Source organism: Argiope bruennichi, chromosome 5 (genome assembly GCF_947563725.1).
Source record: "Argiope bruennichi chromosome 5, qqArgBrue1.1, whole genome shotgun sequence".
NCBI lineage: Eukaryota > Metazoa > Arthropoda > Arachnida > Araneae > Araneidae > Argiope > Argiope bruennichi.
The window spans coordinates 124,620,021-124,681,366 of NC_079155.1; the positions used below are offsets into that span (position 1 = coordinate 124,620,021).

Consider the following 61,346-nt stretch of genomic DNA (forward strand, 5'->3'; position numbering starts at 1 on the left):
AACTATCTCCAATTTTTATTTGTTATTTTAAAACAAAGATGTCATATTTCGTTTTCATCTGTATTTTAGCTGTTTTATTTTAGTTTATACATAAACATAATTTTATACGAAGTTTCAAACCTCAACAATTTTCTACTTTTTACAAAGTAGATGGCGCAGTAGGGCCAAGAATGGCCCTTGCGCCAAAAACCCAATTCAATCAACCCAGAGAATTGTGGTATTGGGGAGCATTAGTGTATAATCGTACGAAATATTAATATTTGGCGAGACTTCAGCATTTTTACAGAATCTGTCATTTCGTCCTTGGTGCGTTTTTTTAGCGATTAATGCCTAGCATGCTGTTAAAATGATCCAAAAATCGAATTTGTGTTTTAGACGCGATAATCCTGACGATTGAAAACATTGAACCATGATAGTCACAAAATCACATACCAATTTTAATACATTTAAACCATTGCATTCTTGAGTTGTCACGTTTACACATTCTGAAAGTACCGACCGACAGACGGTCAATATCTTCTTGGATTTGGCTCAAAATTTAATGGGTATATACACCACTGATGATAAATCTGTGCACCGAATTTTATCCATTCAACTCCCCATTTTGTAAATCACGTTCATTTATATTCGAACAGCCGGACATACAGACATCCTCTGAATGGGGTTTATTCAAACTTTGATAGAAATTTATAAATTTGGGGTACAGGCCTCACATCGAATTGCCTCTAGCATAAAACGTTTTAGAGTTGTATGCATTTTTGTAACGCATTTTATAAACAAAAATGTATTTTTCGAATAAATAAAATTTTTTCCAAGATAAATCAATTTTTAAAAAATCTATAAAAACTCTTAATATCCTCAAAAAATGAAATAACTGAATCTGAGCACTATTAACAAATTTTTTAAACCACCACATAACTATTAACAACATAGATGTGTGTTGGTGCTTTACAGGCTAGACTGACTGACAGATAACAAATCTGGCATTTCAGCACATTTATAATTAGGAAGGTAAAAATGTGTAACTCGGAGAATTTTGAAAATTTTAATTAATTATAAATTAATTGTTTCCTTATGATAACTTCCAAAAATATAACTACACAAAAATAATTTCACATTTCAAAAATTTTTTAAACCTTTTTAATTATACCAATTAAAAAGTCATAAAAATTTTTCCTGATTTTGGCAATTTTTAAATATTTTTTGCCTAATTTCCAAAAGTATGTTAGTTATGGTTGCTCCGAAAATTCAAACCATTTGCATTGTTTCCTCCAATACTTAATAGCATGAGTTTCTTCCATTGTTGAAAACTAAAGATAAAGGATCCTGTTTATATCTATGTAGTTCACAAGACAAAAAGAAGTGAAGTTACAATATTGCGAAATTTAGAAGATAGATGAATCGAATATTAATGATTTTAACACTGATTTGATATTTTGGGATTGTTTCCATTAGAAATGTTCATGGGCACAATAAATAAAACTTAATGTAAGACAATTAAAACAACATGGCTTTAATGTCTGCTTATTAGGCAGAATCATGGATATGAAATATCTAAGCAATTTATATGAAGTTAAATATAACCAATGTCCGCAGTGAACTAATTGGTTTTTCAAAGGAAACTAATTATAAATAAAGAATAGTTCTAATATTTGTAGGAATTTGGATTATTTTAATGTTTTGGTCACATTTATTAGTAGTTTCTCAATGCCACCTAATGCAGCATTCATTCTAAAAAATCATACTTTTATTACTCATAAAAAATATTTTAATAAATACATCATATTTTACAAAACATTAAATTATAACTAATACCATTAAGAACTACATACATTTATTTACATATAAAATATTTTATCACACCCATATTTCCTTAAATATATGAACAAACACAAAAATTGTACAAAACTGCACAGTACAATTTAAATACTGAGCAAATAAAGGTAAAAAGAAAACAGTCCACTTTTGATTATAGCTTTACTTCATATTTATATTATTCAAATATCAAATAATATTCATTTTTCACAATTCGTAAATTTGATTTATGTTTGATTATAGCATTTACTTCATAATTGCAACAATTAGTTGATAACTATATTCAGTAGCAAATAACTTTTAATAGTTACAATATTGTCCTTAAAAATAAATTTCCCATAATTATAAATCAATAAAGTAACATTCACAGCACAACTAAAACAAAAATCGTTTTTAATTAAAATTGACTTTTAATATCTACAATATTGTCCTTAAAAATAACAAATTCCTTAGCTTAATAATAAATCAATAAAATAACATTCACAGCACAACTAAAACAAAAATCTTTTCTTAGTTAAAATTGATAAAGCAATTGAGAAAAGCACAAGCATAGCATACCAAACAATTTTCACTACAAATGCCATAAAAATATTATTTCAAATTTAGTTAAAAATTATCTTTAAAATATATCCATAGAATGTAAAATAGGGTTTTCTTTCATATTAGCTGTTACAAAATTAATGCCATATTGATAGAACTGTTCTTATTATCCAAATATACTTTTATGGGGGGAAAATTCATTAAACATTTAATCTCAACAATACACAATAAAAATTAAGAAATTCTTCATTCAAATGTGCTTTTATTAAACAATCATAGAAGATTTGAGAATTATGAAAAAAAAATTCAATTATGAAGTCACTAAATAATGAAATTCATCTACATAAATATATATACTGCTTTCACAACAAATAATAATTTAACAAAAATTGAAAAAAGATGACAGGATATTATATGCATTAAAATTAAGTATGCTTTTTTAAGCTGGAAAATCAATGTATAGATTCTTTAATATTTGCATATTACTACAATAAAAACCCTATATATTTTACATGGAAAATTTTAAAAATTTTACATTTCTTTAATTTAAAAAAAGAGTAAATTTGCAAACATTTCTCTTCTTTTAACTTTTTCATAATACTGATTGAGCATAAATATTCTACTCTATAACAATCCAAGTCAAAAATAGCATTTGAAAGAGAGTTTTTGATGAAAAATACAATTACTGTCAATAAAACTGAAACTAATTTACAGCTAGTATTTTACAAGCTTTCAATGGATAGACAATAACATGAAGGCACAAGTTTAATAAAGGCAATATTGAAAATTTACATCTGACTTTCAAACTAAATAAACAAAAGAACTTCATTCATAAAAAAGTATATAATATATGTGACTAAATTTATTAAAATCTATTATTATCATCATTTAATTAGATAATTTCATCAAGAATAAGTAAACTATTACATAAGAAAAGCTTTTCACATATAGAGTGAAATGTTTTTAAATAAAAGTAATAATGATAATAGAAAAAATGTCAACTAAAATGAAAAAAAAAATTTAACTAATTTAAATTTTACAAAAATATTCAAATAATTCTTATTCAAAAAATATTTAATATTAAAATTCTAATAAATTAATAAATCATTTTTATAGCTATAAATTAATAATAGCAATAAATAATTTTACAGCTAATAATATTTATAAACCAAAATAAGTCCATTTAATATCTGTAAATTCAACCAAAAGAATAAAATTTTCCAATACTAAGTAAATTGGTAAAATTACACTGCAAACTCCAATCAAAACTAGAATATTATTCATTTAAATATTACAATAAAAAAAAAAAGCACTAATATGAAAGAAAAAAAAATCAAAAAATACAAAAAAGGTATGAAAAAAATGCATCCTCATAATGAAAACAATAAATAGTAAGTACTTGAAAAATTATTTCATTACAAAATGCACAAATAATTTTATTTAAAACAAGTATTATCTTTATCATAAATGTATATATACAGTAAGTACTTGAAGAATTTGTTTCATTGCAGAATACACAAAATAACTGTATTAAAAAAAATCTTTCAATCAAATTAAACTTTTCTTAAAAATTGAATTTGGCAGAAAAGAATTCATCTTTTATAATTGAAAGTAAAAAGAAAACAATCCAATAAAAATAAAAAGCCAAAAATTATTAAATATAAAATGCACTTCTCCTAGTATTAGTAAAAGTATTTTATTGAGTACTAATATCAAAAGAAACTTTTGTGTAAGTCTAATCCTTTATATTTAACATGTATATTAACATTATCTATAGTAATGTCCAATGGCAAGAAGCAAAAATTATTTACAATTTATTCTATTCACAAATGACAGATATTTGTTTTAATTTTTTTATTCAATAAAATTCAGTATTCTATGCAATATTTTAAAATTCTTCAAACTGTTGCATTTTCTATTTCCTTTAGTTATAATTTCACTGCTTAAAATATTTCTTAAGCAGTAAAAGTTATTAGGATTCTTTTTTTATTATTATTACTATTATTATTTTCAATATGTGTGATTCCAAAATACAAAAAATTGACCTTCATTATGAAACTCATACCTTTATACTGTTTTTCAATTTCTTATAATCATCACACAAATAAATTAGCATCCTGTACCAATTCAACACTAAATAAAAAGTTTTAAAGAATTTTTTGGCACCATTTTACTATAAAATATCTGTACAATTTTGTATCTCTAATATTAAATAAATATATTTATCTATATAGGTAGAATATATGCATATAACATGCATATCACATATAATATGATCATAATAAAATTGATTTGCCTCATCACTAATACATAAGAAGCATATTCGATGGAATACACTTAATTCCACTGCATGATAACATATTATATTTAATTAATAAAAAATTTTAACATTTAACTTTTTAATCTAATCAAAGATTATTTTCACAGATTCAGAAAGACTTAAGATATTTAATATTCAAATATTAATGAATTTATCTCATAGAATATATAAATCAACATGCAAAAGTGTACCTCTATGCTGCCACCCCACAAACATTTATATGATTCATAAGCTATAAATATCAGAAATCAAAATATGGAAGCAATAAAACTTTGAATGTATTTATAGTCCAGTAAACAGTGAAATAATTTATAACATATTTAGTTACACACAACAAGAAATTTTCTAATACTTTGAACATGTAACTTTTCAGAGAATGTTTTTAATTTACACATCACACAAATTAATATTTCTATAAATTACTTTTAAAAACATGCAAAAAAGCACTAAAATTTATAAATATGTAATTTTATTCAAAATAAATAAAAAATTTAAATAAAAAAGATCTACATAATATAATTTTTTTAGAAATTAAAAAAGTCACACATATTTTATGATCAATTGAACTATTCAAAAAGATGCATTTTTAAAATTTTTAATTAAAATAAGCTAATAAAAATTTATTTCATTGAGACAATACAAGCCATTAACTAAAAGAATATGGCATATTTCAAATGACATTTAAACAATTTAAATACATTTGAAATTCTGAAACATTAGGTATCATTAAAAAGAATTACCTGACTGATTGGTTATTATAATCAAAGAATCAGTTTATGAGAAATATTTCAATTATTTGATATGCTACCATAATAATAATTCGAAATTACTTATTTGAGAGCTTCATCTAGTTTTCAATTTTTCCAAAAAAAAGATTTATAAAAAATTGCCCTTCCAAAAAAATGATGCCAACCACAAATATATTTTAAAAATATGTTTTTAGAGAAAATTCATTTGGTACAGTTTTTATTGCTGCTCTATTTTTAAAATTTTGATCAATTAAGTTCAACAATAAAAAAGACTCAAAAAGTATCATGCCACATATATCAGAAGTCAATAATTTATTGTATTCATTTTTAAAATCAATATGAATGTTTTAAATCGGAACCTTTTTTTATGGTTATTTAAATGGGGGGAAAATTATATAAAGGAAAAAATGCCAAATGAAAAATTTGTGAAAAAAAGTAAAACTGAATTTTTAAAAAATGAACATAATTTATACTTTCAAGCCTAATGGTTGCATATTAAAAAGAAAGAAAAAAAAACAGTCCTCAGAATTTAAAAAAATGTATAACAATATAATTTATACTTTACTTTTAATCATTAATACTGCATAACAAATTCAAAGTCATACCTTACACCGTCTAAAATATATCAATAAAAAAAATATAAGTTTTTAATAATATACAAAATTAAATTCCACTTGGTCCATTTTGATAAAATGATGATCCAACAAAGTTCAAATGAAACTCCTTTCTTCCTTTTCAAATGCATCTTCTCAGATTTGCTCGTGTATCTGTGTGATTCATGAAACTAAACATGTCAACATCTGAGGAGAAGCATAATCATTGCAAATATGACAACAGCCAGAGACGCCAGCAGAGGCACATCACTGAATAGACCACCACCAATTGCAACATCACCATGCGAGGGAATATACTGCAGAGTGTTGGTTTAATTTTCAAGAATTAGTACTAACAAAGTGTGTTATCACTGCAATATCAGTTGCTGAATGAGTTAGAAAAGCAGTGTAATAATGAATTAGGCAGTGTAGTTGTGACTACATTGTGAAAGCCAAGACAGATTAAGCAAATGTTCATCTTATTGTCATTAAAGCAAAGCAAAGCAATATTGTGCACAGTAAATTATTTAATTTTTTTCTCCCAAAACCAAATGTTGTCAGAAATATTCCAAGCAAACAACAAGTACAATTTCATACACAAATAACTAATTCAAAAACTTTAAACTTCTTGTTCTGATAATAAACTTTAAAGTCATATATAACGAGTGGCAAAGATGAGCAATGGCTGAATGTTACCCAAATAACAATTTTAGATGCAAGAAAAATATAAAAGTATAATCATCAACTGCATTATATAAGTATAATCATCAACTGCATTTTCAGATATCTGAGAATTTTTACAAATAATTCAAAAACTTTTTTGGGGATTTTTTTTCCCCCTCCACTAATTGATTTATTCAAGGGTTAAAAGGAAATCAGCATCTATAGCATTTATTAAATATACTAAATTTATTTTTGCTCTTTTATCTTCTATGATTACATTAAAAAATATTTAATTTAAAAACAAATTATTTAATTACACAATAGAATGGAAGACAAGCAAAAATGAATACAAAGTGAATGACCATTTGAATGTTGAGTTCCAGAAGGAAAGAATCAGAACTTGTTCAATATTTATTAAATTTATACAAAAATTAAGAAATAGAAAATACCAGAAGAAATATTTCCATATCCTCAAATAACACCCTGAATAGAAAGAAATTCTTCAGAAAGTTCATTAAGTAGCAACAATCTTAAATCTTTAAGATCAATAATTCATACTCAAAAATTAGAAAATCCAAACCATTAGCAAAAACCATTGAAAATACTGAAAACACATTTTGAAGAGCAAAGTACATATCCTTTAAAGCAGTACCTCTCTCTAACCTCTTTAACCTCTTATACCTCTTTCTAACAAGAAGTGCCCATCAAGACAAACTGTTATTTTGTTAACAATATGTCAAATATGATTGCCATAGATTAAATGAATGAATGTTGTAGTAACAAAACTCATTTTATAAAAATCAAAAAGTATTAGCAAAAAATTTTGTTCTTTCAAAAGGATCATGAATGGCAAAAAGTTTCAACTTGTGTAAGGGAATAAAAAATTAAAAAGGATTAATTATGCTCATCTCCACCAACCCATTTTACATGACAGAGTTAATTTGTTAAATTACAATATTTCTACTTTATATCTAATTATTAATTTAACTGCTGTGTGTTTTTAGCAGGAGAAAAATGAAAAAAAAAATTTCATTACAGCAATTTTTATTATTTAGAGAAAAGTAATGACCAGAAAGTGCTAGCATATGGATAAAAAATAATTCCTCGGAAATAGTTTTCTTTAAAGTAATATTAAATCAAAAGAATTGCTGAAGAAAATCAGACTAATACTTTTACTGACCATTTTAGTTATTACAACATAATAGATTACAAATAGAATCAAAAAAGAAATATAATTACTTGCAATAAAATTGGCAACATAAGAAAATGTCTAGATTTAATGAATGTGCACATTTTTCATATTTATACAAAAATAATCAAAGGAATATGTCTATATTTACATAGAAATAATTGGCTAGCGAAATACTTTAAATATTAGTTTATATATCATGAAGGGATATGAGTGCCTTTTTCAATATAATAATTAAAGGTGTTTAAAAATTATAAGTTTTTAATGTGCACTTTTAAAATGAAAATTTTGACTTATTTAAAGGCCTATAAGGTAGAATACATAATGCATGTATTTCAGTCTTCTTTTACATTAATAAAGCAATTTTCCTTAGAACTCTTGCATTTTAAGTTATAATTTTACATTTATCTTTTTTTATTTTCTCCCTCCATCTAATAGCAAAATTTATTAGTCATAATGCAAAATATTTACAATGTAAATTATAAAAAAGACACATAGAAATATTCCTCTAATCTTATATCTTTAAGTCAATGAGCATTACTCGTCCATATAGAGTGATCTGATATGGCTTAAAAAAAGACATTTAAAAAACAAAAAACCCTAATGTAAAATTGTATTTTTTTTTTTTTTTTAATGTGTATGATTTAGTTGCAGAGCATACTTAAAAGCTCAGATTCAAATAGCTAAGCACTTTCTGATTTCTTACAAATTTCAGAGAATAATGAAGATCAAACATTTAATATTTTAATTATTAAAAATCAAAATATAAACAAATAAAAATAAAATAAAAGTTATTATAGAACAGAAAGAATAAAATGATACAAAGGGAACATAAATAATTTTTTTAAAAAACATGCAAAGCATTTAAAAAAAATATCTTATTATTAAGTTTAATATTCATTAGGGAATTTTAGGACCATTCATATGTAAAATATAATAATTCACAAAATAATACCTTCAAAAAAACAATAAGCTGCACTTTAAAATATATAACAAAAAGGAAGGATTGAAAATCAATGCTGAATGTAAAGAAAAATGGAATAAAGAGAGAAATATTTGCTTCATTGATTCTTGTCCCCCCCCTTTAATTAAAATCGCCATATCTAAAAGAAAAGAAAATAGTCGCCACATCTGAGCTTTCAAAGCTAAACAAAATATTGCTTTAAAACTTATGCTGAAAACAGCTCTGCAGTATTTATAACAATTAAGATGTGGGATAGAATGATGATATTCCACAAATTTAATTACTCATTTAACAAGTTGCACAGGACCAGGAAAAAGGGAGTCAGTGAGTGCTAAAGGATAGGAAGAGCATCTTCAAAGCCATGAACAGTTTAAAAGTTTGTTGTTTTAACTTACTTCAAATGGCTCACTCACACCTAAAATGTCATCGAATTCAGAGCTAATGTAAAAGAGCCGGTAACGTCCAGGAATTAGCAAAGTTTGGTCTGCAAAAACAACTCTGTACCACGGGCCTTGATGCTGACGCAATGAAGTTGCTGGGCATGAGCTAGCCTGAGAATCATTCTGTTCCTCTGGGATGCATGAATCTGCAGGAAGAACTGGTGTACTGCTGGATGGTCGAACAGGTGCCCATATATAGCACACATGTTCATCTGTGCTTGTATAATCGGCCTAGATAAACAATCATAATTCTATAAGAATGTGGCAAAATAGTGATTTCCAGGAAATTTTTAATAAATACTACAAAAGTCTTATATAATATTTTGATAAAATGAAACATCATTAAAATCAAAAACAGATGTTACATACCTAACTACTAAAACACAGAAATTTTTTTGAGTATTATCAAAGTTACATCATCTGATGCCAATTATTAAATACATCTCACTTTATTCAAAATATATATATATATATAAGATAGTGTAGTAACAGATATAAAAAAAAAAAATAATACATATAAGGAGAAGAAATATTTTGCATTATTGTAAGTTAGCAATATTCAATTCTATCAAATATTTTTAAACCTTAAACTGAAAACAAATTAACACATCTCTTTTGAAGAGGAAAAAAAGGTGAATCATCTCGAAAATATTATAAGATGACAATTTACATAACATATAAAAATAAAATTATTAAAAATTAAAACAATCATTTTGAGAAATATTCTGAAAACAGGTCAAGATAGAATGAATTCATTGGAAAAGCAAGGACCCACTTTGCTTGTCAAGCCACTAATGATGATAAAGATAAGAACTCCAAATTGATATTTAACAAGTAAGGAAATGCAACATAATGGAATACTTTACACTGGCATTTAGACACTTTATATTACTGATATATTTAACAATATACCATATAAAAAATAATAAAGTTATGGCTGAAATTTTAAAGTACAATATATAACATATAATACATACACAATAAAAAAAATTCAGATTTGCAAAACCCACAGTTAAAAGCTTATAAAATTAAAAAGTGCAATAAACTTTGCAAATGCATACACATTGAACAAAAATTGAAGAATACTACAGAGTTCAAATCAGTTTCAGGATCATATCATACATATATTAACACTTTGCCCTCCGATGTCTCTTTTCAGGCATTATTCAAAATGATGTATCATTTTAATGTTTTATTTATTTATCTTTTAATTATGACTTTAGAAGTACCTACAAAGTAGTACGAAAATGCATATTAATTTTTTGGAGAAATTTAACTTAATGCAATTAAATATTTTTATTTTTGATGCAATAAATAAGTCCTTGAATTAAGTAAATAAATATGTATCAAATTACTTTTTGATGTACAAAGGGTTAATGATTATGCATAAAAATAAAAATGATGTTAATACCCTGAAAAGTCCAATCCAATCCCAAGTGCTAGGTTCAGCTCCTTCACTAAATGTGTACCAAGCTGCACTATCTGAATTCACTCTCCAATCCTTAATAGGAAGAAAGAATACTCTTTTTTCTTTAGGATGTGAAAATACCTGTAAAAAGATATATTTCAATATTCCCTCAAAAATTATAAAGCAAATATAATTTCAATGTAAGCTATGCATTTTTAAATTATATTTTTAGAAGATTATATCAGTAATAAAAGAAAGGTCATCAGTAACTCAGACACAGTATAAAAATAAATATTTTTTTATAAAACATTAATATGAAGAACAAACCTGCATATAAATATGAATTAAATTGCCACTATATATCCCCAATTTTGTTTCATCTTACTTTTATTAATAATATTCCTTCTATAATTTAAATCCCATACAGGAAAAAAAAATATTTGACAGCTTATTTTTAGTAAAATAAATATTATTGATAAATGCTACTTTTTCTTCCATAAGATCTTTAATATTCATATTCACTTAAAAAATAACATTTTGAACCTTCCTGTTCTTACATTGAAATTCAAAAGCTGCTGTTTGCATAAGGAACTGAAATATGTGATGGGTACTATAAAGAATACAAATCCCCTCGTCTTCTTTAGATGAGTATGGGCGTCTCAGTAATGTGGTACCATGAGATCGTTACTCCCTTTAAGTTTATCCTCCTCTATTATTTCTGCTTTCAACTTCCGTCTTCTACTATCTCTTCATCGCAAACAGGTGAATTTGTGGTGCTTTACCAGTCCAATTGCTTCTTGATTCTTAAAAAGGTTCATATCTGTTTACTTCTTGCTACTTACAAACAGCTCCAAATCCTACATTAGCATGTGCACAGCAACCCATTAAATGGTTAGTGCACGGTGATTCTTGGAAAATCATTTCTGTAATAGGTGTTAGCAACCTGAGCGGATAGTTTATTAGAGATCAAGTAAAAGAAATCACTACTTCCCTGGATTTGGCATTAAGAGTGATCATTATCCATGAGAATGATGATTCCCAGTATATAAGTTTAGGTTAGCACTAAGGTAAGTATTGAAATTCTAAAGCAAGTAAGAAAATTTTTTTACTATTTCAAAGCAATTCAAAAAATATTATGATCATATTTTTACAGTCAAAAAATAACAAAAAGGCATTTCACATGCTTTAACCTACTTGTTGAAAAGATAGCATATCACAAGTTTGCTTCATGATACATTAATTCAATAACTATATTCTGATTACTTCAAACTGCAAATTACTACTTGAGGTAAGATCTAAGAGATAATCAACTTTAAAGTTTTAACCACAATTCTGATAAGTAGAAATGCTCATACTGAGAACATCATAGCTTGTGGAGAGTTTTATATGAAATGTTTGAAGAAATTACAAAATAATCAGAAGCTGAAAAAGTGATACATGAATGCTGCATTTTTATTCAGAGGGATGGACAATTAATTCCTTCCCATAAAGTGCCTGGTTCCTATTTTCCAACCCTGACATTACCTCAGATTCAGTTACAACAAGATACAGAAAATTAGTTATGCAATTTTTCATTCCCAAGCCTCTGAATGAAAATAACCAACAATGCTTTCAATGCAGCATGTTGATTGTCTTCTGAAAATCACTCACTCACATCTTTTGTGCAGATAAAGGAGTCAACTGGCAATGAACTGCATAGGAAAACTGCCCCAAATGTAAAAGTGGGCAATTTTTGATAAAATTTGCAGAAGAAAATCATAACAGTTAAAACTAAAGAACAAATTTCATATCTAGAAAGAAAATGAAAAATTCTAGCATAAATCTCTCTACACCATACTTAAATTACGCATCTGTTGCTCAAAAATCTTCCTTATTTTTTTAATTTTATACAAATTGTGCTTAAGATATCAATCAAACAGAACCACTTGAAAAATCATCCGATTTTGATGCTGAAATCAATCAAATCAAAATCGCAAATTTCTCTTAATCAGCTTTCAAAATATGACCCTTTATTGAAAAAACTGACATCAAATTTTAAAAAGTCCAATATTTATTTCTTGTAGCAGCTCCAAAAGTCTTAAACTCATTATACTCCATCCATTACCCCAAAAAGAAAAAAAAGGGATGAAGAATTTCAAAGGCGATGCAATGTTTTGTCTATTTTATATATTAGCCTTCATTCTTCTGTGACAAAATTTTCTTAATGTGTACCTTCCTCTATTGGAATTCTCATAGTATATGGTTCAAATTACATGACAACAAGTAATTGTTAACAATTATCATCCTATATGTAAAAGGGTTAGACATAACCTTTATCCAGCAAGAAACTTTTTTTTTTCCAATGTGGATAATTTTGGCCACTCCATTCCATTATAAGAAAAATATTAATTTAAATTATTCTCCCTTTTGCCCTCCTTGCAGAAAGAAAATAGATATGAGACTTTGCCAAAACACTGTACCACAAAATTGAGTATACACTTAAAGAATCTGTTGTCTATAATTATTTTTTTCTCTAAAACATTTCTATCATTGCACTTGAAGAACTAAAATGTAGTAATATTTTTTTTTCAATATAATATTTTTTTTTTTTTTTTTTTTTTTTTTTTACTTTTAAAATACCTGAAATGTATTGTAGGTGAGAAATTCTGATGATTAACTTTATTCAATCTAAAATCTTCATAAGATGGCAAATTTATTTGTAAAATTGCTTTGTTGATTTGAAAAAGCATAGCTATGCCAAAAAAAACATTACAGATGTATCTGAGAACTGGATCAGTAGCCAAAATTCCAGAAAGACAGTGTAAAGAAATTTTGAGCATTATTGAAAGCATGATAATTAGCTATTCATTACAGAAAAGTCCTAAGTTAAATGCTTCAAATTGCAATATCAACATCCTCAGAAACTTGAATAAGGTTGATAATTGAAACTGCTAGATGTGTTCTTAATAATGCAATACCTTATAGTCATTCTCCAAAATAGAAGCTGCTAATCAGTTACATCAATAGAGCAAGGAATCATATTTCAAACCTAGAATTATTCTGGAATGCTGTTTTGTTCTCTGTTATGAACAAATTCAATTTCTATGAAAGCAATAAACAATATAAAATGTGAAAGAACAAATTTTAAAAAATACCATAAAAGTTTTTTAATTATGAGGATGGATCTATCCTTATTTGGAATTGTATGGTAACAAAAAAGTAGAAAAACTTGTCTTCATTGATGGCATTATAGATAACTAGCTACATTCTTACATCTCACAGGATAGTTTAAAAAATACTAATAAAGTAGAATTTGAGTCATACTTCATTTCCCAGCAAGAAAATTACATACAACAAAAAGCGAAGAAGTCAAGTTATATTTGTTGTATCACTGCAGAAGCAACTATACATTCCATTTCAATCTCTGGTCCTAAGTATTATTGAAAAAAAAAAAAAAGAAAAAAAAGGTCCTAAATATATGGGAGGGGGCATCAATTAGAAAATTCCATCCATGAACATGGCATAATATTTAGAGAATCTGCAAAAGTTCTTAATAGACCAAATTTTCATATCAGACAAACAAAAAATTAGTGGAATCTTAGCTTAAAAGATTGCAAACTATAATCCAAATGAAAAAATATGCAACTAAATAATAATTTACTCTTTACATTAAAATAATTAAAAGCATATGCTTAATTTTGTGGTATAATAACTTTTTTATCTAAATGACATAATAAGTCATGTTTAGAAAAAAACTAAAATTCAATTGCATATTTTATATTTATATATTGGAAGAGTATTAAAAAAGTAACAATAGAAACCATAATTTTCTTATAGAGAAGTTTCTTTTATTATTTAAAAACATACTTTAATCATTTAGGTAAAAATACTTAAATAAATACTTAATTTTGGGACATTAAATATCAATTTAAAATAAACAGAAATTACCTTCAACAAAAAACTGGAAGTAACAGGTTTATGGTCACTTTGTTCATACTTTTCATGACATCCATAATGTAATTGCTTTAAACTTAGTGTCACATTTTCATATGCATTTGGAGTAAACCTAAATAAAACTCTATCAGTCCAAGCTGGTTTTCTTTTTCTAAAAAAAAGAACAACATTATTTAAATAAATTTTTAAAAAAATCACTGTTCATACAAAAAATATCAACATAATAATGTTATTGCAAAAGTCTGAATCATAAATCAGATTTTAATTCATAAATACAAGCATGTATTGGTTTATAACAAAGAATGGAGCATACAAGTGTGCTACAATTTCAAACAATTCCACTTTTTGAATTTTTGAAAAAGTAATATTTTAAAATAAATTGCTTCTGATTTTTTTTATTGTTACGGAGTAGATCATCTTATTATTTTAATGAGACACACATTAAAAGTAAAATATCTTTTGAAAAATTAAGGCTTGATTCATTAATTTAGTTTGATTTAGTTAGATTAACGTCCCATTTTAAAGCAACACAAGGGCTATTTTGGGATGCACCACATAATTTTGAACCGCGGTCAGATGACAAGCATGACACCTAAACTGGCAACCCCTCTAAAAACTAAAAACTTCCATGCTACATTAGCGGGAAAATGTTTGGTTCCATCGGATTTAAAGTACATCAGACCCGCTTATACAATGATTCTTTGGTGAAATCGGGTCTCGAGTTTGAAACTCTCTGGTTCCGAAGCCAGGACTTTACTACCAGACCACCGTAGCCCCCTTGATTCATTAAGGGTACAAAAAAAGAAAGAAAAAAAAAACACTACAATGTGCTTAGCAAAAGATTTTATTAAATGTATATTGCATTTTATAAATTATACATGATTCAATTATTGATTAACTTATTAGCCAGAATTATTTTTAAAAAAAGACAGAAAATACTTATTGAACAAATATTAATATGCTATGATGAGTACAAATAATCTAGTTTATTCAAATTGATTTTAAGTGAAAATACAGTAAAGATATTAAGAGAATTTTTTTATAAAAATATAATAATTGCTTGATAATGTTGATAACAGATCTTTCAATTATTGAAAAAAATAATCAAATAAGAACACAGTCCTAGTTCTCAAATCACAAGATATATTTATACAAGCAGAGCTTTGAGACAAATATATTTTATTCAAAATATAAATACTTCTGTTATCAGTATATTTATCTCATTATCTTAAATTCTTAGAACAACTTTTTAAAAAAATATTTATAAGTCAAAGATGCATTTTTCCATCATAAAAAATGGGGCGGGAGTGTATGTGTATAATCCTAAACTATAATATATTTGAAAATAAATTTTTTTGATAATTTATTTTCAAATGTTGAAAACATCATTTAAAAAAGCAATTTATTTGGACATCTTTTATTCATAAAAACATTCTTTAGGCCAAATTTAAATTACAGAATTCACATAAATTCAAAAAGTATATATTTTTCAAACAACAATTTAGTAAGCCACTTGTGCTATTGTTGCAAATACTTAAAATAACCTCAAGATTTAGATATTATACAGGTTAGCTTTACATATTATATAATTAAACTAGTTTAGTCATAAGCTGTAATGCTTTAAAAAAAAATCACAACTTATTTTATATGAATTTTCCTAAGTTTGTATTACAAATATTAACATCATGCTTATAAAAACAGAAAATTCACCATTATTTTTCAACAATGAAAGTAATATATAATATAAAAACTTTCACACTTACGATATATCATATTCACTTCTGCCAATGTTATATTTATAGGTTGGAGGAAACATAGGAGGGCTCTCTGTAAACTCAGAAAAAGCTTGGCCAAGCTTTATGACTTTACGAAGCTGGAAAAAATATAACAAAAATCATACAGATAGGTATTAAATTATTGGATATCTACTTTTAATTCTTGAAAAAAAAAATCAGTTTTAAATAATAATAAATATATCATTATCAATTTATCAATACAGCAGTGAAAAGTTATAGAAATTTGAAAGCATCACAATTGTCATACAACATTAATAACTGTAACTAAAAATCAAAACCAACTGTTATGCTAATTTACACCAATTACATGCATCATTTAGATTAATATGAAACAAACATTAATGCATCTCAAATTTAAAAAAAAAAATTAATAAAGCATGAAATTTTGAATTTTTTTAATTACTATTATTATTTTTTCTTGGATACATGAAAACAATAAAATAAAGCATAACTTTATAACATAATATAGTTTATGGAGTAATAACATCTCAATCATATATAATGTTAATGCTTAAATTTTTTAATCATTTATCTATCTTACATTCAAGACAAATATTTTAATGCAAGACAAAAGGTAATGTTATAAACTTATATTTAATGTTATTATAATTCTAAATAATCTCAAATATTAAGAAATTTTACGATTGACTTCCACCATAAATTTTCTTATATTCTGTCCTTGAAGAATTCTAGAAAATTCCCAAAATATATCCTGGCATTTTTTAGTAAGATTTCAAATTGTGCCATTATAATAAAAATTGAAATGAATCGTACTAGAAAATACTAGTTGCCGGAAATAGAATTCAAACAGAAAATAAATATATCATTAAATATCTCAATCTTTATTTTCCTGAAAGCTGCTGTTTTTCAGGCCTGCTTTTTTTTTTTTTTTTTTTGTCTTTTTTAAAGTAGCATTCAGCTTACAGATAGTAAAAATCATAGTATAATTATCATCATTATTTTCAATACCATAGTACATTTATGTTAACCTCTTCAGTCACGAGGTACACATATGTGTACCAGCAATTTTTTTCATTTTTCTTATCCGGTAAAGTTAAATTTTGATGAAATAATGCATGCATTTTAACGTTTATGAATTTAGCTTCAATTTTGCATCAATACAGTTTGCTACAGTTCGATATTTTTTTCATATCCATTGCTATTAATTAGAGACATAACGAAATTGTCATTGAACAGAAAACGCAACAAATATAAGTACATTTTTTAATATTTATTATTAAAATAAATGCTTGTATATTTTTTTATAAAATATTAAGTGTCTGGTTAAAGTCATTACCAAATTATATCTTGTGATCTATAATAGAATCGGTGAAAATACAAATTTAACTAAGGTACACATATGTGTACCTCGGGCTTTTTCGCGCCGGTTTGCTGACTGCTTGCGATCCATTGCGCTGCTTATCTTTTGAGCACTTGTTTTCAAATTGTCATGTCTTGTCCTTGAATATATTGTATATCTTTTTATATTAAATAATTCTTATGTTCTGTAATGTAATAAAATATAAATTTAAAAATATTTATTTTTAAATTTTAGTAAGAAATTTAATTTTATAGCTGTCTTGAAGTTAGTAATTGATATTTCAAACCGACATCCTGTATAGAATATACAGAATTTTATAAGCTAGTAATATTTTTTTCACGTCAAGTGGCTTTAACTCAAAAGGAGGTTTTTGAACTTTTAGGAAAAATAGATTTTAGGGGAAACAATAGAATTCTTCATGTATCAAAAATAATGAAACCTGGCAAATAGGATGAATGGGTCACAGACGATAGTCAAATGTGCCTTGTCAAGTAGAAAGATAATAAATCCGTGACTATTATCCACATGTATAGGTAATGAGTCAATTGGAATAGGCAGAAGATAGACAAAATAATTGACACAAAAAGCTGATATAAAATAATCTGCTTTTATGAAAACATATAATATCGGAGGCATCGACCATTATTTTGCATATTACCGGTATGCAGTAATTACAAAAAACCGACCGACACAAGCATTCAAGCATTTTGTAGATTTAGTAGTTGTCAATTGCTTGATATACTATAAAATGGTGGCAAAGCGACAAGCTGAGCTGTTAGGAATGAAAGTGAAAATCTTATGATCTTATTGCAATTTCAAATGCATATAATTCGGTCATTGTTAAAATATGAGGGAATTCTCATAATCAGCAAGAAAGGAAACCAAGAACAAGTAAAAAATTCATCTTTCAATGAAGACAAATTAATAGGAGAAGGGTCATCAAATGATGGAAATACAAATACAAGACAATTGGAGATTTCATTACCACCATCTGGTTAAAATACCTCTAAAAGAGCAAGAAAAATTGTCCCTTCCCAATTAAAAAAGAAATAAGACTAGATATGTCAAGCCATCTGCAACATTACATGGACGATAAGTATATATCGAAATGCATGCACCCAGGATGTAACTCTAGGAGAAGAGTCAAGTGCTCAAAATGTAGTATCTACTTACGTAATATATATAAAAAAAAATGAAATTTCCTTCAAAATAAGGTTTAATAAATTATTAATATAATAAATTTTGTATTTTTTTTCATTAATAAGGCCTTAGAATAAGAAAAGTATAGCTATTAAGTAACCAGGAAAATAAATTGTTTTTTTTTTTTTTTTTTTTTGAGGATGCTTTGACTTGACCCGAGCCGAGATACACATATGTGTACCTTAAAATTATGGGACTTAAAATTGTTTGATCAGCAAAATTTTTTTTTCGTATACTATTGAGATGTAACAAAGGTAAAAAATCTTGAAATCAAATTTTTAAACCAGTTTTTAAAAAATCAGGACTGAAGAGGTTAAAAATGTTGATCTTATTCCTAAACATTAAATACAAATAATAAAACTGTACTTAAATAAGACTCAATGTTAATTTTTATCTTTTGAAAATTTTAGTTATAAAGATAGGGAAATTTTAGGAATCTAAGACCCACAGCAATTTTTTTCCCCTTGTGAACCATTTAAAGTGGTTCTCTCTATCTCACCTCTGATCAAATGCATATTGCAGAAAATTATAATTCCAATCTGGAGAGCCATTGTAAAAGACCAGTATGTTGGTGAATGGGAATATGTATATTATATATAGATATATATTCTTAGATATATATATATCCATGTTTAAAGTATAGTTCAAACTAAATTTTCATATACTATGATGTACAAAGTCTTAATTATTTATAGCATAAATCTGAAGTTAATTACAAGAAAGAAATAGGGATAGGGTATGTTTAACATAATGAAAAAATTTCATAAAGCAAAGCTGACAGAACATCATTTCTCTGAGCAAAAGAATCGATTTAAAGAATATTTAGCTACATAATTACAATGGTGATTTATCTAGTTTATTGACAATTTTTTTTATAACTTTTGCAAATCATCTAAGCTAGGGAAAAAAATTCTTAATTATTTGTGCTTCATGTGTGCAGAAACATAGCATTAAAGATTAATCTTGAGGGCACCCAATTATTTTTAGCATTTATAGTTTTCAGATTTCAGAAAAAATGATTTTAAATTGGATTATCTAACTCTTTCTGGTATTTAATCACATATCTAAAATCTTAAGAGTAAATCTAAATCTAAATCTTCCACTTTATAAATGTATGTTCAAGAAAATATACAGATAAATACAAATAACATATCTTCAAAATTAATATTTAAGAACGGGTGTAGAGAAAAATCAGTTATATCAATCAGAGGATTAAAAAGCACTTTTCTTAATACATACACTGAAAGGTCAACAAAATATTAATGGAGTGGGAAATCAAATCTTAGTCACACATTCCTTAGTATTGTTTCCCTAAATATCCCCAATTTTTCACAATTTCTAATGAACAACTGTTTTAAATTATATCACTTTTTTTATAACTTTACATATTTGCTGACAGATAGATTTGCAGTTCATTCAAAAGTAACCATTTAAAATTTCTATAATTATGTCCTCTAAAGTCATTATGCACTAATGAATTGCTGGCAACATGATTCTTAATTATGTTAGCAACAATAAAAACATTAAAAATCTACTAGAAGAAATATTTATGACACATGCATAATGGTTATATATAATTCAAAAATGTGTAATTTGAAATACAAACATTTAAATAAGAAATTCAACAAAAGCAATTACTATTTTATATAGAATGTTTTCCATTATGAATTTAAAATCACAGTCTACTTCATACCTGGTCCTTTAACAACAGCTGAGGATAATTTTTCTTTTCAACTAAATGCACTATTTCTTCAGCCGTAAACTCATCTAAACGAAAGTTTAAATCTCCAAACCAAAAAGTGTAACTAAAAAGGAAAAAAAGAAAAATAACAACTTGTTTCATTTTTAATTCTTAAAAATGGAATGCAACACCACAGTACACTTACTCATGAGTAATTATGTTTTCTGTTTGAGGATCCACAAATTTTTGATGATCCAGAATGGAATTATAATCCTACAAAAAGAAAAAAAAAATGTAAAAATAGCAAAACAGTTTTAAAAAATTTGAATTAGTGCTTATAATAATCAAGTGAACCTAGGCATGATATGCCATTAACAAAAATTTTGCAGTTCATTCTATCTAAATTAAGAAATTAACGGAGCTATGCGGGGGGGGGGGAGTTTATTTCATATAGGTTTCTTTAAAAATATTTTCATATTTTTCAAGATCTGCCAATATATAGAGAGAGATCTCTCAAACTAAAATACTTTTATTACTCATACATTAAAACTTTTTCATTTAATAAATATAGTTTTGATAATTTTTTAATGCATTGATAAGGGGAAAGGCAATACTAAATTTTCAAAGCTCTACTCAAGAAACATCTCTATTTTGTACACTAGATTTCAATAAAAATGATTTTAATTTTCTAAGTACAATACCCAGCAGTGCAATAAAGCTAATCACTGGCAAAGGCTTAAGGACATTAAAACAAATCAATGAAAAACAATGAGTGAAACAATTTTGAAATGTAAACATTTATATAGCTAAAATTATACTATAGATATTTTTCATATTTTTATACTAGATCAATTTCATAGCGGAAATAAAAAAAAAACTAGTAAAGACTTCGTTAAACAATGGGTAACTAATCACAAATATATCATGTAAAAAAGCATTAAGGTAATACCAGTATATAATACCAGTATATTTCATAAGTATACTGGTATAAAAATTTCATTTAAAGTTTCTCATGATTAATTTTTATTTAGTTATCAATGTTTGATGCTTCATTATCAAATTTATTTTCTAACTTTAAGGAAGTAGTAAATTTTTTTTTTTGAAAAAAAAAATAGAGTTACAATTTTTGTTCATTTTTTTTTATCCCAAAAATCTGAAGAAGAAAAATTCAGAAATCACAATAAAACAAAAATCCATTTGGTTAATTTTTTTAAGTCAAAAGAAAATTCTTGAAAACTGAAAAAAAATTTTGCATGCTGAAAAATATAATGTAGTAAAATGACTTACATCAATTCTCTGTTGTAATTCAGAATCATGAGCAGCAAGGTGACAATTCACTATACAAACAGAGCAACCATAGGCATTAAATCTTATAGTAACTCCTCCTTTATTGCCCTAAACAAAAATAAAGTAATAAACTCACAATCATCAGAAAATTTTAGATTTTTTTATCAAAAATTAAAGAGCTTTTGAACAATAAGTATATATTAGATTATTAATATTAATATTGATTTCACCTATATTTAATGGCTATTGTTATTCTTAAAAAGATAATTAGTAATATATATTTCGAAGAAAAAAGTTAGAAAAAGTAACAAATAATTAAGAATTGAAAATGAAATCCGAATGAGATTCAAAATTTAGGAAACTTCACTCTGAAAAATATATGCTCACTTTTCAAGTGCTATTTAAATTTTCCTTTAGAAAGTATACTGGGATAAAAATCTCAATACAAAATTTTTAAGAAAAATTAAAAGATACATTTAAAAAATATATATAAATAAGCTAGATTAGCATTAAAGAATGAAAATAAATTGACTGAGCACCTGATTCACAGTTTCTTGCAGTAAATTTTAAAGAGTACCTTAAGTTCAATAGTCCTGATAGTTAAATTTCAAGATCTGATGGAATTTTCAAAATCTCATTAAGAGTGAATAATATAGTCAACTATTTTTTAAGATGAAAATAAAATTTAAATTATTGTATAACAATTTAAAAATGCTCTATTTATTTTTCTTCTATTTATTTTAACGTTAATTTGGCTGCAGACTAAATTTTAAATGCTTAAAAAACTAGCAAACAAAATAAAATTAGCAACATGAATGATAATCAAAAAGATTTTACGAGTTAAAAAAAAGGCATCAATCTTATTCAATATTACACATGCATTTTATGATCACTGATGAAAATCATAAGATATACTTTTAGAAGAACAAACAATTTGTAGGACCGGAAATGTAGTTTAATTTGAAGAAAAAAAAATCCTTTTTAGCCTATTCTTCAGTAATAAATTCAACTCCTCCATCTTTCAAGTCACACTTCCTACAGTTCTAAATTCAGGTTTCTCAATAAAGGTCTTTTTTTCTTCAAAACAATATTCATTATTATGTGTAATAATTTAATAATCTATATTCTAGCAAAATTAATCCAGATATTACATATAGTGAATATTCAGCATCTGAATAGAGAATTGTCTTAAACAATATTTTCTGAATGTATTTGTAGCCAAAACTAATGAACAAAATGAAGGAGGGGGCAAGGTACTAAAGGTAAAGGGGTCAAGGTACATCAGTACAAGGTACTGATGGAATATCTTGGTACATAAGTAAAATCAACACACTGAAAATGATGCATGTAGGAAAAGACATCCTAATGTCGATAAATCAAAGATTATTTTCTATGATTTCCATATTTATACTACTCATTTCTTTATGAGCATTCTCTATCACTAAACATTAATGTAATTTTTTTGTAATTCCTTTTTGTGCATTTGTTGCGATTGTTGAAAGTGCAAAAATTTCGCCTATATTACTACTTTTTTTTTTTTTCTGGAATTCATTTCTCTACTCCTCATTTGGAATAAGAAGTTTCGTTCTATTCTACTCATTAGTTTAAATTGCAAATGCCTCCTAAAAAGAAAAATGATATATAATATGCTTAGCTGATCATGTTTGAGGCATTTATGCTCTAGAATCTATTGTTTAGAATTTATATATCTGGTGTACCAAAAAGAAGTGGAACAGGTATTTATTTTCTTAAATATTGCAGCATACTGTTCTGTGGATGTTGATAAAAAAAAGTTTAAACATTAAGTTTTTAAATACAGATCCCACAGCACAAAAGTATTAATGAGTAAAATGTTTCTCTTACAAATAGTAATGCATCTATAAAATTTGATGTTTCTATCCAAAAAATTTGCAAATACATGTTTATATCTACATTTAAAGGGACATTACAAATTTAGACAGGCATCTCTTTCAGAAAAATAAAAATTTATTCCATACACAAAAATTGTCATATGCAAATATTTTTCTAGTAGTATCGTCAATCATAATATGGAAGAATTTGCTAATTTTTTTTTTTTTCATTTTGATTAGCCAACAATTGCAATATTTACTTTATAAAGAGGAGACAACAATTCAGTGTCAGAAAATTCTTAGAGATAAATTGAGCATTTAAGATATCTGAAAAAAGTAGAATAATGCCATCAGAAAAGAAAAGAAAATTATTTACTGCAATTGTGCATATAATATTAAGCTTATCTAAAACATGATGTATTTTAGTTATGAGGAATGTTTAGAAGCGCTGATGATTTATGCTGCATCTAATCATAATCTTGACCTAATTCTAAAAGAATAAAATGATTATTTTCTCAATTCCTAGCATCCTTCTAAGAAAAGTATTTATATCATGAAAAAGTATTGCAAAGTATAAAATCCTTATTTCCCTGGGAAGAATGAGATGCTACTTATTATACAAGAAAAAATTACACAAGTGATGAAGAAACAGTGATAATTACTTATATTTCAAGTACTCTCATGTTAATGTACAAACAGTTCATAACTTAAAATTCTAAAATGATCATACAGAGAATGCTTCAATATAATAACTAGCATCTATTTGGGAATTATTGCCTACAAAGGAGCAAGAGAGTTTTTCACTTGAGCCCAATGGATAGATGAATGCAGATTTAATTTAAATGGATGTATCAGCTTCAAAATGATAACTTTTAGGATACAATCTTCATACAAATTTAGTTTTAGAGGCATTTTTAGAAATTTATTGATTAGTCCCATTTAATACATCAATTTAATGGGCACAATATTTAGATCATTTTAAATGACACTGCATCCGAAATGATAAAATACTTGCTTTTGGTAATACTCCCATACATGTGGTTGCAATCATACGTGCTTCCCCTCATCACACCCCTGTTGTAAAATAATAGCTGAATGCAGAATTTTCAAAAAAGATAAAAGTTTAAAAGAACCCTGGTCATCTGGCTTGATATCTCCTATTTATGAGGTTTGTTTGCCCTGTATATTATATGCCTCCTGTAGATGCATCAGATCTTTGTCAATGAACTCCAGCAGCCAACATGGATGTAATAATTGATGTCCCACATTGTGTACATGCACGTATTGTCAGAAGTATTGCAACTTTTTTGAAGAAGTTTTGAAAATACATCAATTAATGTATTATGAGGCTAACCACTAAAATTTAATAAGAGTTTATAAATGCATTACTTTCTGATTCAACACTTTAATAACCTATTACACCATATGTATCATCCCTGAAACATACAATGAAAGACTATTTTAGATATCAGTATGAAGTATAAAAAGATGGTCTAAGTTTGCAGATAAAAGCATAAAATGCATGCATATAAATTAGTGTAAAAAACATTTTACTAATTGATATTTTTTTCACTATAAATGCTGATAAAAAAATTAATTTTTGTAACTTTTATTATTTATTTGCATTCTTGTACAACTGTTAGTCCTAATTAATAGAATTTTGTAACTGAAATGATATGTCTAATTCTAACATTTAAGGAAATAAACACTTGCTTCACTATTGGGGGCATCCAGTATGTGTGTATATATACACCCATTGGCCAAATTATTATGACCTCATGGCACTTATATGTAAACCCGCCATAACTTCATGTTGCTGCTGCTATTCATCTGTGGAGACATAATTTGTACACAGAAAAAGCAAAAAGACCATGTGTAGCTTATATTATGACAAATGAAAAAGAGGCCAAAATTTCTCCTATCAGTGGTTTTACTATAAGATTTTGATACAGATTTCTTCGACACTTGTAGTTTTAGGAAAGGGAATCTTAGGTATCTTTAAAGAATATTGTAAGCATTAAGGACTTTTTTCCCTTCACTTGGAGCATGAAAAAATGCAGAGACCACTAGTTTTATTGAGCGCATTTGAATTGAAGAAAAAGCGAGAATTGAATCAGGAAATAAGACAACATTTTAGAATGAAATTAATATGGGCTAAATCAAGATAAAAATTAGGAATTTAACTAGATTTTAAATTAGATTAAGAGATATTATTACATCTATATATATTAAGGTAATCTCTATTGTGAAAATTGTATAAGCATAGATAGTAGCAATGCATTTTTCTTGAATTTTAATTCAATCATTAAAATAAATATATATATATATATATATATATAATTTCTTTTACAGTAGACTCCCGATTATCCGCGGAGCGGATTATCCGCACCTGCACCTGCCGCACTAAGTTTTTTTTTTTTTTTTTTTTGCTTCCAAGCAAAGAGAAAATGCTTCCAAAGCAAGAAGCAAACACAAATGACTGATTTCTTCAAAAATTACATAATACATTACAGTATTAAAACAGTACATATGTATTAATTTTTCTGTGTATCCTTGACGCCTCTCGTAAGTACAAAGCACTTTTCTGTTTTCATTAACAAAATGCATTTTAGGTTACTTTTGAGTGATATACTAAAATATTAAGCGTTAGTTAAACATTTCCTGCTGTTTATTTTACGTTTTATTGTACATAAAACGATTTCTCAAAGTTGGAATGACTGATTTCTCTTTTGCTATACCTGTTTTTAGCTTTTTTCGGATTATCAACGATTTTTGTTATCCGCGGCAGCCGCGCTACCCAATTCCGCGGATAATCGGGAGTGTACTGTACTTTTCATTTCATTTTTCCAATAAAATATATGAAAAAAAATTGAATAAATCCATCATATGCCATAACTATGTTGTATAATGTTAATCTTAATTTCAGAATTAATGTGATTTGCCCTTCATTTATTTTGGCACTAACTTGAATGTTCTCGAGCAGATCTAAATGATTCCCTTTGAATCATTTCTTACTTTTATTTGCATAATGTACTTCTTTGTATTATTGCAAACTTGAATATAAACTGATTTTATTGCAATAAAAAAAGCTGTGTTACACCAAAAGGAATATAAAAGCAGATTGCGTGCATGATGTTATACCCAACAAGAAGTTCCTAGAAGTTTAAATATAATCCTTACAAATGACAAGAGAATTTAACCTCCATGATGATAACAAATACCTTTTTCTGTATAAATACTGAAAATAATATGAGAAAATAAAAATTAAGCCATTCATTTTATGCCAAATCATTCTACAAAATGCTTGTACTTCCTTAACACTGGATTAGATAATAATAATAATTGAAAAAAAAAGCTTAGGAAAAATAATATATATAGTCTTACCCACATTCCTCCTAAGCCTGTCCTAGTATAACTGGTCTGCAATCCTCTTATGTATGTAATATGTTCTCGTTTGCTGAAGAGATATAATGACATGCCTTGAAGTCGGATTTGTTTTAACTACAAATATTTAATTCTGTATTAAAAAAAGCACTCATCTTTTATAACACAAATTATTTTAAATCAAAACTTATTTTTTTTAAATGCCATGTAAGCTTCAATTAATTTGATATTTAATAAAATGGAAAATAGAGAAAAGAAATTTCAAACTCACTTTTACATAACCCCATTTCTGTAAAATATCTCGAAAAGCAACAACCCAAGGATCTTCTATAATCATTTCAGCAAGAAGATCTTGAGGTTTACAACTAACTTCCTGAAGACTAATCAAGAAAAATAAAAGTGAATTTAAATACTGCCAAAGTATATTGTAAAGAAGATATACTTCTAATTAAAAGAGTAGTGTCTTTTGCATTCAGCTACTAGTTATAGATGGAAAATAACTTTTTTTTCTCATACTTACGCTAGTCCATAAAAATCTGGAATGTGAGAAATATCTACAGGCTCTGCTAAACCAAGAGCCTCTCTTAAATCTTCTATCGGTGGCCGTCCAACCACATTCCATGTTAATAAGTACAATCTGCAGTAAGCAGGAAAAAAGATCTTTTAAGTAATGATAATACTTTACAATAAATCATAAGTAATTTACTTTCTAAAAATGATGTATAAATGAGAGTTTAGGGTAAAGGATAATTATTATACTAAAAAAAATAACTACTGTTCATTTCAGTATCCTGAGACAACCACTTTTCAATGATTCTATCTCACTAAGCACGCATTTCCGAAATTCTTCATTGTTCTTTGACCTTAATTTCCACCTTTTTAGATATTTTTCATTCATTTTTTTTTTTTTCATATTTATGAGAATATCATGTTGTTTCTGACCTTATTATTTTATTTTAATTCAGTCTGCAAATAATCCGAGATTGCTTTATTATTAAATTCTCCTCCTTTCATCTTTAATCTCACCCCTATTTTGATTAAATCCATCCTAACACATGCACAAAGGGTTTTAGAATTCATTGGCAAACAATACAATAAAACAATATACAAAAAAACTTCACAGTCATTCATGTATAAAGGAAGTATTATAAGATTAAACATTTATTTTGCTAAGACTTTACTGAACTTTCTACAAAAACTTTCTTAAAAGTGCTTCTACTTGTGTAGTATTAATTGTATTATGCTGCTGAGCTTCACATTGTATTAAAATATTGTGTTATAAAATTATAAATGCTGAAATAGTAGTAATTAATCTTAAAATGTGATTAATCTATCAAATATTTGTGCTAACACATTTTAATTATCTTTTAATTGACTGCAATAAACTTAATTGAAATATAGATAAAAATTTCTTAAACAAAAATTGATACTTCTTCATTAATTAAAAAAATTGTTGAAATGCACAAAGAAAGCTATTGCAAACAGAATAAGTATTTTTTGTGTTATTTTATTTATTTATTTTACTGCTGCTGATTTTTCCCTGAAACTTTCTCACACATTGTTTAATAAAGCTGTTATTTCCCTACCCATGGATTGAAATTATGGTCCTTGAACAAGGCTGTGAATACTTGAAAATCTCCAATTTTTATTTTTAGAGTCCCACCCATGAACAATATGTGCTTCTTAATACAGAGAAGAATAACTAACATGTATTTTGGACACATTTTCTGTCAACCAAAATTTGATTCAGAAATATACTTCTGTAATAAGATGGCAAATTGAATTTCATGTATTCATCATTGCATTTTTAAGTTATCATGTAGAGATACATATGAATATACAGGATAACAAACAGCAACTTTGATGGATTTGGTTTAAAATTTGATACAGAAATTTTATCCATCTTGCTCTATACATTAAACAATTATGTTCAATTCCACTCAGACAGATAAACACATATTTTCTGTGAATAAATTTTATTTAAATTTTGACAAAATTTCAGGTTATTATTTTATATATATTTAAAATATATAAAAAATATATAAATATATATTTATATATATAAAAAATTTTATATATATATATATAAACAAAACAGAAAATTCATGAGTATATCTGTTTGTCATAAGAACTCCTCTAAAATTCTGAATGAAAGCAATATGAAGTTTGCTCATGAATTTCTAGGGTCCATTTCAGTGTCAAATATGTTATTTTCAGCTTTCAAAAGTAATTATTTGCAAAGACAATTATGAAGTAAATAGATTTTATGATATTCTTAAACCAAAATTATTCTTTAAATAAAGTTAAAACAATGATGCAAACACTAGTATCTTCAAAGTGTTTCGTATTTACAACTAGCCATGCAGTTTAAGATGTCTCAATACAAATATTGGAATAAAAAATGAATCTGAAGAAAACTGGGTAACAAATTTATTAAATAGGTATATAACATTGTTCATGTGCATAAATGATAAGTAAATGTATAAAGAATGTTGAAATATTTTGTAATTTGTAACATAGGTTTATGCTTTTCCAAGCTTATGCTTTTTCTAATTCATGGTCCCATAAAGGAAATAATGTAGATAATTATAGATAAATTATTTTAAATCAATGCTCTTTTTTTCAACTATTTTACTTCAAATTTCATGATGATTGTGAATGAGAAGAGCATGAAAAATTCAGTGACTAACACACATGTATACATGTAATGATACTTTAAAATTGAATTTAAACTTAATTAATTTCTTAATTTTTAGCTCAATTTAGCCCATATTAACTTTATTCGAGAACATTCTCTTATTTCCTGATCCCATTCCACTATTTCTATCTAATTAATTCAACAGAAGCTTTGTAAAATTGCTGAATCAGCTAAAAGCCTAAATGTTCCCACACTCTGAGTAAAGGGATAAAATACAGCAGACTAGACAAATTCTTCAAAAAGATCCCTGTGTTTCCCTTGCTTTTTGATTGATATGCAATGGAAATCCCTATTGAAACATCACAATATATAAGACCAGGGATAAAAGGTTTATCAGCTTTTTCCTCATTTCTTCCTGTGTTGTGTGTGTGCTCGTCACTCCTGCTTGTACATAATGTGTGCTTCTCCGAGATGAAATAAAACAACATCAAGAAATCGAAAGTCTCTACACTGTCTTCAAAACTGCCTTCTGATTAAAAAATTATATGCTTACATATAAAGATCCTGCCACTTTGTTATATGCAAGCATGTAATTTTTCATTGCATGCCAATCAAATTTAAGGGAAAAACAGGAATCTTTTAGAAGAATTTGTCAAGTCAGCGGTATTTTGTCCCTTCACTCGGAGTGTGCAAAGGTTTAGACTTTTAGCCAATTCAGCAATTTTACAAAGCTTCTTTTGAATTAGATAGAAAGAGTGGAGTGGGATCAAGAAATAAGATAGTGTTCTAGAATGAAGTTAACATGGGCTAAATTGAGCTAAAAGTTAAGAAATAAATTAAGTTTAAATTAAATTTTTAAATATCATTACATACATTTTTAATGTAATGTATTTACATTACATTTTTAAAATCATTACATAGGAATCTACTTTGAAACACAATCCACAACTTAAGATGCCTCATTCTAAATCACTTTAAAATTTCAGACACGATAGGAACATTAAATCTTATAAATTGAATATAAAGTTTTTAATGTAAAAATCAACAATATCAGATTTTTTTTCAGCTTTATTAACAGCAAAAAAAAAAAAAATTAAAATCAATACAACCAAAATTAAAACAATCACTTTGTCAAGTAAATAAATGATTAACAATAAAAATATCTTTGTGTTTCAAGATTTGAATGATATAAACTATAAAATTCTTCAATTACTTTAATTAATTACATTATGACAGATTTCATTTTATTTACCGAAGCAAATATTAAAAAAATTACAAATTTCCAATATTTTTTTCAAAAATATTTCACTTATTGTATAAAACAGGATTAAAAAAAGGAATCAACTTTGATTTGAAAAAATATTCTCTAAAAATTATTTATAATTGAGAAGTGTAACATCAAAACTAACACATTTTTCTATTTAATAATTATTAAAGTTACTCTTGCTCATGGACAATTGTTTGAGACAATGCACATTTTATCTTCCAATAATCAGTATTATTTATTAAAACATTTTTTCATTCACATAAGAACTTTTCTTATTAATATTTCAAAATCCAAATTTTAGAAAGTATGTCATTCATTTCAATCAATTATATTGTATATAATATATATGTGTGTGTAACACTTAATCATAATAACATTATTGTCAGTATTCACAGTTCAGACAAACACTGATTAAAATTCTTGAGTAAATACTGCATAAAATCCAGCAGTTAAGAAATATTAACAATAGTTGTTCAAAGTAAATAAATGCTATAATAATTATGTAATAAAAACTAAAGATTCCGTTTTATATCCAACATTTTTTTTCTTTCAAATATTTATTTTATTATTACTGGTTAAGTATAAAGAATAAAGTGAGTACCTAAAGTGAATAGAATCTGAATCACTCTTAAGAATTATGAATGAGGAAGAGCATAAAATCATCATAAACAGCTAAAAATCAAGACAGTTCCAGCCCATTTGGGATATTTACAATATTTTACACACAATAAGATACACCTGTATATTAAGAAAATCAATAATATTCAGAGGAATTTCTTAACTACTCATATTCCCTTTAATAGAACAATTGCAATTTTAATCATACATAACCAAAGTATTGTTATAAGTAAGAAGAGGTTAGATATTTTCAAGTATTTCTAATTGATATTTTTAACAAATTTAATGCAAAAAATTATTTGCAAATAAAATATGTTCCAAAACAAATGTTGTATAAGAAAATCTGAACAAATCCAAGATTTATTATTATTACTGTATACCTAGACAACAAAATCTGTATACCTAGACAACAAAATCCCAAAACATCGATATTATTACCATGTATAAAATCAGCAGTATAAAAAATAAATAGAATATCTACAATTTTATTTTATAGTAGTTGCAACAGAGAACAATCTCTAACTGAAATACTGTGCTAAAAGAAATTCATTAAACTTCAACAAATAAAATACAAAAACACTAAAATACTTACATATACAATAGAATAATCAGACAATTTCTTTTTATTGATTAATTTCAAAAATATTTACAATTATTAAAATATTAATAGATTTTTGAAATGGTTATCGTCATACAGTTTCACTGAAGGGGGAAAAAAAAATTTATTAAGAAAATCGGACAAAATTTAAACTTTCTTTATAATTACTCTAAAAATATTTGAATTAAGTATTATTTATCAAAGTACTGCATATAATACTTGCATATGATAAGACATCAAAATATTTTGAAAAGTGGACTTACTTTAAATCTGTCAATGTATTGACCATATTAGAAGATTCAGTGTTTATCCCAAAGATAGTCATTTACCTGGAATAAAATTATTTCAACTCACTTAATACAAATAACATTCAGAGAGAAAAATATCAAATTGAATTTAAAAGTTAAAAAAAAGAAGAAAAAAAACCAAAAATATATAAATACTTTCTTTTTATTGATATTGGTAACAACGGTAAGAAATGCTAGATTAATTAATGAAATTATGGATGAGTCGAGGAAAAAAACTCAAAACTTGAGGCTAGCTCAAAAGACAAAAATAGAAATTAGAACGAAATATTTCGCAAAAGTCAAATAAAAAAATATTATAACTACATACCCTGCAAGATTAAGTTAACCCGGAGATAAAGAAGTGCAGGAAGTTTCCTAAATGACCGTTCAAGTGTGTGTCTATTACTAAGAGATAGATATAACTTTTGATCACCAGAAATCATGTTTCTTTATCCCTTTAATTTTCCTGTTTTTATTTAACAGTAACAGACTCTCATGTCAAAACGATTGGTCATGAACTTTGTTTTGGAAGATCACTTTTGATGAAAATGAAATAGTGTATAATCGATATTAATATAAACTTTTTCTTCTTCTTTTTTAACAATTGTCGCTCAGCAACTACAGTAAAATAAACTAGACTATTTCCTAAAGGAATTTAATAAAATCCAATATTAAATAAAGAAAAAAGGTCAAAATTTTAAGACGTCATCAGTAATTCACCTTGTTTTATTGTAGATTTTTATTCAAAATGTATGCCGTCACATTTGTTACACATCTCAAAAGTAATAATTTTGATTCGGTTTTGTAATAAAATGGTATCGTCACTTTTCTCATATTTTATTTATACTCTAATTTAAATAAAATTATTTATAGAATTGTTCACTTTAAAACCTTATCCAAAGTTTAAAAGAAAAAAATTTAAGGACTTTAAGCCAATACTGTATACTTTACCGGAATATGAATTATGGATCCAAAGGGTAAAAACTTAATTTTATGATGATCTGGTGACGTTTCTAAGTAGAAAAATAATGCCTCAGTGCATATAAAAGGTTAATTATAATAATGGTATTTCCGGCCTAGGATACTCTGGTATGATACGAATGAAACTTGAATGGCTTTTTACAACAACTTGTATAGATCCAGCTCTTCTGTGTTCAGCATTCTTGGCATATCTTCATTGTACTTATCTCTAGCTTACGTCAGATCTCGATAAGACAAGATATCATTATATTGTTGGGTTCGAATGGTCAATGTTGCTTTCCATAGATAATTCTGTTATATCTTTGAAATGTTATCGATAATTACCAGGATTGAAATTATATACTTTCAAATGGTTCTCTTTCCAAGGAATTTTTTTATATTAATTTCCCTTTTCTCTCATATCTCTATTTCGTTAATAAGATTCTTGATTTTCTAAAATTATAACAAAATGAATTTGTTGAATATCTATTTTCTGTTTTTCTAGCTTTGCCTTCCATAATAAATTTTAAACAGTAGAAATAACAAAAGTTTAAAATATCTAATCCATTAAAGAACATCAAAAAGATTTTGAAATTATTATATCTGGTAAAATATAATTAGTTAAGATATAATTAGTTAGTTAGTTATTATTATTTTTATAATTAGTTAAATGTAATCGTTTGATGCATAATAAACAGTTATATGCTACTTTCATTTCAGTGATGAAAAGAAGGTAGATGCCGGTTGGGAAAACGTACATTTTTTGCCTATTCTCATTCATTGATTTTTATCCTTAAAAAAACAATATTTTTTGTCATATTATCAGCCGTTTCCAGGTCTGCTTCCCAATGCATCTGTATATCCCTGCTGTCTTGCTTATCCCTCAATCCTCAATGATTTCACTTATAAATCAACGAATTTCTATATCCTTTATTTTCTTCTTGTGATAAATGATTGTCTTGACGTAACCGTAATATATTTAACTTATGCTCGATTCAATTCTAATTTTCATTATATTATATTTTTAAAATTCGCGAGTGGACTAACCTTCAATCATGAGCCTCATAGAATAGGCAAAATAATGCATCATATGCTTTTTCTACTTCTTTTTCTTTTGAGATTCCCTAGGACTTACAAAATACTTGTCAAAGTATATTAATTTATAATAGCATAACCGAATTTTAAGCCATTTTTTGCTGTCTGAAAAGGCTAAAATAAAACAAAATCAGTTAGAATTCTAGATCATCTTAAGCTAAAAATTATAAGCTGTCTGTTTTATTTTTACTATTTTTATACCTTTCAATTGACAGCTTCAAGTATGAGTACCATAGCATTACCTCTAGGCATGGTTTGGAAAAAATGCTAATAACGATTCAAAATAAATTCCTTGAAATAATTATATATTTGTCTTGGTGAGTTGTGAAGTTTCTTGAGCTTGATTTAGCTTACTTATATCAACGTCCCTTTTTAAAGCAATGCTAGAGTTATTTTAAGATGGACCTCGCAATTTTATACTGCATTCTGATGGTACGAATGACGCTTCAGCTGGTAACCTTCTCTTCAGACTTTCGCGCCACATCAATGGAAGGGCACTCATTTCCGACGAATTTAGCGTGCATTTTGCTTTCTTGCATGCAGGTTCATTAATGAAATTGGATCTCGAACCTGGAGCCCTCCTGTATTGAAGCTCAGACCTTACCACCTGGTCACTGTGATCATTTCTTGAGTTCCAGTTGAATACAAAATTTATTGAACTGAGTCTTTGTTCAGAGATTTACAAAACAATATTAACATTTATTAAAGCATTCATATATCTCACTTATTTATAGCGACCATAAAGTTGAATTCGATATTGAAATTTGTTCATTTTTCTATTCCTTTTTTTTGTCATTTTAATTATTTTTTAGAATATGTCAGATATTGAATATCTCAGATGTTCCACAAGAAAGGTGGCTTTATACTCTTTCTGAAAAAAATCTCCGAAAAGATACATTTTACACAAAGCGAAAGCTCAGAAATACGTTTCTAGAGTACACGACCTTTTAATAAGCCTACTATTTCAATTATGCCTTACATTGGAAATGCTCGATAGATCACAGGAAGGGAGTCAATTCGCATCATATCCTATTCATATGACAAACATTATTGCTCGTCACATCCATTTTGACATATTTATAGAAGTTTAGAGGTAAGGGATGAGGGAGGATAGAACCTGGGATCTTTTGGTTAGCAGTCCAGTAACTAACCAATTATACCAAAACAGCCATCCTGGTAGAAGCACAGTTATTGGCTTATATGCAATTCACCACAGTACTCTCCCTCCAGTGAGTCGAAGGGGAGACGATCGATACGGATGTTGAGTGGTGATGTATTGAGTTATTATTAGTAGCTGTTGTCTTAATGGGTCTGTACCCAGTTTGAATAGCGCCAAGCGATTTGGCAAGCATGTGTGGGTGCTGATGCGCCAAGTGTGTCTGACGACTTTGGGTTGCTGCGTCACGTGAGTCTGACGACTTTGGTTGCGGGTAGATGGCGCCACAACAGCTGTATGAAGGTTGAAGGTTCAGCGTCCGAGGTCACCAATTTAGAGGTAAGGGATGCGGGAGGATAGAACCTGGGACCTTTTGGTTATTAGTCCAGTAACTAACCGATTATACCAAAACAGCTGTCCGGGTAGAAGCGCTGTTACTGGCTTATATGCAATTCACCACAGGAGTATGAAAATTCCATTCTGTTATCATTTGATGTGAAAGAAGGAAGTGAAAAGCAAATCAAAGTAGAATATAAATCAAACTATGAATTTTAAGGATCTTCTCAATCAGTCTCAAAATAATGAGGAACAAATTTGATTCATATTTATTATATTTCGTTTGTTAAAAATTATATTGCTATATTTACATACGTTTTCATTATTTTCTAATATACTACAAGCAAAAATCAACATATTTAAATGCGAGAGAGTTTTTTTTATCAATTTTCCATGGACCATAAAAAAGATAATAACCAAAGGAATAAAAGGAATTCATTACCAAAGATATATATAAAAATATAATTATATTTTGAAATAATTGCCGTGAAGATTCGGGCATTTTTCATATCTGTGAACCAAATTTCCAGTCAACTCTTCGAGGAACGTTGTCGCCAGTCGTGGAGATGCGCCTGAACGTTTCCTTGAAACTCTTCGTTAATCTGATAACTCTGACTTCAAAGCCATTTCTTCAATTCAAGGGAGAGGTAATAATCGCTCGGCTCTAAGCCGTATTCTCTATGAAAAGGAACAAAGATACAAATCTGGACATTACTATGATTATCTGGATTGTACCCAATTAAATGCAGATTATAGTTTATCGAAAATAAGTATATACAAACTAAGGTAGACGTAACTCAAATAATGTCCAAGAAATTAATGAGAAGATAGGATGGCAGTGAATAGCATGCGTCCACTCCAACTCGGTTGGTAATCGGTCACGGAAGTAACAGTGATGCCTCTTCGTGGTCCGTATACCGGGGTTACCTAAAGCATGGTTGACACGAGGCCAACTATTGCGCGCAATGGAAGGTCACTCCTAGTTCAGGAAGATTAAGTGACCGCAATGGAACAAAGGTAAATAGTTGTCACGATGAGATAGCCGTTTTTAAGAACCATGTTTTTCTGTCATTTTAAATGACATATTAACCTTCCGTTTACAGATGGTGGTGAATAATTGATTGGCACAACCATTGTTTTGTTGAACTCATATCTCGTTTTAACCTACATGAAGGTTACTGCGAACAAATCAGCCAAAATTAAATCATGTTGAAATAAAGAGCATAATATTTGAATAAGCACCTGATTCTCCAAACTTCTTTCCCAAACCACCATGAAAACTTTTGATTTATGGTAGAAGATTTAGCCTGCATATAATATCTAAAAGAAACCAAAATATCCCTTTAAAACCGATACTTTAATAGAAAAACTAAAGAGTGCTTTTTCCTCTTTCAATCATTGAAAAATTAATATTCATCATCTATTTAGATCTGATGGAGAATCATCAATCTCATTCTCCCTCATCTAATATATAAAAATTAATTCTTGTTTGTTCTTATTTTATGCACTGCCGTACCGTTCATCTGATTGCGATAAAACTTTTCCAAGCACGAAGGTTATAGGCATAATATAATTATTAGAATTTATTTTGAATACAATAATATTTTGAAACAAATCGTCTCATACATTTCTATGTTTCCATATGATTTTAAAATAGACACAAAGGCACATGACAAAAAGTAAACGGCAAACGGCACATGTCATTCGGAGCAAACAAAATAAAATTATTATCATCTGTGCCAATCAATGGGGTCAATTCATGTGACGTAAAAGTCACATGTCATGTACCTCTTGCGCATGGCATTTAAGTTTTATCCGCGCCGCTCTCGTCGATCAGTCTGCCATTAACGTTCTCCGCCGAGTATGAAGCGGATTTTTTTGTTTACATTTGAAGTTATAATCTTGAGTCGTTTTCTTTCCTCTTATTATGTGTTAACAGAGGAAATACTGGTGTGCTGATGGATGGATGCTTTAATGCGAAACACAAGAGTGACTATCATGATAAAATGTTTTTTTTTATTTTCCTTTTAACAATCCTGACTTGGGTTGATAGCTTTGGTATAGATTTTTTCAAGCCTTCGAAGTCGGAGATATGTTCCGATCATTTTGAAGAATTGCTTTAGTGTGTGTCCATTTATTAAATATAGCTGTTCCAGTAATTTGTTAGAAAAACTCTTCGAAGAAAAAGAAATCGGTAAGCGATTTGCCACCAAAAGCAGTCAAACAAAATCATGAGTGCATTTCTAATTTACTTCATTCACATTTGATGAAATTTCTGATAATTTTGAATATGCTTAGAAGGTTTTCAAATGTTCACATGAGTATTACATTGCATTTTTTTACAAAATCTTATCTAAATTTAATCAATGTAAGTAAACAAACTCCTATTGCAAAAATAACAACTGCTATAATGCTAAACTTAGGTGGAAGTGAATATTACTAGTTTTCTAATTACATTTGCAGATTTGTGATGGATTCAAAGTGAATTTATATCAAATATCTTTTCTATTGTTAAAAAATGAAATGTCAATAGTTTATTGTATTTAAACTGAAATTCACTGTTATCATAATATCCTGTTATAACACTGTGCACCTCAGTTATTTCTGTTTTAATAAATAAAGGTCTTTTCATTGAATATCAATTTCCATATCAGCATTTATTATATAATTTTTATTCCCAACTTCATTGCTACGTGCATGTTTCACTTTTTTTTTTTTTTTTTTCTATTTCTTTAACATATCAATTTTGAATTATAAAATTCTGTGAAAGCATAAAAGTGTTTCTTTCAACTCCTCTTTATATCCTATTTAACTTCTCTCTCTCTCGTTGTATATATATATATCATGACCTTATTCTTGTTTATTAATTCAATATAATTTTTATCAATGTAACTATAGCATTTAAAAAAATTTCATAAATGTTCTGCTTTAAAAGTATACTGTTCAACATTATGTTTTTATTAGTGATAAAAAAAACCTGTTCTTTAGTATCTAGGATGTTTCTGTTGAATAAAATTGATTTCATCATTTACATTGATATTCTTGTCATACTGTGTTTATATTATTTCTGTCTAGAAAAATAAATGTTGATAAATAGTTAATGGGTTTTTTTTTTTTAGTTTTTTGTATTAGTGAGTACATTGAAACATATATTTGATCATATTTTTTCAAATAATTATCACATATATTTTATCTCTCTCTCTCTCTATATATATATATATATTTGTAATGTGTAAATAAAAATTATGAAAGCGTGATTTTGTTTGTTTTCCTTTAATGATTTCTACAAATTAAAATGAAATTATTTATTCATAAGTTGCATAGATTTAAAAAAAGGAATCCATACCTTTTACATTTCATAATTTGAAATTGTAAACATAATTTATTTAATATATATTAATTTAAGTTTCATGTTCTTTCTTCTAAGCAAACTGAAAACATCAAAGTCTCAATATTTATAAAAGTAATTACATAAGAAAAAAAATACAATAATTCCATTAGTAAGCTTTAAAATATTAACTTATCTAAGAGTAATAATTATTTAAAAAAAGAACTAACTGGGGGAACTATATTCCTAAAATTCAACATTCAATACTATTTAAATAATATGTAAAAAAGAACATATGTAATTTTTCAAAAACACTGCCATAGTCATTTGTCAAAATGTATCCTTCGGATAAAAAAATGGGGGCGGGGGGATATGGGAAAGAAAAGAATAAAGCGGCACCAAACGAATTAAAAAGCGATGCTAGTTAATTTTGCATAAACAATAATTCTATTAAAAATACTAATTAAAATTTTAATATAAGTAATAAAATTTGGAGAAAATAATTCAAAATAATATCTTTAAAAAAAGTCAGAAGTTTTTAATAATTGATCGGCTAGCTTAATATTTACTAAACAATGTCAACAACAATGTAAACAGTGTCAACGTTATCGGCAGACATCACAACATGCGCAGAACGGTTGAAAATTGAACAGAAGCGGTTTGTTTGGTACCTGACACGTGACCATGAATTGACCCCATTGCGAGTGAAATGAAATCAAAAATATTTAGTGCAAGCTCTAATTTTTTTCTATTCATTAATGAATAATCATCTTTACAAGATATTATCATTCAGAGTGCACAATATTTTGGCTGTGACGAACCGCACATATTGTTCAGAGTTTATCTCACACATACAAAATAGAATTATTATTATCGATGCCGATCAAGGTAAGTTAGATATAATAGAAATTTTCCAGTGCAAACAGTAATTTCTCTATTTATTCAGTGAATCTATAAACGATATTTTGGTTATACAAACGTTCATCACTTAGTAGATTTACCAGCGCAGCATGTAGAAATAAGCGAATTCGAGCTTCTCGAACAAACGAGGAACAACAGGCGAACAATGCAGCAGATCATTTACGAAGTGCAAATTCACTCGCTTCGTCGCTCAAGATCAACGTTTATGTGCCACCCGATCACGCGCATCAGAAACAGAAGACCAATATGAGGCAAGATTCGAGGCAACTGTTCTTAACGGAAAGTCGAATGGAGAATATGTGCTCATTCCACGCATTCCCATTATTCCCACCGACATACCTTTTGATTTCAAACGCCTGCAGTTCTCCATTCGATTTGCATTCTCAATCACCATCAACAATATGCAAGGCCAATCACTTCAAGTGTGTGGATTGAACCTAGAAAATCCGTGTTTTACACTGGACTATTTGTAAGTTGGATGCTCACAAGTCGAACAGTCATGAAATTTAGTTGTTTTTGCTGAAGACGGAGAAACAAAAAAAAAAAAAAAACCTTGAATAATAGAGTGAAAAAACAGAATAAATATTTTTTATACTTCTTTTTTATATATCATGCAATTTCAGTGAATGTATTCATTGTCGACTGGAAAATAAATGTAATTCTGTCATTCCTAATTAAACAAGATAGCTATTTCAAATTTCAAAAGAAATTTCCAAATTATTTCTTTTGTGGCAGTAACGCGTCGGGTACCAACTAGTTTACTATTAAAACTTCCATCACGAATGTCTAAATAAAGTAGGACATGACGATAATGCAGTTAGAAAGTAAGAGATGGCGTCCTATGAGAAAGTAAATCAAATATGTGACAAATCTAAATAAAAATATAAAAATAAAATCATTTGATAGAGCGACTGTGCTGTTTTAAGAAACAATTTCGCTGAGTCTAAATAGGAGAGAGATCTTCAGTAAAATCTAATCCTGAACACGGGAACCTTCGAATTCGTAACAGATATTTTATCACTATCGTCCTCCATATAACTCAAAGAAAAGCAAAAATTTCTAATATACTACTTGTTTATTAAAATTTGAATAGTTACAGATTATATTATTTTTCATTCAAGATAATTTTATCTTTCCTCTTTTGTCTCAAAAATACCTTTTCTGATATTCATCGAGCAAATCCTTCCGCATTCATTATCATAATGCAGATCTTCCGATTTTATCCGTTTGCTATAAACAAGATTCTTTTCTTTGCGTTGACCTTAATTTTTCGATGAACAAAATGCAATTTTCTTTTGAATTATTAGCAATTTTCTTATTAAGAACCGAAGTCTTTGTGACCTTGAAAAAGTTGAAATTTTAAAATTTCCATTTGTTTCAAATTAATTAATGAAGATTATTTATTAATACCATCATGATTTCATCAAGATTTCCTCAAATCCTCTACAAATCAAACCAAAAAAAAAGCATTAAAGGCAGATTTTATAAATGATATCCAATAACATCACAGCTCGAAAAAAGTTAAATATTGGATTTTTCTTTTTTAATAGGGCAGATATCTTTGTTCCAGGTTTGTAATAGAAATTATTGATTTGTCCAAATAAATGTTTTAATAGTCTTTCTATGAAATGACATTCGACGTTGATTAGAATTGTATCGAATAAATTGAAAGAATGAAACATGTCCTCTCAAAGCATTTAGTTAAATACCTTTAAATTGTAAAATCATATGAAAACTGTAACCATAGATAGCTATTCCTATTTGCTTGAAGGTATACGGATAAATTTGAATGACCGGACACCACTGCAGCATTGACGGGAACTGAGGTTGAATCCTAAGAGTCATCACCAGCCACAGTACAACCGCCTTTGAGGAGGCACGTCCCCTCATCGATAGGAGGTTGTTGACTCCATACCATATCTGTATCCACTAGGCAAGCAGGAACTAACCATAGTACTGGAATCTTCTCATCCCCGTGCCTGAGGTGCCGCTCCTGAGATATGAAAACTATAAGACATTTTAAAGTTTTTTACTGCGTCCTTCATTCTCTTTTTAAAAAATAAGAAATATTTAAATGATAAGTTAAGTGAAAATGCATGGTTATATAGTTTATGGAAAGAACATTCTGTTCTTTTCATAAGTGATAAGTCTTTAAGTGTGGATTTTGATACAAGAAATTTGTTAATTTTTCAGCAACAACAAATATTTCTGTTCAGTTTCTCAACGCAGCAGTTCATTTAGATTTCGGTTGCTTAGCTTCAATGATAAAACTACTCTTCCCATTTTATTGCATATTATCAGTTTTCTTTATCGCATTTTTCTGTGAGAACAATAAGAATACTTCGCTATTTTTAGGCCATTTATCGCATATGATTTTTTTTTTTTTTAATTCTTTGCCACTCGAAAATATTTATATGTCTTAACATTTTAAGATATATTTAGCTTCAATACAGATAAACATATACTGCATTTTGAATATTAACTTTTTTTTAACTTGTGCAGAATATTATTTTTCCTTGGACCAGAGAGAGTGCTGCAGATGTGTAAACCAGAGAGTGGCACAGTAGCCAGCAACAACTATAACAAAAAGGAATACCTTTGTAATTTTTCTATTTGTTATCGTATCCTCACAAAATTGGTGTCGATGGAAATGATTCTAGACATCAGGTTTGTCCTAATTGACAAATTAATTAACCGATTTAATTAAATACTCTTTTGAAATTTTTTCATTACGGAATTTACGGAACTTTTCCTTAATTAGATCCATCCGTCCTTTTTAAGAATGCGTATTGCATTCATTCTGAATTCGCGACAGTTCTTTATTTTTATATACTATTTGTCTACTGAAAATTCTGTTAAAAAAAATAGCACACTCACTTGGGACTATGTATTAAGAAACTCTCTTGTTTATCTTTAAAAAAAAATTTTCCTTGTCATTCACAAATATTTATGAAGAATAATTAAAGCTATTCAGATTTAAATATTCCATTACTTTTCAAATCAATTCACCACTAAGCCACCTTGTTTGATCCCTCTCTAAGAAATTGACAGCCATTAATTTTTATAGCAAATGAGGGGGCCGCGGTGGCCTGGTGGTAAGGCCCCGGCTTCGGAACCGGAGAGCGTCAGGTTCGAGACACAATGGGGTCAATTCACGGTCACGTGTCATGTACCAAACAAACCACTTCTGCTCAATTTCCAACCGTTCTGCGCATGTCATGACGTCTGCCGATAACGTTGATGAAACCATCGTTTAGTAAATATTACGCTAGCCGATCAATTATTAAAAACTTCTGATTTTTTTAAAAAAAGATATTATTTTGAATTATTTAATCCAAATTTTCGTAGTTATGTAATTTTATTTTTTATTTTAAAATTTTAATTAGTATTTTCAATGGAAATATTGTTTTGCATAATTAATTAACATCGCTTTTTAATTAGTTTGGTGCCGCTATATTCTTTCCTTTTTTATCCAAAGGATACATTTTGACAAATGACTATGGCAGTGTTTTTTGAAAAATTACGTATGTTCTTTTTTACATATTTAAATATTATTGAATGTTGAATCTTATGAATATAGTTCCCCCAGTTAGTTCTTTTTAAAAATAATTATTAGTCTTAGATAAGTTAATATTTTAAAGCTTACTAATAAAATTATTATATTTTTTTTCTTATGTAATTACTTTTATAAATATTGAGATTTTGATATTTTCAGTTTGCTCAGAGGAAAGAACATAAAACTCAAATTAGTATATATTGAATAAATTATGTTTACAATTTCAAATTATGAAATATAAAAGGCATGTATACCTTTTTTTTTTTTTTTTTAAATCTATGCAACTTATGAATCAGTTGTTTCATTTTAATTTGTAGAAATCATTAAAGGAAAACAAACAAAATCACATTTTCATAATTTTTATTTACACATTACAAAACTATATATATATATATGATAATTATTTGGAAAAACAGGATCAAATGGATATTTTAATGCACTTACTAATTCATAAAAACTATTTACTATTTATCAACATTTATTTTTCCAGACACTTAGAAATTATATAAACACAGTATTACAAGAATGTCAATGTAAATGATGAAATCAGTTTTATTCAACAGAAACATCCTAGATACTGAGCAACATTTTTTTAATCACCAATAAAAACATAATGTTGAACAATATACTTTTAAAGCGGAACATTTATGAATTTTTTTTAATGCTAAAGTTACATTGATAAAAATTACATTGAATGAATATCATAAAATAAAACAAAAACATATAATACAGTAAATTTAATAAACAAGAATAAGGTCATGATAAATATATATATATATATATATATAGAGAGAGAGAGAGAGAGAGAATTAAAATAGGATGTAAACAGTAGTTGAAAGAAATATTTTTATGCTTTTACAGAATTTTATAATTCAAGATTGATATGTTAATGAAATAGTAAAAAAAAAAAAAAAAAAAGAGTCCAATATTTTCTGGAATGAATCTCTTTCTTTCTTACAGAATCCTGAAGTTCTTGTAGCTCATTTTGCAAATTACTGATCCTGTCGATTATTTCAGAAAAAGTAATAGTCTGGGAAGAAGCAGAGTACATTCCACTGAAATCAGAATTCATATAATTTTGCTTAGTAATCAATTCTCTTGCATTTATATATTTAACTAAATGACATGTGTTTTCAAAACTTAATATATATATTTCTTATATATAGCATTCAATTTATCAAATTAAGAACACTTTTAATAAAATACATCAATTATATATATATAACAGTCAATAAGAAAATTGGATTTTCAGTAATTGGTAAAGGATTCACTTACTAAATAAATCTTTAAGAAATTTATTCACTTCCACCTAAGTTTAGCATTATAGCAGTTGTTATTTTTGCAACAGGAATTTGTTTACTAACGTTAATTAAATTTAGATAAAATTTTGTAGAAAAATGCAATGTAATATTCATGTAAACATTTGAAAACCTTCTAAGCATATTCAAAATTATCAGAAATGTCAACAAATGTGAATGAAGTAAATTAGAAATGCACTCACGATTTTGTTTGATTATTTTTGATGGCAAATCGCTTACCGATTTCTTTTTCTTCGAAGAGTTTTTCTAACAAATTACTGGAACAGCTCTATTTAATAAATGGACACACACTAAATGAATTCTTCAAAATGATCGGAGCATATCACCGACTTCGAAGGCTTGAAACAATCTATAAAGCTATCAACCTAAGTCAGGATTGTTGAAAGGAAAATAAGAAAACATTTTATCATGACAGTCACTCTTGTGTTTCGCATTAAAGCATGCATCCATCAGCACACCAATATTTCCTCAGTTAACACATAATAAGAGGAAAGAAAATGATTCAAAAATTGGAACTTCAAATGTAAACAAAAAATTCGCTTCATACTCGGCGGAGAACGTTAATGGCAGACTGCTCGACGAAACCGGTGCGGATGAAACTTAAATGCCATGCGCAAGAGGTACATGACATGTGACTTTTACGTCACATGAATTGACCCCATTCCGCGAAGAGTAGCTGTGTAAGTGGGTCGGGCGCACATTAAATCCGTCGGGGCCAAACATCCTACCGCTGGTGTGGAAGCTTGAAGAGGGGGGTGCAAGTGTCTTCCTCGTCATCGGACCGTGGTTAAAAATTAAGAAATCCGTCCCAAAATAGCCCTAGTGTTGCCCTTAAACAAGATGTTAATATAATTAAACTAATTATGGTATGTGAATTACGCTGTTTAGCCCCCTTTTATTATATATCTGGGTGGTGAAATGCAAATATTAAGACATTTTAAGCCAAAGAAATTATTAGTGGTTATTAAAAGGAGGGAATTTTATTTTTAGGCTGAAACGATTGTAAATGGAATAGGAAATTTATTAAATTTCATAGAGTAATTTTATTATAATAAAAATATTACACGGTTAATTTTATAAAGAATTCGACAATATTTAAATTATTTCAAAGATGTAAGATAATATTAAATGCTTAAGGTTTTTATTATAAAATTTCATTTTACTAAAATATTGAGGAAGTAAAAATTGAGTCGTGAGATGAAATTTTACTTTACTTGGTAAAAAAAAAAAAAAAAAAAAAAAAAATGCATGAGGCCAGTATTTATAGTGATGAAGTTTAGTTTAGTTGTATATTAACGTTTCGTTTTTAAAGCAACACTAGGGCTATTTTGGGACGACCTCGTAATATTGAGCCTTGGTCAGATGACGAGGACAACACGTGGGCTGGCATCCTCTCTCCAAACATCCACACCACACCAGCGGGAGGACGTTTGGCTCCGACGGATTTCGCGTGCACCAGACCCTCTTACATAACAGTTCTTTAGTGAAATCTGGTTTCGAGCCTGAAACCCTCTATTTCCGAAACCTTACCACCAGCCCACCGCGGCCTCTTATAGTGATGAAAAAATATCTGGAATAAACATTTTTTTTTTTTATCTGTTCTTATACACATAATAAAGAGCGAAAGACTGTAGTCTTCAAATTAATTTAATTCTATATTTTAAAGGAGCTTCCACATTTCAAACCACCTTGAGTTATAAAAAAAAAATCCTTAGTTGGAATTTTACAGTCCAGTCCATAATATTAATAACTTAAAAATGGAACGCATTAGGAGGATGAAATTTATTTTGTGGTTTTGCAATCAAAATCATTAATTTAAATCAAAATGTTGCACGAAATCTGTCTAAAGAAAATCTGTCTATCTGCCTAAATGCATGTGAACATGATAAAAAAGAAACCAGATGGATGAAACTCTGTACAAACTTAATCTTCCGACTTGTAAATATCTGTGTGAAATTTTAAGGTTCCAGCTCGATCAAAAGATAGTGTCTGTCTGTCTTTCTATTCCTCAGTTTTCAAATGCAATTACTCAGGAACACGGTACTCTATAAATGCAAAATTCGGAGTGTAGTTTTGGCATCATCTAAACGAGGAAGCTTAACAGAAGCATATTTTGACATTGTACCGAAACACAATGGAATTCTAAAACATTCTTTTATAAGTTGTCAAATGACAAACATTTATCATATGTTCTTAAAATTTTTTGTTCCTTATTGCTTTTACTATCAATTAATAATTATACTAGACGAAAGTTAACTAATTAGATTAACTCCAATACTAATAGTAGAATGGTCAAATAAATGAATTTTTTTTGTTTAGTCGCATATAATTTGAATTGCAATAAAAATAGATAATTGAATTAGCATTTTATTAGAGGAATATAAAAGAGCATACTTTAGAAAGGAATACAGTTCACATTTAGGAAACAAGAGAAGAAAATTAGGATAGCACACTATACTTGATGAACACCATATTTGATCAATTTTTATAAAATCAAGCTATCTATGAAGATCGGTTCTAGTCTACAGTTGTCAGAAAAACAGAATGTAATATTGTTTGTTTTTTTTCACTTTACTCTGAAATCGCATTCCGTGATCGTATTTTTGTAGTAAATTTGTAGTAAAAATGCATTTTTTTAAATGAATAAAAATTATTTTATAGTTTCTGAGATGCCGTTAAAAGCTCATTCATTTCATTTAACCTCTTAACCGGGTAATTAACCAATATTTAAATCGTTTCGCATTGAAATATTTCGTCATACTCAGTTAACAAGATAAGATCAATCATTTCAAATAAAAATAAACTCTCTTTAAAGAAATTGTATCTTATTTGTTTTGTTTTTTTTGTTTTTTTTTCGCCAGTTGAAATAATATTCTTACCAAGCCAATCAGGCTGTCGCGTTTCAATTATAAGAAACACATTTAATCGGTTGCAATGTTGTGTTTTTAAAAAAATGCGTTAAGCTGCAAAAATATTTGGAACATTCATGAAATTCACAAATTGGAACAAAAACAAGCATATAAAATACCCTCTATTTTACGTAGAAAGTATTATTAATAATAATAAAAAAATTCTCCAGTGACTGAAGAGTTAAATTTGGGGAAATAAAAGCTCTTTCCCCTTTACTTTCTTAACAGTGAACAATTTACGATAACTCTTGAATAATAGATTAATTTTTGTTGACTGTTCAGAAACATGACAATATTTTGAAAAAATATTTTACAGATAACTTATCAAAATAATTTGAAAACGGTTTCATAATTTACAATATTATCATAGTTACTAATTAATATATTTTTACAATATTACCATAATACATTTTACAATGACACCCTATACAAATTAAAATATTTTTTAAAACTTTCATGTAATTAAAACTTTCACATTAGATATTTTTATAAGCTTTCATATAAAAAATGTTAACAAGGTTTCATATAAAAATATTAACTTTTAGAGATTTCACCTTTATAATGAATTTTTGGAATAAGGTCCATCTTGTTTTAGTGAATAAAGGATGTATATAATCACTTCATATAATCTTCATATAATCACTTCATAAAGGAATCATATAATCACTTTACATGTAGACTTGCTTTGTCATTAGTGTTAAAAGTCAATACTCAGTTGAAGCAGAATATATAAACCTGTTTGTTACTTAAAGAGAATTCTCGCCTGGGGAAACGTTGCTTAATGGAAGCTAAAGAGTAACATCAATAGAGAGAAAAAGTTACCAAAAGTCTTGGAAAATCCACAATGACATAGCTAAGATTAGTGACGCCCAAGACTTGAATGATTTTTTACTCTCTAGTCATCATCAGTGGTTAGAAAGAACAAACAGAGCTAGAATTTCTAGAGTAGTACTGATTTTCCGCCCCATAATTCTATTCGGCTAGTCCCCATAATTCTATTCGGCTACGATTACCACTCAAACTACCTATACCCCAAATTCCTGTTTAACCGCTTCAGCTTCCAGCACTCGGGACTATATATTTATGCGACATCAGGATTATATAAAAGTGCATCAAATTTGAATTGAAATTTCAAATGCATTTTTAAATACATTTAAATCATGTGAATCGACTATCACAAATTTATAAAATTTAGCTTATAGAATAAGGTTTGAAATTTCATTGATATCAATTTATTCTCCGCGTATAACTGCAGAAGTAATTAAGCTTTAAGGAATCAAACAATAACATGAAATTAACCAGCGGGTTAAACCACTCCAAAACTTCCTTGCATATTCTTTAATAAAGATATCATCCCTCGTTTTAATTTAGTTATATTAATGTCCAGTTTTTTGAAAGTAACACTAGGGCTATCTTGGGACAGTCCTCATAATTTTGAACCGCGGTCAGATGACGTGGACGACACTTCAGCTGGCACCCACTTTCCAAACTTCCACTCCACACCAGATAGAGGACGTTTGGCCCCGACGGATTTAATGTGCACCAAACCCGTTTACACGACGATTCTTCGGTGTAAGCGGGTATCGAACCTGAAACCCTTCAATTCCGACACCGAGACTTTACCATCAAGCCACCGCTTCCCAGATCTAGCCCATCCCTTATCCCGCATGAAATTATAGAGCTTGGACAAGGCATGAATGCTCAAGCTTTTATTTTGAGAGTTGTCTGCTTCATAATATAATCAAAGGAAGCCGTACTTGAATATAAATTATTATATTATATGGCATCGACGAAAAGTAGTTAAGAAATATCAATCTTTAACATGTATCCAGCCGGAGATCTTGGCGATTAATCACTGGTTTGTGGTTATTCTAGACTCTCTAATGTCACGGACACCAGAGCTTAAAATATATTTTTAATTCTTTTTTCCTGACCAATGAAAAGCATCATTTGGCATAGAACTACAAATGCAATTACAAAATGATCAACCAATAAAAGGATTTAGATCCAATTTTGATACGGTCTACAGTTGAGATGCTAAACTTAATACCAAATTTTATTTATTTAGCTCATTTCGTTTTGCTTTTCTTTTTGTTGCAGTTTCATGCACTCGGACAGCCAAGCAGACAAACGTCTTTTCAATGAATTTTGAAATTTGATAGAAATCTACAAATTCAGTGTGAAGTTCACATACCAAATACGATCAATCGAGCTCAAAGCGTTTATGAGTTATCGTCTTCACAGACAGACATATGCAATTTTTTAAAAAATCATTTCGGACTCAGGAAGAACTTCGTGATTCTAGAGTTCTAGAGTTTAAATTTTTTTGACTATCGCAATACTTTTTTTTTCTCTCGTATCTGAGAAAGTAATTATCACAGATGGCCTAAAGGGGGCAATGTCGTTGTCGATTTATATGCAACAAAGCCAATTGATTCAAATCTTAATTATCTACAAAATCTAGCTGGCGTAATAAACAATGGGATTATCTCTATTTGGCTAAAAATAAAGCAACTCTACATTTAAAAAAATGAAGCAAAATCTGGAATATACCTTCCTTTATTTATCGACTTAAATATTTTATTAATAAATTATCAGAAATTATTACACCCTGGCATTATGAAATTCATCAAAATATTTTTTAAAAGTCGTTAATTATCCTTTCCTTAGGTCGTGTCTGTACCGGCTCTTTTTAAATTGATTTCAATATTTTAATATTTTTTGAGACATATTCAGAAGCTATTATGTAAAAAAAAAAATGTTTTTCATGTTGTTACGAAAGTCAGTTTGGGTCAGTTTGATTACCGTTTTTTTTTTTTTTTTTTTTTTTTTTTTTTCTACTTCTTCTGATTACTCCTTTTCCCAATAAATAAATAAAATGGGAGAAATAACTGACATACAAACAAAGACATTTAAGATTTTTACTAGACGGAGTGAAACTTGCTTGTAAATGAATAAAATGGTTAAAAATTGATTTATTATTTTCCTTGAATACGAGTAACAGGACGATGGGAACTAAATCGTTTCAAATATATTAATAGATTTTTTTCAATATAAATGGCTGCACCAAAAAAAGTGCCTCTAATCGATTCATATAATGCACAATTTTATACAAATTTACAGATTTAGTATACTCATCTAGCTTTTTGCATCCATTGCGTGAATCATCATGCTCCCAAAAATACAGAGAAATAAGCAGACAATTAAAAAAAAAACGAATTCGATGAAGACTAAATTGTGTAAATTCATTAAAATCATGAAACCATGTAACGGTTACAATATTTTTTTCCCTTGTAAATTCGTACAACAGAAATATAAAAAGAAAAAAAATATTGCGTAGAAGAATGAAAAATATTTATTTTTCTCTCTCTTTAGCTCACTCAACACCTATTTTCTGATTCTTATTTTTCTCATATATTCGGCTAGGAAGATTGAGTTCGGAGAAACAGAACATGTTCTTGAAAGAAATTATCGATGACAATTTAAAGAGGAAGTATTCAGTATTCACTTTATGATTACATAATGGTTTCCTTATAGAAATCACATGCTTGAAGACGGGAAAGCTTCGAAGCCCCGAAGGATTTTGTGCAGACAGGTTTCTATTTTAAAACTGTCATTACTACACAAGAAAGCGTTTTTCATATCCATGAATTTCATGCTTTTTTAAAAATTTCTATTTGCATACTATTATTGCTTGAGGCATATTTTGTTCTAAAAAGGAGTTACTAAAAGGTAATTAAGAAATTGTTATCACATGATAACTTTTTTCCTTCACAAAAAGGCTTTAAAAATGATTTCCGGATATGCCATTCGATTCTTTTCCTCATTTGACTGCATGTTTCATTCATTATAGAAGGAAAACTCGACACTCGTTTTATTGTTTCCCGTTTTAAATCAATGATTAGGAAAATTTGAAAGAAAATGACTCAAAAATGAAAGTGGAAGAATAGTTTTAGACGCAAATATGCTCAATATGTTAATCTGAATCTTTTATGAGAATTCAACTGTTTTAAATGTCTTCGGAGTAAATAAAATTAATTTAATAATAAAAAATTAAATAAAATTTGCCTTTATTTATTACTATTACGAATTTTAAAACATTTTATTTCAAAATAGTTTTTTGTCAAATAAAAAAAATCGCTCGTGGGAAACGATATAAGTTTTCAAAATTTATAAAATCGTATTTCTGTTTTTGTGATGAACTTTAGAAGGTATGTTTAAAATATATATATATATATATATATATATATTCACGTTGTGATGGAATGATTACTGTTTGGAGTTTCGTAATTTGTGTTAATTACAATAAATTCCGAAAATAATTAAATTTTTTATTATTTGTATTAATGTTTGTTATTTCCACTCCAGCATTATTTTACAACTATCGAAGTAAAACTTTAAATTTAGAAAAAAATTACCTTTTATGTATAGAATGTAGCATGTATGCATACGCGCAGGTAGAAAATATCTTAACCTCTGTAAATAATCAAAGAACACCTTTTTCATTACTCCAGGACACCTGATGCGCAATTAAATGGAAATCGACGGTTCCGTGGTTCGAATCTCAATCAGGTTATTGCTTCATTGCGATCTCCAGACACAATTTGAAAGTAAAACAAGAAAGCTATAGATTTTGAATAATTGAAGATAAGAATTGTTAATCAGTAGAGTGAGTGTCTCGATAACACGAGGCCACAGGCGTAAAAATAATTCGAATCTACGCCTTAGAAAACTCTATTCGTAATCAAAATATGACATAAAAAGTTTTTAATTTTAAGTCTATACTTATTTTCAAATATTAATATGAAGTTTTTTCTTATATTGTTAATAGTTAAATCTTCAATTTATATTTTCAATTTCAATTTTCTACACATATATATATATTGTCGTGTGACTATTTTAAGCCAAATTTTGCGCAATAGCTTCTGAGGGTAAAGACCCCTGAGCACCCGAGGGCAGAAGTCTGACTTTTAGCTCAAATGAAGATAGCACACACACACTCGCGTGCACAACCCCTTTTTACAGGGGGGCACATTCACACACCTCACAGATAGAACACAGATGAAGAACAACCATGCCCGAACCGGGACTCGAACCCGTGACGCCCAAATCACAGGGGAAGGCTCGCTACCCCTATGCCAGGACGCCGCCACTACAGATTGTATTTTATTATTGACAAAATATATACACATTTCTTACGATTTAATTATAAAACAAATAAAAAAATCACAATACCTTTCTAGTCATTTATCTTTATTACTTCAATCTGATTGATTTTTTTCTGTTGTTAATATATAAAAAAAAATAATAAAGTGACAACTTTTGGTCTTTCTGCATGGATTGAGCGCAATAGTATAAAAGTCTTGTATTAAATATGAGTAGAAGTTGAAAATTTTTAATTAAAAAAATAAAGATATATAGGTAATTTATCCGATTACAGACTGAGAGATGAATTTATTATTCATCAACTTATTTAAGAACTCTAGTAAATTTTCTATAAATTGTGGGCGATAAAGTAATTTATATATATATATATATTCTTTCTGAACTTCGAGCTGGAATAAACGGTGTCAACTTTTTTTCTAATAATGAATATTCTATTTAAAAAAAAAAACAGACAAAAAATGAAAATAATAAAATTATTCCTCTTGTAAGGATTCCTTTTAGTGCTCAAGAAGGCCCAAATAAGTAAAAAAGTTTCCACTATATCATTATTTTTTCAAAAAAAAATCTTTTTTTTTTTCTTTCTTTTTGTAATTTTAAATGAATTGTAAATAAAAATAAAGAGAAAAAGACTTTGAAAAATAATATAGCTAATAAAAAATGTTGTACACTTATACAAAAATAAGCAAATTAGAATCATTCTACATTTAAACCATTTACACTCCAAAGGCCAGTACGAGGCATTTTTATACATAAGTGAATGCAAGGATTCCTTTTAGGGCTCAGGAAACTCAAAAATGTGATGAGAATTTTGCTATAATTTCTAACAATAAATGCAAGAGTATTTGTTACTATACAACTTTTATAGTAATTATTATCTAACAAGAATGTGAAAGCAATGCTTTCCTCAGAATCTCGAGACAGACTCGACATAGAAGGGCAAAATTTAATATATAAATCAGAGAATAAAGCCAAAACAGTAATAATACAATCTTCCCTTTATCAACTTCTAAAATATTTTTAGTATCATGTGTTTAGAATTAATTTCTCTCAGAATTTGTAATTATTGGTATATTATTAAAACTATTTATTGTAAATTCCCTGTGTAGGTTATATTGCATCTATTTATTTTCATTTTATGTTTAGATTTTACGTGCATATAATTCATTTGCTGCATTTCTATTTATTTACTTTTTCAATAGTACTTTCTGTAATCTTGATATTTGAAGAACGGCATAATGTTGATATCAACTCGATCGTAATTCGCAGAATTAGTTTGTGCGTGTGTGTGTGTGTGTTTAAATCGCAGTGATGCGATTCCTATCGATATTACTGATATCTGTGTTTTCATATTGTTCAAATATTCTTCCTTACATATTAACATAGAGCCATGGCGCTTTTCTTAGTGTCTCGCCTTTTTTTTTTTTTTGACCAATTTGAAAAAGTTTTACAATCCGCTGCTAATCTGGAAAAAAAAAAAAAAAAAAATACGACAACAGCAACCATAAAATATAGTGGTATTCGAAATTTCAGTTTATTCAAATATTTCCTGACATAGAAAGTAAAATCAAATGACATTTTCGAGTGGCAATTAAAAAAATGAGAAATGAGAACAAAAAGTTCATTTAACTTCGGAGATTGATGTAAAATTAATTATTAATAAGCATTAAAATTCTACTTTTAAAATAGTAATAAAAGAAATACCGACAAATAATTACAATACAAATCGAAGAAAAAATCTTGTGAATACTAAAATAAATGTTGAAATATTCTAAAAAATACTAAAATGTCACTTTTTTCTTTTTAATTTGAAAAATGTCCATGCATTTTTATTTTTTTTTTATGCTTAAAATTGCAGAAGTGAGATTATGACTTCTGCAGTTTTTAATAATCAAAAAAAAAAACAAAAAAAAACTGTATCTTGAAGAGTTTTAAAGAATATGGGAAGGGGGATCTCTCACCGTTTGCTATACAAATTGGTAGAATGAGTGGGAAATTTACGAGATTGCATACATATCAGTGGGATTCATATATATATATATATATATCATATACTCAGTGAAATGTCGTACTTCTTTCTTGAAATGACGGTCTTTTTATAAATAATCTTCATAGTATCTTGGGAGGGGGAGGTCAAAAAAAGCATTTCCACTATTAATAAAAGATTTATTCAAAGTATATATTTACCTTTTCTATGTTATTACTGAAATTATCTTTTAAGAAAGAGCCATTCTATGTATTAATTAACAAAAAAAAACCTATAAAATTAATCCATAACTAAAATTAATTCCACTATAAAATTAATTTAAACAAATTTAATATATAGTTAAATAATTTTAAGGTTTGGGTTTTGCATAGTATTAAGAAAACTTTAATAAATCCGATGCGTTAAATATGATAATATTATCTATATTTGTTGATCCCATGCAAATTACTAAAAATTAAAACCTTTTCAAACAAAAATAATTAAAAAATTAATTTAATTCTGTTAAATTTAATAACAGAAAACAAATACCATCTAAGGGAATTGTATTTTCCAAATATTCTATTTAATCATTATCAATAAATAATACATAGAAAATAATTCATAAGAAAAATCTTTTCTTCCTTCATTTACTAATAAAAGCTAGAAATTTCTTTTTTATATCTTATGAATAAAATAAGTTAAAAGTTCTTGATGTTAATCATAATAAAACGCATAAAAATATTGTATCATTTAATTGCATTTTTTTTTTTTTTTGACAAATGTTTTATTTGGTTGACTAAACATCCCTCTTCCCAAAACTTCATCGTTATGCTATAATAAGGGAGTTATCCCTATCTCTATTCCCACATAAAATTGCGACTAAGACTGTATCTGAATGGATTTCGATCTAAATTTGGTTGAAAACATTTTTTTTAAAAATAATCTTTATAATCATAATAAAGATGAATGTATGTGTGTTGACTCTCTACAGGTCACATCATTTGACCTACAGAGTCAAATTTGGGACATAATTGAAATTAAGTACAACCAATATCCTGACAAACCAGTCATGTCGGCAAAGACATCTAATAAAGTTGATAATTTTAAATTCTAACATGATTTTTTTTATTGGCTATATTTCAATACTAAACTTAGATGAATAAAATCACAGCTTTTGGTATTTATACATTATTTAGATGTGCTTGATTTTACAATGATCAAATTCTGATTAATATATAGAGTTATAAAACATCATCATAAGATCCTGTGATTTACTAATTTTTTCAGCAAATAAAAATATTAAAAAGTATTTTTATTAATAAAAACTAAGATTTTCATTTCAAATTATAAAATGTCAGTTTTAATATATATATATATAAATATATATCAGTAAATATTTATATTGCAATCATAAACATTAATAGGTCAAAGAAACTCCAAAGGCATTCAGCTGACTAAAACTATCAAATAAATAAAAGGTATTTTAAGTTACAGAAACCCTTTTCTTGCATTTTTTTCTTCTAAAAAAAATATCATGTTTTATATTTTATTTCATAAATACATGTTAAGAATTAAATTTTCCTAGATATAGTTCTTTTATGAGCATATTTGTTTTAGTTTTTTTATAGCCTATTAATTTGAGATTTCGTTAACATGATAGTAAAGCATTGAAACAAAATTTTTTTCCCCTTCATACAAGCATAATGCATTTTTGTATGTTATATGCCTTGTGTGTGTGTGTGTGTGTGTGTGTATGTATGTATACAAACATATTGTTGGAACACAAGTTTTAATTATTTAAAAACTGACTGAAAATTGAAAACAATTATTTTTTGTTGTTGTAATAATATTCAAAGGCTATTGCCAAAAACAAAGACAACAAAAAAAGATCCAGAAATAAAATGAAGAAAGTGAATACAGCTTTTAAGTTGGCTGTTAATTAATGAGTTTATAAGTAACAAGAAAATGTATCAATTTTAATAAAAAGTGAATACATTTTCAATTCCTGTAAGAGGATTATTTCGGCTGCAAATGAAAACCACTTAAATTGATTTTTCATTTCCATACTTAAAAGGAACTTTCCTAAAAGTTAAGAGCTTAAGTGAAAGCCAGAAAATGTCTAGACAATCACCTAAACCCATTGAGAATTTTATTAATTTAAAGTTTAAAATATTAATGGTGTACAGTCCAATTCCTATTCTTTTTAATTACTTAAAAAAATGTAGTGAGCATACAATGCTGAAAATGTGTATTCAAAACAAAACTAGCATTTTAAAAATTTAAGCCTGCTGTCAACATCAAAATCTAATCTTATTAATTAATTAAATTTAATCTCATTAATTACCTCTTTATTTTTATTTTTTCAATAATTGTTTGCATTTTCTATTAGGTTACTTCCTTATTTGATTTATGAATCAGTTAACTTTCTTCATTAGCAATACTGAAACCCTTTTTAATGGATATTGAAAATACTAATTTAAGAGTTGACACATCTTTCACTGAAATGTAATAAGTATGGATAACTTCCTACACTCTAACTAGATACTATTAATGGATTAAACATCAAAATGACTATAAGATAAGTTTAAATATCAGTAATTGAAAATGATTAATACTAATTACAACATTCAGAAAATATTCTAGTACATGGATTAGAATATTTACTTAAACTCATGCAATCTTATCAATCAGATAAGAGTCAATATCTTTTCGATCAAATAAAAATTCAGTTCCCGCCAATAATGAAATGATTAATGCTATGTTTTATAGCATTTTTTGTGAAAAGAAGGAAAGGAAAACTAATACACAAACAAAAACAAATCTGAAATAAATAAGAGATAATATCAATATAGACACTCGAAACTTTAGCAGCGCTCACACTTTCCAGTGACAAAATTCGTAACTAAGTCGTAACAAAATCCGTATCTATTCACATGATAGAGTATCTCAAACATCTGAAGCATTTGTTTCATCTTTGGTGTAATGTTTTTTACGTTGAAGATTTAATTTTTAGCATTGTAAATCTACTCAGCATTTTATTTAACGATGTTAATTAGCATTTGAATTTTTTTATTGTCATCGCTTGAGAACAATATAAAAAAATATAAATTTTTATGTTTTTATTTCAATTACTTTAGTTGTGAAATTAAATCCCAAATATCAGTTATTGAAATAACTATAGTTACCACTTTGTTTTATAGCATTTGTATTGATACATAAACTTCTCTTGTTTAAAAGTAACTGAAGCACTGCTTCATTTATTTGGTTGAAACCTCACTGCTGTCTGAGATGGTACACTACTCTGCAAATTTCTTAAGATGTTTGATTCTTTATGAACTGGAGGTAGATTTAACTTTGAAAAGGCCACATAAACTGTAAATCTTCTATGAAAGTAAGTTTTGTGTCAAAATTTTTTTCAAATATCTGACACTCCCAATAAGTCACCGTAGCCTTCGAAAGAATTTAATGCAGCTGAATTTCGGTCCCTTTTTAAAGCAGTAGGAAACTTATTTTGGAAAGGAATTCGTAAGAAAAAGCTACCTTAACTTCTACAAGAGAAGGAAATCAGATCTTCGCCATACATGGAGGATATTTAAGGAAATCAAGTTTGATACCTGGAAACTAAATTTTACACGCCGGGGAGAAGGTTTCGGTGGTATAATTCGAGATAGAAATTTTGATACTCAGTTTATTTCAATTTAACTTATATTCAAGTGATTAATTCAAACAATAAAATAACTCTTAGTCAATTAATTTTAACTATTTAATGAAAATAAAAATAAATTCCTTGAATGGTAATAAAAATAAATACCTTGAATGTATAATTTCTTCAAAAAAAATTAATGAATAAAACATGCAAAAAAAAGGGGCTGGCATAGATCGTCAAAGGAACAATTGAAAGTCGATTTCAAATAAAAAATAACTAATATTTTTAGCATCTTCTTTGATAAAACTTTATCTGTTAAATCATTTATAGACAAGAAACAAAGTTTTTAAAATTTCAGCAAACTCCATTAATTTAGAACAATATCTTTCGATGATAATAAATTAATATTTTTGATTATACTAATAATTATATGTATTATTTGAATACTTGTTTTGTATTCAAATGACTCTTTAAAAAGAAACATCAAAAATTTTCATTTATTAATTACCGATTGTTGCAATATTTGTTATGAAATAGCGTAGAAAATGAAGGTAAGCATATGAAAGCGTAACCTGCAAGATATTTTAAAATTCTCCCAATAAATAAATACTTCAAGATATTCTATTTTTCCAATAATTTTTAAAAACCAAGTGTTTGCTTCAGAAATATAAAAAATGTATTTCGGAATTACCCCAAAATTGGGACATTTACATTTGTGAATTTTTAAGTAAAGGTAAAAATACGAAAAGTTTATAGACATGGCCCTGTCTAACTGTATAGACAGGGCCCTGTCTAAAAAAAACATTCTATTAAATTCAATTTTATTTTGAAATTAAATAAGCCAGCTGGACTGATCTTCCCAAAACTTTATCGTTATGCTATAATAAGGGAGTTATCCCTATCCCTATTCCCACATAAAATTGCGGCTAAGACTATATCTGAATGGATTTCGATCAAAATTTGGTTGAAAACAAATTTGGCGTAAATACTATTAACCAAATTTCATATATCGAACTGTAAGCGTTATTGAGTTATCGCGTTCGAGGACAGACAAACAAAGAAAGAAACTTTATACCAATTTTTTTTTCTTTTGTACTCATACAAGTTTAAAACGGAGAGATTCGTAAAAATCTCGAGTCAAATTTTTTAAAGATTTTAATACGTACTCTTTATTGCGTTAATAAGAAAATAAAAATTTAAATTAAAAAAAAAATTTAAAAATAAATAATAATTTTTTTTTATGTTGGCTATTTTTTTATTGCTAGTGTTTAAAATCTGATTTCGTAGGATTTTGTTTATGTTTGTGATGTACAAAGAATTATATTTTAGGAGCTTTATATAAAACCTTGTTATCTAACTCTTTATGCTTTTCTTCTTATCGTGTTTATCTATACTCAAATACCAATACAGACTTCCTAAGAATGGATTTCGTTCAAAATTTTAATGAAATCTTCAAATTTAGTATAAAATCCATGCACCAAATTTCGTACATATAGCTCAAATCGTTTTTCAGTTATCAAGGTCTAAAAACATGTTTGCAAACTCGGGAAGATCTGAAACGTAGACAGTAATGAAAATCATGACTTTCAATTTACTTAAATTTTCTTTAATTAATTAATTTATTTTTTCGGGAATTATAATTGTATGTACTATCTACATGTACAAAATTTGGTGCATGGATTTTATACTAAATTTGTAGATTTCTATCAAATTTTGAACGAAATCCATGCTCAGGAAGCCTGTACGGCTATTTGAGTACAGGTGAACACGATAAGTACAAAACGTACAGCTAGTTAACATAGTGTTAGTATCAAGGAATTTTTCCATTACGGAAACAGATTTTTCAAAATTTTGGGCCCAATACTTTATTTACAATGTACATGCACATATGATATTTTACATTACCAGTTTTTACTTAAAATCTGCTTTAACCCTATGAGCCCTGGCAGCGCGATATTGCCCCATTCGACAGGGCACTTTGAGACGGTAAAATGAGTTTAAGGGGAGAAAGGTATTTCTTGAAGAGTGCTACTTTAAACTCATTTAAACGCCTCAAACGGCCTGTAGCAGGCGCCTATCGAACAGGGCGATACCGGGCGGGCAGGGCTTACAGGGTGAAATATCTCTTTGGAATCAACATTCAAAAATTTTAACATGTACATAAAAAAAACAATGACATATGTAATTAGCTGACATCAAATTATCAGTATTAATTAGGTGACATCAAATTTTAGCTATCACCAACCCAACATTTATTTAATTAAAAGGATTCTTGAATCATGGATTCAATAATTTATTTTAAATATTTATACAAAATCCTGTTCTAATTGCATTGTAAAGTGATTCTTTCATAAATTCCTCTCATTCTTTATAGCAAAGATATCAAACTGATTTTAAACAGGGTTTATACAACCCCCCCCCCAAAAAAAAACTTTTTTTTTTTTTCTTTT

At 27.5% G+C, this 61,346-nt stretch overlaps 1 protein-coding gene across 3 annotated transcripts; it reads right to left on the bottom strand.

Annotated features, from left to right (window-relative positions):
* Window positions 1-5,212: 5,212 nt before the first annotated feature.
* Window positions 5,213-33,640, bottom strand: LOC129968706 (inositol polyphosphate 5-phosphatase K-like). 3 transcript variants are annotated; one of them, XM_056082876.1, is made up of 13 exons: window positions 33,493-33,640; window positions 32,518-32,583; window positions 27,654-27,770; window positions 27,405-27,513; window positions 27,134-27,250; window positions 21,900-22,007; window positions 20,818-20,885; window positions 20,625-20,736; window positions 16,378-16,487; window positions 14,609-14,765; window positions 10,685-10,822; window positions 9,229-9,504; window positions 5,213-6,334 (listed from the first exon to the last, which is right to left on the bottom strand). In XM_056082876.1, exons 2-13 carry the CDS (start codon window positions 32,577-32,579, stop codon window positions 6,218-6,220), a joined length of 1,491 nt encoding a protein of 496 aa, XP_055938851.1. In that variant the 5' UTR covers window positions 32,580-32,583; window positions 33,493-33,640; the 3' UTR covers window positions 5,213-6,217. The 3 variants fall into 3 exon arrangements, with proteins under 3 accessions (XP_055938851.1, XP_055938850.1, XP_055938852.1); XM_056082875.1 differs by lacking the exon at window positions 33,493-33,640 and adding an exon at window positions 32,870-33,072 and having other exon boundaries at window positions 5,215-6,334; XM_056082877.1 differs by lacking the exon at window positions 33,493-33,640 and adding an exon at window positions 32,870-33,072 and having other exon boundaries at window positions 5,218-6,191.
* Window positions 33,641-61,346: the final 27,706 nt, after the last annotated feature.

Coding starts and splice junctions, on each gene's coding strand:
- LOC129968706 (XM_056082876.1), bottom strand. CDS start 32,579: ATGACTATCTTTGGGATAAACACTGAATCTTCTAATATGGTCAATACA. Junction 20,886..21,899: donor AATTACAACAGAGAATTGAT/GTAAGTCATTTT, acceptor TTCTTTTTGTAG/GATTATAATTCCATTCTGGA. Junction 10,823..14,608: donor CTTCCAGTTTTTTGTTGAAG/GTAATTTCTGTT, acceptor ATCTTTTTACAG/GTATTTTCACATCCTAAAGA.